The sequence below is a fragment of the Myxine glutinosa genome, chromosome 2, assembly GCF_964187855.1.
Source record: "Myxine glutinosa chromosome 2, kmMyxGlut1.1, whole genome shotgun sequence".
Classification (NCBI taxonomy): Eukaryota; Metazoa; Chordata; class Myxini; order Myxiniformes; family Myxinidae; genus Myxine; species Myxine glutinosa.
This window is the reverse complement of record NC_136262.1, coordinates 115,778,410-115,839,357: the sequence shown is the minus strand read 5'-3', so window position 1 is coordinate 115,839,357 and position 60,948 is coordinate 115,778,410. Positions and strand designations below refer to the sequence as shown.

The 60,948-nt window shown below is 46.2% G+C and overlaps 2 protein-coding genes across 6 annotated transcripts in view; one reads left to right on the top strand and one right to left on the bottom strand.

The window, feature by feature from the left end:
- The first annotated feature begins 20,067 nt into the window (after window positions 1-20,067).
- LOC137421373 (myeloid leukemia factor 2) lies at window positions 20,068-31,652 on the top strand. 2 transcript variants are annotated; one of them, XM_068107372.2, is made up of 7 exons: window positions 20,068-20,175; window positions 23,422-23,581; window positions 23,763-23,810; window positions 27,659-27,745; window positions 29,127-29,264; window positions 29,409-29,568; window positions 29,828-31,652. In XM_068107372.2, the coding sequence occupies exons 1-7, from the start codon at window positions 20,132-20,134 to the stop codon at window positions 29,968-29,970; spliced, it is 780 nt and encodes a 259-aa protein (XP_067963473.1). In that variant the 5' UTR covers window positions 20,068-20,131; the 3' UTR covers window positions 29,971-31,652. The 2 variants fall into 2 exon arrangements, with proteins under 2 accessions (XP_067963473.1, XP_067963474.1); XM_068107373.1 differs by having other exon boundaries at window positions 20,163-20,285.
- Window positions 31,653-39,145: 7,493 nt separating this feature from the next.
- Window positions 39,146-60,948, bottom strand: part of LPCAT3 (lysophosphatidylcholine acyltransferase 3) — a 45,838-nt gene continuing 24,035 nt past the window's right edge. For 2 of the 4 annotated variants that reach the window (XM_068107375.2, XM_078771466.1), the window contains 6 exons: window positions 46,544-46,630; window positions 46,178-46,377; window positions 42,269-42,416; window positions 41,759-41,917; window positions 39,962-40,084; window positions 39,146-39,772 (listed from right to left, as the gene is read on the bottom strand). In XM_068107375.2, the coding sequence (XP_067963476.1) occupies window positions 39,968-40,084; window positions 41,759-41,917; window positions 42,269-42,416; window positions 46,178-46,377; window positions 46,544-46,630 (711 nt within the window). In that variant the 3' untranslated portion in view covers window positions 39,146-39,772; window positions 39,962-39,967. Of the gene's footprint in view, window positions 40,085-41,758; window positions 41,918-42,268; window positions 42,417-46,177; window positions 46,378-46,543; window positions 46,631-60,948 lie in introns of all 4 variants that reach the window. The other 2 variants (XM_068107374.1, XM_068107376.1) reach the window with 1 other exon arrangement.

Below are 60,948 nucleotides of genomic sequence, written 5' to 3'. Positions count from 1 at the left end.
ACTCTCTTCAATCCCACTCCACCCTCCAGGTCTTTAAAACAGCTGTTGACCACCATCTCTTATCTTCCCCCATCCAAAACCTTGATATTTTCTACCCCCACTAATTTCACCCAAAATCCTACATTTTTTTTTTTTTTGTTGAAATACCAACTTCTGTCCTGGAAGTCCTTGGTCCCCTTGTGTTTTATACCTCTCCCCCCCACCCCCCTTCCCACGCCGCCTCCCCCCCACCCCCCTTCCCACACCTCCTCCCCCCAAGCCCTCTCCCTCCCACACTTCTCCCTGCTCTGAAATGTTGTGTTTGTGTGCTTCCCCTTCTCTCCCCATCTTGTCTTCCGCTCCCTCTTTTTGTACATTTTGTTTGTCTGGTTGATTTGTTTGTGAAATAAATGTTAGCTCTTTCACGAGCCTCGATTCGGTATACAAAAAAAAACAAAAACAAACCGTGAGCAGTTAAACTTTTCGCATTCCATTGAAGGAGCCTCAGTCCTCAAGAGAGAGGGGATCTTTCTGAGGCCTGGACTTCGACCCGCTCCTCTTGTGCCCCAACAGAGCGTGGATCTGACCAATGGAAAATTCCTCCCAACCCAGATGCTTAGCCGCGGCGACCGACACAGCACGGATTTTGTCCGTTCGACTGGTCGCTACTGCAGAGCAGTTGATAGATTCGGAAATAAACGCAATAAACGCGTCTTTAGAAATATTTAAATCTGACTCAGATTTGGCTCTCTCTGATCAACACTCGACTCGCTCGGTTTCAGTCTGGACTCCTACTGTTTTAGTAGCGACCTTCACCGAGCCAATGGGATTAGAGTTGCACAGACCTGCATGCGAGGCAGATTTAGTCCCAGAAACTTTGGAAGCGGCTTCAGCGGAAGTTAATTTTTCCTTTACCTTTACCTGCTGAATAAGCGCTGCTTTTTGAAAATCCGGGCAGCCTCGGAAAGCAGAGCTGTGCGCCCCACCACAATTCCCACAATGCATTTGCTCACTCGGGCAAACACTACGCTCATGATCGCCATTGCATCTGCTGCGGTGAACCTTGCCCCGACAAGCTGGGGCCGTATGCCCAAACTTCTGACACTTGTAGCATCTAAGAGGAGCCGGTATGTAATCTCTTACCGTGAAGGCCAAATAGCCGAGCACTACCTTTGATGGAAGGCAAGAACCACTGAAGGACAGCAAGACTGATAAGGTGTTCACCTTCTCTCCATCCCTGAATGTGGTAAGCCGGCAAGCCTCAGTCACTCCACTGGAGGCCAAATAACTCTTAATCTCTTCAATTTCTATGGATGAATCCACCCCATAGATGACACCACGACATTCTCTCATGTACTTCGGGATTTGACACGAAACACAGACCTCACCAAAATGGGTTGCTTTCAACACCTTGTCCCTTTGCCCGGCTGACTTGCACTCAATGAGCAAGTCACCCGACCGAAGCACCTTCGCAGACACTACTTCCCCGAACTCTTTCTTTATCAGCGCTGCTAACTTTATAGGGTTGGACGGGCCCACACGATTAGGCCTCTCAACGGCCGCCACAATGACCACAAACTTATCGAGCGAATCAACGGGGTGACCAGAGGCCTGGGAGAGGGGAGCCCTACGCTTGGGCTTCCCAACTGGAGACACCTCATCAGAGGACACCTGGCCTCGCCTCTCTCTCTCTTCCGAGGTGTACCAACAGCTTTAAAGACCCCCTCCCCATCCTCTCCCGAGAGACTATCCATTTATTCCTACTAGCGGGAATTTAGTCTGGCCCGGGAATCAATCCCGGAAGAGCGTCAGCTCCGCGAAGAGTACGGCGTCTTCCAGTTCCGGGGTCCCCCCCCCCCCCCCCCCAAAAAGGCCTCGCCTAAAAAACGGCTCCACCCATCCCCTCTCAATAGCGACTACCGAGCCCCGCAATGAGACTTCCCTTCATACGCCGCCTCCCCGTCGTCACGTCCCGGCCGTCTCCCGATACCTTCTTCTTCTTCTTTTTAAAGGTTTAATGGCGCTTTCAGAGCCGCGAGGCTCTATATACGCCACGCACCCTAACATCCAAACAAAACCAAACCAAGTCGTCTCCCGATATGCCTGCACAGGTAGCTTAAAAGCCAAAAGGGGCGGAACCAATATAATTATCTCTGACGGCGACTCATGATTGGTCCCCACAGGCTACAATAATAATAGGAATTTATATAGCGTAAATTGCAGGAGCCTCTCAGCGCTTAGAAAAGAGAAGAAAGCCAACCAGATGAATATACAAATACAAATTATACAAGAAGAAAACCTAAGATGTAATCAGATGTTGGCATTTTCAAATAAATGAGTCTTTAACAGAGATTTGAAAATGTTCACATTGTCGGCTTTGTGTGCATGCATGCCGGTCAAGAAAGTAAGCCGCAAGAGAGCAAGGTAGTCCAGAAAATGATAGGCACTTCCTGTCCCCTCTTTCCCTTTTATTCCTTCTCCCCCTCTCCTCCCTCTCCTCCCCACATAAAACTACATTTCTGAACAAAGATTATTGCAATAAACAAAATCCGATTCTATATCTTGGACTAAGAGAAAATCGTATCAAAAGCGAGGGGCACGGTGCAAATCACAAATTACACAATGGAGGCACTCAAATGTTGTACTAGGTTACGCACAATGTGTACACACGAGCGGGCAGTGCACGAGTGCGTGGCGCAAACAATGGAAACAAAATGGCTTCTAATTCCGGGTTGTCGTAACTCTCTCTATACAGGGACTCTAATTTGAATGTACTTGTACTTGTTTTAATTACTTTTCTTTTCCATAACGTTATCCTTTGCAACTTCGTCGATGTCGCTAGTTGCGTAAAGACAATCCACCAGTAATGTAGGCGTACATACTAGTAGTACCTCTACGTTATATTCCAGCGAGTATGGTAGAGAGGAGGTCCTGCTCGCCCCCTCCCTCCCCCCTTGACCCCGGTCGGTCAACTTGACACGTTTTTATCTTTTCCCTGCTTCATCTTGAGCAATCCCTTCTTCTTTTCATCATCTTTCAGTCCAGAAGTGTACAAACCACAGCCATGTGCGACACCGAATGGGGCACCGCGTCGTATACCACACATCAGTTTACCTGAAAACCTATATTGTATGTAGCAGTTTAGTTTTTAATCACTTTTTGCCATTTATTTCGACTATCTTTGACAAATGTGCTGTTATGAGTGGATGAACAGACGACGTCCATCATGACAATGAGACGCGTGCTTTGTACACATAATGGCGGCCATGGCGGTGTAATCATTTGCAGTACCACTTTGTACATTTCATCGTAAATTGTCATTCCGCTTGTTTCCCTGCCAGAACAATCACCTATTTAAGAAACACTGTTTTATTTAACACAACTATCGCTTGCGAAGCCGTGAGCTGTCAAAACTGGCCAAAATTACGTCATACAATAACTGAAGGAATAAAAGGCGCAATTCAAGGCTGCAGAATGGCTTCAACGGGGCGAGTCGGAGATTTCTGTGCGAAAAAGGAAGACTGGGCCACGTATCAGAGTCGGCTGGAGGCGTTCTTCGTCGCGAATGGAATTTCAGACCCTGACGAGAAGCGAGAGGTGCTCTTGCGCACCATGGGCAACTACACCTTGAAAATGCTCAAAGGACTCGTGGCTCCGAAGACCGTGGAAGAGGAGTCGTTCGAAGACCTGGTCGTGATCATGAAGAACTATCTGCACATCAAACCCACGGAGATGGCGCAGAGGTTCAAATTCTACACCAGGGTCCGGCAGCCGCACGAGTCAGTGGCCGTTTTTAACGAGGAGCTGCGGAAGCTCGCGGATCGCTGCACCTTCGGCCATGTTGGCGACGACATGCTCCGGGACCGCCTGGTTTGCGGCATCAATAACCACACCATGCAGCTCAGGCTCCTCTCCGAGGAGGGCTTGACGTACGAGAAGGTGCTGCGGATCACCGGCGCCATGGAGGTGCAGCTCGAGACCCCCGAGGCGGGGTCCGTTACCTCTGACGACGGCGCAAACCCAAAGATGCAGCGACCGAGTTACGTTCGGAAACGTAAGGTTTGCTGGAGATGCGGCAAGACAAACCACCATCCGAAGAGGTGTCACTTTAAGGACACCAAGTGCCATGCGTGTGGACAAAATGGACACCTCAACAGAGTGTGTACCAATCCCAAGAAGGCGACCAACGTGCCGTGCATGGAGGATGAGGTCCCTGTCGTGCTGGACCGTGGAGACGCCGAGCTGTCCGTTTTGTGACGACCTGCGGATGGTGGACACCTGTACCTGTGTGCTCTTCGTACCGGGTGCATTTGAGCGGTTTCTTATGGGAATGTGTAGTGAGTGCGTCTAGGTTTCCTCTGCTTCAAGTGTGTGTAACGAATTAACGGTGGGACACGAGTAACAGAACGAATGAATGAATGAAATGGAAAAGACATGACGAAGCGTGAAAATGTTTTTTAAAAATTAAAAAAAAAAAACACGTTTTCTTGCTGCGTGTAAAATAAATCTCCAGAATCCAAGTTTTTAATAAATGTTCGATTTTCATTAATCGTCCCAAACTTTCAAATCGCCCCTCCCCTTCTAAACCACCCCCCTCTCCCCTCCCCTTCTAAACTCCCCCCATCACACCTATCATTCAATTGCCCCCTCTATCCCCTCCCCTTCTAAACTCCCCCCATCACCCCTATCATTCAATTGCCCCCTCTATCCCCTCCTCCACAAAGCTTCCTCCTCGCCGCTTCCTCTCTTCCAACTCACACCTCCACCTCCTACAACCTTCTACTTCGCTCTTCCGCCCCCCCCCCCCCCTCAAACGGCACCTCACTGTGCCTCATCCCATCACCATCAAACCTTTTGTCCTCCTCATCCTTCCCTTTCTCCTAAGTCTTCTGCAATCTCCCACACGATCAACAGCTCTCCCTACCTCCCCCTCTCACCCCTCATCTTACCCTACCCTTCCCCTCCCCTGTCCTATACCCAATGCCCCCCCTCCCTCTTCATTAACGGTACGGACCTCAAACATCCGGGGCCTTCGTTCAAACCTGATTGATCTCTCCATTCAGGTTGCTTCTGACAAACCAGACTTAATCTGCTTAACAGAAACTTTCCTCCTTCAAGATGTCTCTGCTTCCTTAATATCTCTTCCTGGTTACTCCCTCCTCCGAGCCTCGTGAAAACCATCCAGGTAGTATGATAGACCTGAGCCTCGTCCTGGAGGTGGGGTTGCTATCTTTATTCCCCAAAAAAAAAAACTCTTCCTCGCTCTCCTTGCACTGCCCTCTCTCCACCCTACCCCCAGGAGTACCTCTGGCTATGGCTTCCTCTCCGCTCCCACCTTTTGTTCATATGTGTTCTGTACCGTCCAAACAGTGATGACTCCATTTACATCTCGCTGTCTAACAACATGCACCAACTTCTATCCACTCATCCCAACTCTCTCTTCCTCATATGTGGCGACTTCAACTGTCATCATGCCAGCTGGCTGGGTGTGGGTTCCTCTCTCACCAGCCATGGCACCTCAGCAAAGGACTTCTGCGACTCATTGGGACTGACACAATCTGTCAATTTCCCGACCCAGATCTCAGTCAACGGAGCATCTTCTCTTCTGGACTTGGTTATGACTAACTTCCCTGCAAATGTCTGCTGCTCTTCTTTTGCTCCAATCGGTTCGTCTGATCATGTGCTTGTTAAAGTGGACATCTCTCTGGCCATTCTCAGAGAGCCTCCTCAGCGCCGACGAGTCTGCTATTTCACTCAGGCTGACTAGCACGGTCTGCAAGCAGCCATCAATCATCTGGACTGGTCTCCCATCTCTACCGCCTCTGACGTCAACTCATCCTGGAATTCTTCCAAAGCAAACTGCTCTCTCTCATGCACAGATTTATCCCATCTCGTCTTCAGTGGTCATACCCTTCCTCCCGTCCATGGTACACGGAATCTTGTGGTGAGGCAGTTGCCCTGAAACAACTTGCCTTTGCCTCCTGGAAGGCTAATCCAACTGAAGGAAATCTCATTTCCTTTCACAAAGTTCAGAACAAGTGTGTCTACCCTCAGGAGAGCTAGGAAACAATATCGCTCTGCTCTCAAGCAATATCAATTCCAATGATTCTGAAAGCTTTGGTTCCTACAGCGTGAAGCCGAGCAAGGTGTGAGGCAGGTGCACCAGCCGAGAGGGGAGAGCAGTATTCCATCATGCTGCGGATGAAAGCTTTGTATGTGATGACTGATGAGGAGCTCAGGTGTGCCAAGGAAGGACTTCGCACGACGAAGGAAGCCCAGTCGGCGACTGGCTTTGGTGGCCAGCTTGGAATTGTGGTTTTCCCAGGAAAGATCATGGCAGATTGTGAGACCCAAAAGCTTGAGTGACAGAACTTCTTGGAGAGGATTGTTCAGAAAGTAGATGGGAGGGTTGTCCAGATGGTCTTTTTGGAGAGATGTAGTGAGAGTGTGAGATGTGTCAGGATTGAAAGACATGTTCCACTTGTTTGACCAGTTTGTGATTTTATCCAGGTGTGCAGAGAAAGTTGTTTGCTGAAAGTTGTGTCCTTGTTTATCCAGTGTACCTCACCCCAGCCCTCCCTTCCACAGATCTCCTGCTGTCCCTGTTCTTCACTGTTGTGCTTCCCTCTCTCTCTCTCCCACTCCCTTTATTATATGTTCCATGTGTTAGCTCTTATATGAGCCTAGACCTAGGGTCAAAACAAATAAATAAAACAGAGGGAAGATCAGGAATTTGCAGCTCAGCAGGTGAGATGGACAGGTATAATTGTTTCACGAAAGTTAACCTTAATCAATGGATGGCACGGAAACACAGGTGGTGGTGGATGGCACCTGCTCAACCACATCCACAACTGATGGACAATTTTTGACCCCTGGGTTAAATTTCGCAAATCTCAACATCGTCAGGGTGTCCGGCAACATAAGTCTCATCGCGGACACGACGACGACGATCTCTCCTCCAGTCTTGCCCCCTCAACCCTCCGTAGTTCCTCGAGGATGCACGCCTTCTTCTGACAACTCCCTCCTGGACAAATTTCCAAGATCCAGGCATTGCAGGCACCTTCATGGCTCCCAGCGAACAGTGTATCGCCGTCTCATCCTGAGATGACCGGACTCTCATTATTATTATTATTATTATTATTATTATTTTGTATACAAGGTCGAGGCTCCTGAAAGCTGACACGTTACACGAAAACACATAAAACATTGAATAAAGGGAGCGGGAGACAAGAGAGGGAGAGAGGGAGGCTCACAAGCACAACAACAGTAGAGAACAGGGACAGCGGTAGATCTGTGGAAGGGAGAGGGTTGGGGTGGGGGAGAGGGAAGGGCATGAAACAAGTGAACACTACGAGGAATTTCAGGAAAGAAGTCGGTGGTTGAAAGAGGTGGATTTGGGTTGGATTAATGGGGGTAGAAAAGATAACGGTTTTAGATGGGGAAGATAAGAGATGGTGGTGAACAGCTGTTTTAAAGACCTGGAGGGAGGAGTGGGATTGAAGAGGGTGAGGAAGTTTGTTCCAGAGGCAGGAGAAAAGAGGAATGAAAGAGTGAAGGTGAGCAGAGAGTCTTGATTTTGGCAGTTTCACCAGAAGAGGGTTGCTGGCAGATCTTGTGTGTCCTGCAGGAATATTTGGGGGACAGAGTACAGACAGAGCAGGGGGTGCAAGGCCGGAGAGGAGTAGAAGACAGAAAGACCACCAAACTGCCTGTGGTGAGCGAGTGAAAGGCCCTCAGAATCGGCTTCATCACGGGAGATTCCAACGATTCTGAAAACCTTGGTTTCTCCAACGTAAAGCTGAGTTTGGTGTAGGGCAGGTGCACCAGCCCAGAGAGGAGAGCAGTATTCCATTGATCTGCGAATGAAAGCTTTATATGTGGTGAGGAGCTCAGAGGTGCCAAGAAAGGACTTGACACGACGGATGGAGGATGCCCAGTCGGCGACTGGTTTTGGAGGCCGGCTTGGAAATGTGGTTTTCTTCGGAAAGATCATGGCAGATAGTGAGACCAAAAAGCTTGAGCGAGATTGATAGTATAGTTTATTCTCATTAATGTCGTGCATTCCCATGTTTACTCATTTTCATTATGTGATGGTGGACAACATTATGGTCGGTCCTTCCACTTATTGCACTCATCTGTAGAATTCCATCCCTCTTGTCTCATGGATGAGCTTTTTATTTTCTTTGTTATCCTTCACATTGGTAACCTACAAACCTTGACCTCCACATGAAAGAACAAGCTCCAATCTCTTTAGAGTCTCTTTATCTGAAAGTGCTGTTCATTATTCACAAGATGTGTGATGATGACCTTGAGCAGACCAGACCCAGTGATGATATCGAATTTAATTTTATGTATGTACAAACATGCACTCCTTGAGCAATAACATGGAAGTTACTGCTCGTTATTGTTTTTTACTTCTCCAGAAAACCATCGAAGTAGAGGATCTAGGAAATGATAGATGTAGAGGCAGGTAAAATATCCAGCACCATCCAGGTAAAGGATCCAGAAAACCATGCAGGTAGAAGATCGAGTAAACCATCCAGGTAGAAGATCGAGTAAACCATCGAGGTGGAGGATGGAGAAAACCATCGAGGTGGAGGATGGAGAAAGCCATCGAGGTGGAGGATGGAGAAAGCCATCGAGGTGGAGGATGGAGAAAGCCATCGAGGTGGAGGATGGAGAAAGCCATCGAGGTGGAGGATGGAGAAAGCCATCGAGGTGGAGGATGGAGAAAGCCATCGAGGTGGAGGATGGAGAAAGCCATCGAGGTGGAGGATGGAGAAAGCCATCGAGGTGGAGGATGGAGAAAGCCATCGAGGTGGAGGATGGAGAAAACCATCGAGGTGGAGGATGGAGAAAACCATCGAGGTGGAGGATGGAGAAAACCATCGAGGTGGAGGATGGAGAAAACCATCGAGGTGGAGGATGGAGAAAACCATCGAGGTGGAGGATGGAGAAAACCATCGAGGTGGAGGATGGAGAAAACCATCGAGGTGGAGGATGGAGAAAACCATCGAGGTGGAGGATGGAGAAAACCATCGAGGTGGAGGATGGAGAAAACCATCGAGGTGGAGGATGGAGAAAACCATCGAGGTGGAGGATGGAGAAAACCATCGAGGTGGAGGATGGAGAAAACCATCGAGGTGGAGGATGGAGAAAACCATCGAGGTGGAGGATGGAGAAAACCATCGAGGCAGAGGATCGAGAAAACCATCGAGGTAGAGGATCGAGAAAACCAACCAGAGGATCGAGAAAACCATCGAGGTGGAGGATCGAGAAAACTATCGAGGTAGAGGATGGAGAAAACCATCCAGGTGGAGGATCGAGAAAACTATCCAGGTAGAGGATCGAGGTAGAGGATTGAGAAAACCATCGAGGTAGAGGATTGAGAAAACCATCGAGGTAGAGGATCGAGAAAACCATCGAGGTAGAGGATCGAGAAAACCATCGAGGTGGAGGATCGAGAAAACCATCCAGGTAGAGGATCGAGAAAACCATCCAGGTGGAGGATCGAGGTAGAGGATTGAGAAAACCATCGAGGTCGAGGATTGAGAAAACCATCCAAGTAGAGGATTGAGAAAACCATCCAGGTAGAGGATTGAGAAAACCATCCAGGTAGAGGATCGAGAAAACCATCCAGGTAGAGGATCGAGAAAACCATCGAGGTAGAGGATTGAGAAAACCATCGAGGTAGAGGATGGAGAAAACCATCCGAGTAGACTGTAGAGGATCGAGAAAACCATCCGAGTAGACTGTAGAGGATCGAGAAAACCATCCACGTAAAGGATCCAGAAAACCATGCAGGTAAAATATCTAGAAAACCATCCAGGTAAAGGATGTAGGTGTATTGATTGACACAGCTCTCAAGTTTTATGAGCATGTCTCAACTGCAGTTGGAAAAGCTTACCTGCTCCTCGGAATGATGAAGCGAACCGTTTATCAGCCTGGATATAAGATCATCACCTGTCGTATAAAACCCACTTTCAGGAGGGGGATGGGAGGGAATGTCATCACAGTGTACCTGAATGGACTCACAAATGGACGACCCAGATCACCTCGTTATGGTTGTGGAGCACAGGTCAACAACAAGGGGCCATTCCTTGAAATTATTATTCAAGGACAGATGTCACCTTGACTTAGGGAAGAAGTTCTTCAATAACCAGGTAGTATCAGGTACTAGAATAGCCTAACGCAGGGAGGTCATACAACATCGCAGCAACAACTACAGGTAATCTATACATATGAAAGTTGCGACAGTTTTCTGTCCGTTTCTCTCTTTCCTCCCATTGGTTGGTTAGCGAACCTGACCACCCACCAGCATTTTGATTTCCATGCACTTCAGGCTGAACACATCGTCGAGCTTGTCATATTTACAATCGCCATGTCCTACCTTTACATTGATAAACCATCAACTTCCGGGAACATGCGAGGCAGCGCTTCGTTACCTGTACATCGCCCAAAGTGGGGAAGTTTCCACAGATCCTTGTTATCTCCACCACCAAAGGTGGAGGGAGGTTATGTTTTGGCCCCTTCTGTCTGTCTGTTTGTTACTTGCAAAATCGAAGATTTTTCAAGTATATTGGTCGGTTGTGTTTGTGACTGTCTGTTTGTTTGTTACTTGCAAAATCGAAGATTTTTCAAGTATATTGGTCGGTTGTGTTTGTGACTCTGTTTGTTTGTTTGTTTGTTACTTGCAAAATCGAAGATTTTTCAAGTATATTGGTCGGTTGTGTTTGTGACTCTGTCTGTCTGTCTGTCTGTTTGTTTGTTTGCTTGTTACTTGCAAAATCGAAGATTTTTCAAGTATATTGGTCGGTTGTGTTTGTGACTGTCTGTCTTGTTTGTTTGCTTGTTTGTTTGTTTGTCACCGGCCTACAGGTCACAATTTTCAACCGATCTTCACCAAACTTCACCAAGTGGTAGAGTTGGTCAAATGCCAGAAGCCTATTGTTTTGGGGTCAATAGGTCAAAAGTTCAACATAGGCCAAAGGTCACCAACTTTGCTAAATTTCTAAAATCCTCAATTTTCATCCGATTGACTTGAAATTTGAAGACCACTTGCATATCTGGTCATTGAATTCAACCACCAAGAATTTTTGAGGTCAACATAGGCCAAATGGTCAACATAGGCCAAATTTCTAAAATCCTCAATTTTCATCCGATTGACTTGAAATTTGAAGACCACCTGCATATCTGGTCACTGAATTCAACCACCAAGCATTTTTGAGGTCAACATAGGCCAAATGGTCAACATAGGCCAAATTTCTAAAATCCTCAATTTTCATCCAATTGACTTGAAATTTGAAAAGGACTTGCATATCTCATCACTGAATTCAACCACCAAGTATTCTTGAGGTCAACATAGGCCAAAAGGTCAACATAGGCCAAATTTCAAAAATCCTCTATTTTCATCGAATTGACTTGAAAATTGAACAGCATTTGCACATTGAGTCACTAAATAGGGAAACTAACTATTTTTGAGGTCAAAAGGTCAAAGGTCAACTGAAGGTCAACCTTCCAAAATCATCATTTTTCATCTGAAAAATCGTCACTTTTCATCCTGTTGACCCGAGCTTTGATCAAGATTGTAAATTTTAAACTTCATGAAATGGACAATTTGCTGTATCAATGGTAAACTTTTGGGGGAGGGCGTATTTTGCAAGTATCGTGCTACGCATGATGTTTGTTTGTTTGCTTGTTTGTTTGTTTGTCACCGGCCTACAGGTCACAATTTTCAGCCGATCTTCACCAAACTTCACCAAGTGGTAGAGTTGGTCAAATGCCAGAAGCCTATTGTTTTTGGGGTCAATAGGTCAAAAGGTCAACATAGGCCAAAGGTCACCAACTTTACTAAATTTCTAAAATCCTCAATTTTCATCCGATTGACTTGAAATTTGAAGACCACTTGCATATCTGGTCATTGAATTCAACCACCAAGAATTTTTAGGTCAACATAGGCCAAATGGTCAACATAGGCCAAATTTCTAAAATCCTCAATTTTCATCCAATTGACTTGAAATTTGGAGAGGACTTGCACATCTGGTCACTGAATTCAATCACCAAGTATTCTTGAGGTCAACATAGGCCAAATGGTCAACATAGGCCAAATTTCTAAAATCCTCAAATTTCATCCAATTGACTTGAAATTTGAAAAGGACTTGCATATCTCATCACTGAATTCAACCACTAATTATATTTTAGGTGAACATAGGCCAAAAGGTCAACATAGGCCAAATTTCTAAAATCCTCAATTTTCATCCAATTGACTTGAAATTTGAAGAGGACTTGCATATCTGGTCACTGAGTTCAACCACCAAGTATTCTTGGTCAACTTAGGCCAAAAGGTCGACATAGGCCAAATTTCTAAAATCCTCAATTTTCATCCAATTGACTTGAAATTTGAAGACCACTTGCATATCTGGTCACTGAATTCAACCACCAAGTATTTTTGAGCTCAACATAGGCCAAATGGTCAACATAGGCCAAATTTCTAAAATCCTCAATTTTCATCCAATTGACTTGAAATTTGGAGAGGACTTGCATTGAATTCAACCACCAAGTATTCTTGAGGTCAACATAGGCCAAATGGTCAACATAGGCCAAATTTCTAAAATCCTCAATTTTCATCCAATTGACTTGAAATTTGAAAAGGACTTGCATATCTCGTCACTGAATTCAACCACAAATTATATTTTAGGTGAACATAGGTCAAAAGGTCAACATAGGCCAAATTTCTAAAATCCTCAATTTTCATCCAATTGACTTGAAATTTGAAGAGGACTTGCATATCTGGTCAGTGAATTCAACCACCAAGTATCTTTGAGGTCAACATAGGCCAAAAGGTCAACATAGGCCAAATTTCTAAAATCCTCAATTTTCATCCAATTGACATGAAATTTGAAGAGGACATGCATATCTGGTCACTGAATTCAACCACCAAGTATTTTTGAGGTCACCATAGGCCATCATGTCACATTGAAAACTTTTGGGGGAGGGCGTATTTTGCAAGTATCGTGCTACGCATGACGTTTTCTTGTTTGTTTGTTTGCTTGTTTGTTTGTCACCGGCCTACAGGTCACAATTTTCAACCGATCTTCACCAAACTTCACCAAGTGGTAGAGTTAGTCAAGTGCCAGAAGCCTATTGTTTTTGGGGTCAATAGGTCAAAAGGTCAACATAGGCCAAAGGTCACCAACTTTGCTAAATTTCTAAAATCCTCAATTTTCATCCGATTGACTTGAAATTTGAAGACCACTTGCATATCTGGTCATTGAATTCAACCACCAATAATTTTTGAAGTCAACATAGGCCAAATGGTCAACATAGGCCAAATTTCTAAAATCCTCAATTTTCATCCAATTGACTTGAAATTTGGAGAGGACTTGCACATCTGGTCACTGAATTCAACCAACAAGTATTCTTGAGGTCAACATAGGCCAAATGGTCAACATAGGCCAAATTTCTAAAATTCTCAAATTTCATCCAATTGACTTGTAATTTGAAAAGGACTTGCATATCTCGTCATTGAATTCAACCACAAATTATATTTTAGGTGAACATAGGCCAAAAGGTCAACATAGGCCAAAAGGTCAACATAGGCCAAATTTCTAAAATCCTCAATTTTCATCCAATTGACTTGTAATTTGAAGAGGACTTGCATATCTGGTTACTGAATTCAACCACCAAGTATTTTTGAGGTCACCATAGGCCAAAAGGTCAACATAGGCCATCATGTATCATTGGAAAACTTTTGGGGGAGGGTGGATTTTGCAAGTATCGTGCTACGCATGACGTTTTCTTGTTTGTTTGTTTGTCACCGGCCTACAGGTCACAATTTTCAACCGATCTTCACCAAACTTCCCCAAATGGTAGAGTTGGTCAAAAGCCAGAAGCCTATTGTTTTTGGGGCCAATAGGTCAAAAGGTCAACATAGGCCAAAGGTCACCAAATTTGCTAAATTTCTAAAATCCCCAATTTTCATCCGATTGACTTGAAATTTGAAGACCACTTGCATATCTGGTCACTGAATTCAACCACCAAGTATTTTTGAGGTCAACATAGGCCAAATGGTCAACATAGGCCAAATTTCTAAAATCCTCAATTTTCATCCAGACTTGAAATTTGAAGAGGACTTGCACATCTGGTCACTGAATTCAACCACCAAGTATTCTTGAAGTCAACTTAGGCCAAAAGGTCAACATAGGCCAAATTTCTAAAATCCTCAATTTTCATCCAATTGACTTTAAATTTGAAGAGGACTTGCATATCTGGTCACTGAATTAAACCACAAATTATATTTTTGGTGAACATAGGCCAAAAGCTCAACATAGGCCAAAAGGTCAACATAGGCCAAATTTCTAAAATCCTCATTTTTCATCCAATTGACTTGAAATTTGAAGAGGACTTGCATATCTGGTGACTGATTCAACCACCAAGTATATTTGAGGTCAACATAGGCCAAAAGGTCAACATAGGCCTCATCACATGCATTAACTTGTCAGGTGCATATTGTATGTTCACATGTCAAGTGATAGGTCCCCACGGTCATCTGTGATTTGCATACAGGTCGGTGATTAAACCACGTGGATGTTCCCATGGATGTTGTTTAAAACCACGTGGATGTTTAAAACCGCCACGAGGAGTATATGTTATCGGTCCTTTCATCCATCTGTGAGAGGGAGGAGTGGGTCAAGGGGACTAAACAGAAGGGCATTAAAACGAATTCAAACTTACAGGTGTAAACCCAAAAGAGCTTCATGAGTTCGGAAGGCAGGTATGGTTCAAGGTAGGTATGCTACAAGGCCGTAAAGACCAATGAAAATTTGGTACAACGGACCAACGGGCCCCCTAGTATATTTAAATAAAGAAGTTTTTTTATTTAGTACCTCAGGTAAGGGCTGATAGGATGGCCTGGAGATGTGCACACGCGCCTCGAACCTGTTCAATCCTGGGTTCGAATCCCGACAGAGCTATAGACTGTAATCAAGGTATTTCCCAGGTAGGGAGATGCATCAGTGTGTGCACCGTCCCTCGGATGGACGTTAAACTGGACATCATGTCAACCTATACGAGTTATTCCGTTGTTTTTTCACATTACCTGGTGTGTTTCCTGGAGTTGACGAAAGAAGATAAAGCTTTGGGGCCGGATAAACATCCGGGAGTGTTGAAGGAGATGGCAGGGCAGGTAACGATTATGTCTAACATATATAACGACGTCATGCCTGTCTGTGCTGCTAACATGAGCCCGTGTCATTAATGTATTATAGAGCTACCTTTGCTCGTACCACGTGATGATCGCCATTTAGATTGTTCACAGGAACATCAGCCACGTCACTGATCCACCCAATCGGACTTCACCTGGTTGGAAGCATCCAGAAATTTTCAAACCTTCACGTCTTCCAGTGTGTGAATACTTTTTGTAAACATGAGATAATTCACTAAATCTGGATATTAAACGGTTCAAAGTCCGTCTCGCATCTGGACCTTGTTGTATTCGGCATTCCACGCGGGACTTTGTGTCATGTCCATCACCTGTATTGTTATAATATCATTCCCGAGACAAAATGTCCAACGCATTGACATATCGAGGTTTCGGGACAAGCTTCATCACCTCAATTATTTGGCCATGAAACGATTGAAAGCACAATAAGTCAACCGTTCGTGAAGTTTATTTTAACTGTTAACGAGTCAAGCTGCGCTTCGGATGGGTGGAGGGGCCGAAGCGCAGAGTCCTGAGGAGATGTGAAATATCGGGTGATCGAGACGGGCGGGAAAATCTCCTCAACGCGATCTCTGAGGTACTGCAGTCTTCAGGCAACCAGCGCGCCATTATCCTCGAGGATGCCTCGTCTCACAGCTGAGTCAAGCTGCGCTTCGGATGGGTGGAGGGGCCCGAAGCGCAGAGTCCTGAGGAGATGTGAAATATCGGGTGATCGAGGCGGGCGGGAAAATCTCCTCAACGCGATCTCTGAGGTACTGCAGTCTTCACACAACCAGCGCGCCATTCTCCTCACGGCTGCCTATCCTATCCTATCAATTCAATTGCCTATCCTTTCAATTGACTTGAAATTTGAAGAGGACTTGCATAATTGGTCACTGAATTCAACCACCAAGTATATTTGAGGTCAACATAGGCCAAAAGATCAACATAGGCCAAATTTCTAAAGTCCTCAATTTTCATCCAATTGACTTGAAATTTGAAGAGGACTTGCATATCTGGTCACTGATTTCAACCACCAAGTGTTCTTGAGGTCAACATAGGCCAAAAGGTCAACATGGGCCAAATTTCTAAAATCGTCACTTTTCATCCTGTTGACCCGAGCTTTGATCACGATTGTAAATTTAAATCTTCATGAAATGGACAATTTGCTGTATCAATGGTAAACTTTTGGGGGAGGGTGGATTTTGCAAGTATCGTGCACGCATGACGTTTTCTTGTTACTTGAAAAATCGAAGATTTTTCAAGTATATTGGTCGGTTGTGTTTGTGGTTCTGTCTGGCTGTCTGTTTGTTTGTCACCGGCCTACAGGTCACAATTTTCAACCGATATTCACCAAACTTCCCCAAATGGTGGAGTTGGTCAAAAGCCAGAAGCCTATTGTTTTGGGGTCAATAGGTCAAAAGGTCAACATAGGCCAAAGGTCACCAAATTTGCTAAATTTCTAAAATCCCCAATTTTCATCCGATTGACTTGAAATTTGAAGACCACTTGCATATCTGGTCACTGAATTCAACCACCAAGTATTTTTGAGGTCAACATAGGCCAAATGGTCAACATAGGCCAAATTTCTAAAATCCTCAATTTTCATCCAATTGACTTGAAATTTGAGGAGGACTTACATATCTGGTCACTGAATTGAACCACCAATTATATTTGAGGTCATCATAGGCCAAAAGGTCCACATAGGCCAAATTTCTAAAATCCTCAATTTTCATCCAATTGACTTGAAATTTGAGGAGGACTTACATATCTGGTCACTGAATTAAACCACAAATATATATTTTAGGTGAACATAGGCCAAAAGGTCAACATATGCCGAATTTCTAAAATCCTAAATTTTCATCCGATTGACTTGAAATTTTAAGAGGACTTGCATATCTGGTCACTGAATTCAACCACCAAGTATTCTTGAGGTCAACATAGGCCAAATGGTCAACATAGGCCAAATTTCTAAAATCCTCAATTTTCATCCAATTGACTTTCAATTTGAAGAGGACTTGCATATCTGGTCACTGAATTCAACCACCAAGTATTCTTGAGGTCAACATAGGCCAAATGGTCAACATAGGCCAAATTTCTAAAATCCTCAATTTTCATCCGATTGACTTGAAATTTGAAGAGGACTTGCATATCTGGTCACTGAATTCTACCACCAAGTATTCTTGAGGTCAACATAGGCCAAAAGCTCAACATAGGCCAAATTTCTAAAATCCTCAATATTCATCCAATTGACTTGAAATTTGAAGAGGACTTGCATATCTGGTCACTGAATTCACCCACGTATTATATTTTAGGTAAACACAGGCCAAAAGGTCAACATAGGCCAAATTTTTAATATCCTCAATTTTCATCCGATTGACTTGAAAATTGAACAGCATTTGCACATTGAGTCACTAAATAGGGAAACTAACTGGTTTTGAGGTAAAAAGGTCAAAGGTCAACTCAAGGTCAACCTTCCAAAATCATCATTTTTCATCTGAAAAAACGTCAATTTTCATCCTGTTGACCCGAGCTTTGATCAAGATTGTAAATTGTAATCTTCATGAAATGGACAATTTGCTGTATCAATGGAAAACTTTTGGGGGGGGAGGGCGTATTTTGCAAGTATCGTGCTACGCATGACGTTTTCTTGTTTGTTACTTGCAAAATCGAAGATTCTTCAAGTATATTGGTCGGTTGTTTGTGGTTCGGTCTGTCTGTTTGTTTGTCACCGGCCTACAGGTCACAATTTTCAACCGATCTTCACGAAACTTCACCAAATGGTAGAGTTGGTCAAAAGCAAGAAGCCTATTGTCTTCGGGGTCAATAGGTCAAAAGGTCAACATAGGCCAAAGGTCACCAACTTTGCTAAATTTCTAAAATCCTAAATTTTCATCCGATTGACTTGAAATTTTAAGAGGACTTGCATATCTGGTCACTGAATTCAACCACCAAGTATTCTTGAGGTCAACATAGGCCAAATGGTCAACATAGGCCAAATTTCTAAAATCCTCAATTTTCATCCAATTGACTTTCAATTTGAAGAGGACTTGCATATCTGGTCACTGAATTCAACCACCAAGTATTCTTGAGGTCAACATAGGCCAAATGGTCAACATAGGCCAAATTTCTAAAATCCTCAATTTTCATCCGATTGACTTGAAATTTGAAGAGGACTTGCATATCTGGTCACTGAATTCTACCACCAAGTATTCTTGAGGTCAACATAGGCCAAAAGCTCAACATAGGCCAAATTTCTAAAATCCTCAATATTCATCCAATTGACTTGAAATTTGAAGAGGACTTGCATATCTGGTCACTGAATTCACCCACGTATTATATTTTAGGTAAACACAGGCCAAAAGGTCAACATAGGCCAAATTTCTAAAATCACCAATTTTCATTTGACTGACGAACTTCTAAGAGGATTTATATATATATGGTCACTGAATTTAACCACCTTCTATTTTTGAGGTCAACATAGGCCAAATTTCTAAAATCCTCAATTTTCATCCAATTGACTTGAAAATTGAACAGCATTTGCACATCGTCACTAAATAGGAAAACTAACTTTTTGAGGTCAAAGGTCAACTCAAGGTCAACCTTCCAAAATCATCATTTTTCATCTGAAAAATCATCACTGTTCTTCCTATTGACCCGAGCTTTGATCAAGATTGTCAATTTTAATCTTGATGAAATGGACCATTTGCTGTATCGATGGAATTTTTTTTTTTTGGGGAGGGGTTGGGAGGCGGATTTTGCAAGTATCGTGCTATGCATGACGTCTTCTTGTTTGTTTGTTTGTGGAGAAGATATCTCAAAAAGTTGTGGACGGATTTGGACATAACTTGATGGACGGTTGGGTGTCTGACAAGGATGATTCGATTGGATTTTGGTGAAGATCTGAATATGGATTCGGATATGAGAATTATTTAATCTTTAATTGATTCTTCACCATTGGGAGATTGGGCCAAAAATGATACATAGCAGGATATCTGAAAAAGTTGTGGATGGATTTGGACGAAACTTGGTGGACCGGTTGGGTGTCAGACAAGGATGATTCGATTGGATTTTGGTGAAGATCTGAATATGGATTCGGATATGAAAATTATTTAATTTTTATAAGTGATTCTTCACCATTGGGAGATCGGGCCAAACATTATACATAGCAGGATATCTGAAAAAGTTGTGGACGGATGATTTTGATTAAATGTGATTCTGTATTGTGATTTTCTGGTCTACTCCGGGATACAAAACGTAAACTGTTCACCTGGCGGAGGTATGCTCTCTCCTGAGTGCCGTTCTCGTTCGTTCCTTAACAACCAAACTACATACACAAGTATTAGTAGGGGGAACGTTTTAAACTGGGATGATCCCTCTCGCATGCCCATGTCATTGTGAAGATCCTGCACACCGAGGATTTATACTTTATGGGATTAACGTGTTCCTCTCCACACATCGACCCACACCCTGCCAAAGGTCAATGGCGGAACATTGAGCTCACAGTGCTGAACATGTTCGCAAATATGAACCAAATAGACACAAACTTGAGGCATTAGATTAATTACGTTCGGTGTTTGTGTGAAAGTAGATTCGCTGTGCTTCAGTACACGAGGCCACGTCCTGGAATGAAAGGTATCCACGAGTCGTGGTCACCTGTGGGTGGTGGATCATTGTCATCCGGTCCGATGGACCATATTCCATCCAATCCGAAACAAGTCAAGGCGAGACAAGAGAAGTCACGAAGTCCAAACCATGAAGCGTGATTCCAATGTGGAGCTCAACGCACCATCACAAGTCCTTTTAACACGAACGAGCGTTGGGCAGCAAAGCAATGCGGAAGCGCTCCTCAGCCCCTCGCACGGACCGAACGAGCTTACGTCATGCGTACGCGCGATTACGTCACGCGCTCAAACCGTCGCGACGCGTCGTTCTGCGAAGCCATCCGTCGCCATGTTCGGCCTGCACAGGGAGCTGGAAGACGACCCTTTCTTTCCGTGAGTTTGGCTCGTATTTCCTCCGAGCGGCCCCGTCGCGCCCCGACCCACAGTGTTTACTGAGCGCGACCGGAAGCCCGGAGGGTGCGGCTCCGAGGTGTTTTGCTTTGGTGAGTCGAGGCCCCAGGCCTGACATTGTTAACGCGAACCGAGCGCTTCATATCGACCCCCTCAGTTGGTTCACGGTGCTCCTTCTATTATCGTTCGTTAACCGAAGCCGTTTAACACATCCAGATCCTCGGCAAGGAGGTTACCTGATAACGGTGTCGCTCATTGGAAACTACCTTCTTTATGCGCTCATCATACAATAACAAGGTGTTAACTTTCTCTTCATTACTAAAAGCTGTCAGAAAGCAATGCATTCTCCTAATTACCGAATGTAGGCGGGGCTTACCCTCATTAGTTAGTTAATTAACGAGGGAACGCCCGAGTTAGTCTCTGCGGCTGTTGTGTTTCGCCCCGCCTCTCGCTCCGCCCCCAGTCCCGCCCCGCCTCTCGCCCCGCCCCCGACCCGGACGGCGTGTTTACGGACTGCTGGGACGGCCAAACCGCTCATTACCCGCGTTACCTCCCTGTTCATAACGTGTTTCCAAATGACGACCTTTGATGGCGGCTTTGGCTGCTTCGCTCACTCCAACAGATGCAGACTGGACTCCTTGTGTCGCTGAGAATTCGGAATGTTTACAACGAATCAAAGTTACTTCCTTCCTTGGGAAACCCCGCCCAGGTGTAGAGAGTGACGTCATTGCTCTCGCATCGCCTGGTCCCAGTGCACGTCAAAAGGTCGACGGATCCATGGCCACCTTAACGTGGCTCGGGGAGACCTTCCCACGCGGCACGAAATGCTTTACAAACTCTAAACGCTTTTAGGGCCGGGAGGTACGCACACTCTCCTTTAAGCTGTCCGGCCTGGGTTCGAATCCCGACCCGGCTCTAAACTGGTGTTTCACACGCAGGTGATTCATCAATGTGTGCCGTCCCTCGGATTGACCCATATCCTTCATTGACCCACATTGATTGATTGACCTGACCCCCTACACCCTCAATCCCCACCTCACCCTCCCTCCGCAGTTACCATATTTACTTCCACCATCTGCAATTAACGGAGGTGAAGTTTTCAACCCTGTCAGTTTGTTTGTGTGCAGGATATCTCAAAAAGTTATCGATGGATTTGGATTTAATTTGGTGGAGGGGTTGTGTGTGCGCCAAGGAAGAATTTATTCGATTTTGGTGAAGATCCGAATCCAGATCTGGATATGAGAATTTTTAAAGCGATTCTTCATTATGGATTGCGATCTGGTAAAAACGATGCATAGCAAGATATTGCAAGGAATTAGAGACCGATTCAGTCGAAACTTGGTGGAGAGGTGTGTGTGTGACAAGGACAAAGTGATTCAGATCTTCACAAACAGGTGAACATCCGAATCCAGATCCAGATATGAGGATTTTTTTTAATTTCTAAGTGATTCTTCAAAATTGAGAGATGGGGCCAAAAACGATATACAACAACACAACAACAGGCATTTTAAGGCCATTTTCCCTGCTAGAGCGGGGGTTAGCCCCAAAAACGATATACAACAACACAACAACAGGCATTTTAAGGCCATTTTCCCTGCTAGAGCGGGGGTTAGCCCCAAAAACGATATACAACAACACAACAACAGGCATTTCAAGGCCATTTTCCCTGCTAGAGTGGGGGGTTAGCCCCAAAAACGATATACAACACAACAACAGGCATTTCAAGGCCATTTTCCCTGCTAGAGCGGGGGTTAGCCCCAAAAACGATATACAACAACACAACAACAGGCATTTTAAGGCCATTTTCCCTGCTAGAGCGGGGGTTAGCCCCAAAAACGATATACAACACAACAACAGGCATTTCAAGGCCATTTTCCCTGCTAGAGCGGGGGTTAGCCCCAAAAACGATATACAACACAACAACAGGCATTTCAAGGCCATTTTCCCTGCTAGAGCGGGGGTTAGCCCCAAAAACGATATACAACAACACAACAACAGGCATTTCAAGGCCATTTTCCCTGCTAGAGCGGGGGTTAGCCCCAAAAACGATATACAACAACACAACAACAGGCATTTCAAGGCCATTTTCCCTGCTAGAGCGGGGGTTAGCCCCAAAAACGATATACAACAACAACAGGCATTTCAAGGCCATTTTCCCTGCTAGAGCGGGGGTTAGCCCCAAAAACGATATACAACACAACAACAGGCATTTCAAGGCCATTTTCCCTGCTAGAGCGGGGGTTAGCCCCAAAAACGATATACAACAACACAACAACAGGCATTTAAGACCATTTTCCCTGCTAGAGCGGGGGTTAGCCCCAAAAACGATATACAACACAACAACAGGCATTTCAAGGCCATTTTCCCTGCTAGAGCGGGGGTTAGCCCCAAAAACGATATACAACACAACAACAGGCATTTCAGGCCATTTTCCCTGCTAGAGCGGGGGTTAGCCCCAAAAACGATATACAACAACACAACAACAGGCATTTAAGACCATTTTCCCTGCTAGAGTGGGGGTTAGCCCCAAAAACGATATACAACACAACAACAGGCATTTAAGACCATTTTCCCTGCTAGAGTGGGGGTTAGCCCCAAAAACGATATACAACACAACAACAGGCATTTAAGACCATTTTCCCTGCTAGAGTGGGGGTTAGCCCCAAAAACGATATACAACACAACAACAGGCATTTAAGACCATTTTCCCTGCTAGAGTGGGGGTTAGCCCCAAAAACGATATACAACACAACAACAGGCATTTAAGACCATTTTCCCTGCTAGAGTGGGGGTTAGCCCCAAAAACGATATACAACAAAACAACAGGCATTTAAGACCATTTTCCCTGCTAGAGTGGGGGTTAGCCCCAAAAACGATATACAACAAAACAACAGGCATTTAAGACCATTTTCCCTGCTAGAGTGGGGGTTAGCCCCAAAAACGATATATAACATGATATTTGAAAAAGTTGTGGGTGACTTATGACAAACGTGTGTTTGTGTTTCCAACGTGTCGTGCTTTTAAGGGTTAAGTGCTTGTGTTCATGGCTTTGGTTCCCTGGTCCAGTCCTTGGTGGTGTCATCCCGATACCCCTCCTGGTTGTGTTAACATGCTGTTTGCCCTGGCTGTATCGAGGAGTATTTATACCTAACGGTTTCCAATGTCCAATTTTCTCACTCCAGTTTGGAATCCAGTTTTCTCACTGCTCGTTCCCTCTTAAACCCCCAGAGACCCCTACAGAGCGCACCAGGAGAACATGCGAAGGATGTTGGGGTCATATTCCGACCCTTTCTCTCACGACCCAATGCTGCAGTTGGGAGTGGCCGGGAGGGACATGAGGCACCCCGGAGTCGCGGACACGCAGCTGGCTCTCCGGGACAACGCGCGGGTAAGGCAAGCACCGAGCACCATGTACCATGTACCGTGCGGCACGGCATCGTTTATCCATCACGTGGAAGCTCGTGCTTGTGTGGCCCCAGAGTGCTAATTGTTCTGCAATTATGTCCTTTAGGTTGTGCGTAATTTGTTTTTAAAAACACTGTGCACGTTTCTCTTTCTCCTCACTCCAGGGTCAGGCACCAGGCCTATCATTATCCCCATACGGAGCGTTTGGAATGGTACGTGTTCTCTTTCCTGTAAATGTACATGTTTTACATTGGTTTGCCAAGCTTTTTCATGTGAAACTGGTTCGTAGTTTGGTTCAGGTATTGAGGTTTGTGGAAGAGCATAATAATGGGGAACAAAGGGTCTACAGGTACCAAAATGGTGCAAAAGGAAAGCTGGATCACAAGAACGCATGGATGTATCACTCCAAGAGGAGGAATTGTGGGTGAAGGGTGGTGCTGGTGAAAGGTCGTCTCTAAGGGTGCAATAAATGAGACCACGGGGTGACGGTGGGCGGCGGACTTGAAATGATGACCTCTAGAAGATAAACGCAGGAAAACAGTTCTATGGGTGAGGTGGACGAATGAATGGAGGTGAGCGTTATTTGGATGACTATTCCATGATTTATGATGAAGCTTGTTCTGCCCAAGACCGATTATACCTGATAAGCCCGGAGCCCCAGAGACCCATAACCTCTCGCACAGCCTGACCACAGAAATAAATGGAAGGATTTACCTGCCTTTTCTTATGCAGGTACTAAGTGTGTGCATAATACATCTTTGTTGCACGAAAAGACACGTTACATGTGCAGTCCTGGCCAAAAAGATTGGCACCCTTGCACTCTTTTCAAATAACTCACAATTTTCTCTGAAAAGAAGTTGAAATTGACAAAAGTATTTGGTCTCGACAATTCTATATTTCACTGTTAATATTACAGAATCTTTGTTTTTGATTCAGAACTTCATAAATCCTTTTAAATCAGAAGATAAAAATAAATGGATTTGACAAAATTATTGACACTCGAGACTTCATATTTGGTAGCACAGACTTTGGACAAAATACCTGCAGTCAAGCGCTTCCTATAGCCATGAATGAGCTTCCTACACCTCTCTACTGGCAGTTTGTCCCACTCTTCTTGTGCAAACTGCTCCAGTTCTCCCAGATTTGAAGGGTACCTTCTACCAACTGCTGTTTTCAGATCTCCACACAAGTGTCCAATGGGACTTAGATCTGGATTCATTGCTGGCCACTTCAGAACAGTCCAGCGTTTTGTCTTGAACCATTCCTGGAGGGAGGGGGGGGGGGGGGGGGGTTGAAGTGTGTTTGGGGTCATTGTCCTGCTGCAAGACCCATGACCTTCGACGGAGACCCAGCTTTCTGACACTGGGTTGAACATTGTGTTCCAAAATTCCTTGGTAATCTCCTGATTTCATGATGTCATGCACACATTCAAGGTACCCAGTCCCAGAGGCAGCACAGTAACCCAAAACGTCACTGAACCTCCTCCATGATTGACTGTAGGGAAGGTGTTCTTTTCTTTGAAGGCTTCATTTTGTTTTCTGTAAACATAGAGATGATGTGCTTCACCACAAAGCTCTAATTTGGTCTCGTCTGTCCACAGGACATTCTCCCAGAAAGATTTTGGCTTGTTCAGGTGTGTTTTGGAAAACTCCAGTCAGGCTTTCTTGTCTCTTTCTCAGAAGTGGGGTCCTCCTGGGTCTCCAACCACAGAACCTCCTTTCATTGAGTTGGCGCCGGATGGTGTGAGTTGAAACTGTCGTACCTTGTATCTGAAGGTCAGCTTGAATCTATTTGGCAGTTGATCGAGGTGCTTTCTCTACCATTCGTACAATCCTTCACTGCAATCTTCTATCAAGTTTTATCTTGCGGCCAATGTCCAGGGAGGATGGCTACAGTGCCATGGGCCTTAGACTTCCTGATAACATTGCGTACCATGGACACAGGAACATCAAGGTCTCTGGAGATGGACTTGTAGCCTTGAGATTGTCCATGCTTGGCTACAATGTTGTGTCTGACCTCCTCAGACAATTCTCTTGTTTTCTTTCTTTTCTCCATGCTCATTGCGGTACACAGTGACACAAAACAGCAGAATGACTCCTTTTCTCCATTCAAACTGGTTGAATGAGTGATTTTTACATTGCAGGTACCTGCAACTCACCACAGGTAAGTTCAATTCCAAAGAAAAGGAGAATCGGCTGTTTGAAATCTGATTATTTCGAACAACTTCTAAAAGGTGCCAATGATATTGTCTGGGCCATTTTAGGATTTCCGTGTATAATAAGCTAAGATTTTGTAATTTTTCAGCTTTTTTTTGTTTTGTTCCACTGACAACCAAGAAATACAAATGTGGATACCAAAAGATTTTTAAATTTCAACAATTTTCTGGAAGAAATGGTGCATTATTTGAAAAAAGTGCAAAGGTGCGAATATTTTTGGCTACTACTGTAGGACGCTGCCCCAACCTGTCTAGTGGAAAGATGCGGAAGTTTCCTGCACAGAAGGGAGTTGTGTACAAAGTGATACAATGGATGATGAAGAGATGTCATGATAGATGTTAAGAACAGTCTTAGCCCAGAACACTATATTGGGGGACACCGGCATCTGGAGGTAGTATTAGCCCCAGAACACTATCTTGGGGGACACTGGCATCTGGAGGTAGTATTAGCCCCAGAACACTATCTTGGGGGACACCGGCATCTGGAGGTAGTATTAGCCCCAGAACACTATCTTGGGGGACACCGGCATCTGGAGGTAGTATTAGCCCCAGAACACTATCTTGGGGGACACCGGCATCTGGGGGTAGTATTAGCCCCAGAACACTATCTTGGGGGACACCGGCATCTGGGGGTTGTGTTAGCCCCAGAACACTATCTTGGGGGACAGCGGCATCTGGGGGTTGTATTAGCCCCAGAACACTATCTTGGGGGACAGCGGCATCTGGGGGTTGTATTAGCCCCAGAACACTATCTTGGGGGACACCGGCATCTGGGGGTTGTATTAGCCCCAGAACACTATCTTGGGGGACACCGGCATCTGGGGGTTGTATTAGCCCCAGAACACTATCTTGGGGGACACCGGCATCTGGGGGTTGTATTAGCCCCAGGACACTATCTTGGGGGACACTGGCATCTGGAGGTAGTATTAGCCCCAGAACACTATCTTGGGGGACACCGGCATCTGGGGGTTGTATTAGCCCCAGAAAACTATCTTGGGGGACAGCGGCATCTGGGGGTAGTATTAGCCCCAGAACACTATCTTGGGGGACACCAGCATCTGGGGGTTGTATTAGCCCCAGAACACTATCTTGGGGGACAGCGGCATCTGGGGGTTGTATTAGCCCCAGAACACTATCTTGGGGGACACCGTCTGGGGGTTGTATTAGCCCCAGAACACTATCTTGGGGGGCAGCGGCATCTGGGGGTTGTATTAGCCCCAGAACACTATCTTGGGGGACACCGGCATCTGGGGGTTGTATTAGCCCCAGAACACTATCTTGGGGGGACAGCGGCACCTGGGGGTTGTATTAGCCCCAGAACACTATCTTGGGGGACACTGGCATCTGGGGGTTGTATTAGCCCCAGGACATTATCTTGGGGGACACCGGCACCTGGAGGTAGTATTATTAGAACTCCTTCCACAGCAGGGACTTGGAGGGCATCCAACAGATACCATCAGAGTGGGAGTTCCAGACAGAGTGCAGACATGGGAGATGTCCAGTGAGATAACCCAGACCTTGCGTGACATTGAGGGCATCCATCCATTGATGACCTGGCAGAAGCAGCATATCCAAGGTCGAACGGGATTCAAACTCAGGCTAGACAGCATAAAGGTGAGTGTGCGTACCTCTAGGCCATCCTGCCAGGCCAGAGAAGAGATGAGTCTTGAGGTTCTGCTGCAATGATCGATTCCATGAGTTTGCCTATAGTGGGGAGGCTGATTAGACCTGTGGTCGAGGTCTTGTCTGACACCTTTCTTGTGATTTAAAGGTTGTCTTTGCACTGCTTTTGATGTTCCAAGTACAGGATTTTCATGCTGACTGTGCGTAAACGTGCTTGCACAGGGTGGGGGAATGCTGGCTCCATTCGGAATGATGGGAAGCATGTTTGCCAGTATGCAGGGAATGATGCAAAACCTCCATGGTAACTATGTAAGTTTGCTTCCTCCTTTCTTCCTGCCATCTCGTGTTGTATAGCCTTGCACTATGGAGTTATTAACGCTCTCTGAAATAAGCACCCAAGTGGATAGTTAGAGGGTTGGGTGAGGTGGATATTAATGGAGGTAAAAAGTATCGTGGGTAGGGAGGGATGGAACATAACGTTCGATGGTGGTGCACCGCCTGCTTGAAGCCATGTAGCTAACAGCAACGGAGACTACGGAGTCCCAAAGAAATGAAAGTTTTAAAATCTCAGTCTCACCATGTAAAAAGTTTCTCTTTACTAAAGTATCCTTGCATTTCTAAAACCAGGCCGTTTGGGAAAGATTGATAGGTACCCCAAGGCTTTTGAAGGTGTGCACCATTTGCACCGAAGATATGGTTGTTGCAGTAAACTTGTTTTTTTATTTAAATAAAACCACGTATATTGACACTCAGACATGTGACACTCGGTCTTTGTAATTGTTAGTAGGCCCTAAAACTACATGTTCTACCTTTACTCGGTTAACTGACTTAAGAATCATAGATTACCTTGTATACCTATTTTGTAGTTCTTTCCTTCTTGACTAATGTTTGGCTTTCATCATCTGCATTTTTGTTTGGTTAATATTTCTATTTATTTTCAGGATGACGATGGTAATAGCCAAACCACAGGTGACCCGAGGTACTGACCACATATTTTTTAATTGGTCATCCAAGTGGCACTATATCAGGTGCTCGATTGCCATCAGGTCGAGATGCGTTGAGGAAATACGGGATTCATCTCCAACCACAAAAACTCACAATTTCTCAGTGCAAATCGTGTTCATGATCACGTTGCGCCATTTTGGATCAAATCGAGACCGCCAATTCGAGTCGAGAAGATTAAAGATCTCTGTGACCAACATGTCTATCTGATAAAACGTTATAAAGGTAACCAGAAAGACAAGGTAAACCAAGCAAAATATCCTGAAATGCTCCATACGCTGTTTGATATCAGTCATGCATGAGACGTTTGCCATGACAACAGTATCTAATGTGCACATCTTCAAACACCTTGTGAGGCCTCTAATTATTTTCCAAATGAACTGAAAATTTTCATACAAGGATATTTTAGTGTAGAGAATCTTTTGAGATGGTGAGACTTTGATTTTGAAACTTTTTTTGTGACATCAAGTGGGGACTTCCAGACGTGACTTCCAGTATTGAAAGAAACCTGCTCCCAGTTTTCCCTGCTACTAGGCCCATGGCTGGAACCTCCACTAAATATACCTACAATAACGCTGCTTTGGCTACATCATTGATGAAGTGTGGTTTTTTTTCCTTAACCTTGTGCCTCTTGTTTGTTCCATTTGTCTTTATCTGACTCTCCACTTCCTCCCCTGCTTTACCTCAGGACACATTGCCTCAAATGTCTCATAACCCAAATGTGCACACGTTTTCCTCGTCTCACGTGTTCAGCTATTCGAACACCGGGGGTGCGAACCCACACGTGTACGAGGCATCGTCCCAGACTCGCTCTGCTCCCGGTGGGGTAGGTCGCCATTTTGCGGGCCGCGTCCGAGCCGTCGTACGCTCTGCGGCCAAAATACGTTGTAAAAATCCCGCCCGAATCTCCCCGCATGTCCGTGTTCTCTTCTTCTTCAACGCACCCTGACTTATCCCCTTCCGCTTCCAGGTGCGTGAGACTCGGCAACAAGTTCGTGACAGCGAGACGGGGATCGAGAAGATGGCGATTGGCCACCACATCCACGAGCGTGCACACGTGCTGGAGCGATCCCGGAACCGGCGCACGGGCTCGGCAGAGCAGCACAGCGAGCTTGTAAACCTTGAAGAAGGTGCGACGTGACCGGAAATTGGGGGACTTTGTTTTGCTTTAAAACGGAAAACCATAACGGATTTGCTTTATATCCGCGGATGAGATTCACTTGATCCAGAGAAATCACTTATGGATTTGGCATTTAGTGGAATGGTCACTATGGAAACAACGCAAGAGATAACCATGTTGCTCCGCCCCTCCAGGAAGCTAAAGCTGTATTGAGCATCATCTTGCATGTATCGCTCTTCAATTTGAACAAACGTTTGTGTGATCACCAGATGAAGCGGTGGCGTTCGATGACGAGTGGCGTAAATGCACCGGACAAAGAGCTTCCCCCGGGAATCGCATCAGGCATCGTGGGAACCGGGACCCTCAACTCGCGATCACCGATGGCACCGCCATCAATCGCTATGATTGGTAGATGGGCCTGTCCGTCAAGGCCTGGCCCCACCCTCGTTCTTCCTTGGCAGCAATTGGTTGGACTGTTGCAGCATCGCCTCTGCCGGTCCCTTTCTCCTTTGATTGAACTGGTAGTTAGATTTTGTTTTTTGTCCCTGTCCTTTTTCACTGTTACTATGTACGTTGAAAAAGTCATTATAAATGGACAGTTGGTTGTTTGGCGTCATTGAAGATAACATAACCTGAAATGGTTCAGCAAAAAAATATTTTCCAATTACACGGTTTTTTTTTTTTTGGTTTTTTTTTCTTTTTTGGTGGTTCTTTATGTTTTGGACATCGTGAGTGGTCTTTGAGCCAGTGCAGCCATTTACAGATTTAAGTTCACCTTCCAAATGACATCTGTTGGTCAATCTCATGGGTACAGTTTGGAAACTATAATTTATTAATATTATTATTATTGCTGGTGTACATCAGTTGATGTGTAGACAAGCTAACAGCTGTGTTTGTACATTGGAGGAGCTGTGGTTGAATTTTTTGGAATGATCTGGGAAGAGAATGGGCGGGCCAGGGGGCAGAGAAGGATGGGTTGTGGAACATGAAGGAGTGTGGGACAAGAAAACGGAATCGTGATGGGTCGTGATATGCCGGTTGGAATACAAGGACTGGTTGACGTGCAGTTTGAAGTACGAGGATGACTTGATATGTCGGGTGGAGTACGAGGATGGGTTGACATGTGGGGTGGAGTACGAGGATGGGTTGAAGTACAGTTTGAAGTACGAGGATGAGTTGATATGTCGGGTGGAGTATGAGGATGGGTTGACATGCCGGATGGAGTACGAGGATGGGTTGACAGGCCGGATGGAGTACGAGGATGGGTTGACATGCCGGATGGAGTACGAGGATGGGTTGATATGTCGGGTGGAGTATGAGGATGGGTTGACAGGCCGGATGGAGTACGAGGATGGGTTGACATGCCGGATGGAGTACGAGGATGGGTTGACATGTCGGGTGGAGTAAGAGGATGGGCTGAAGTGCAGTTTAAAGTACGAGGATGAGTTGATATTTCGGATGGAGTACGAGGATGGGTTGACATATCGGGTGGAGTGCGAGAATGGGTTGACATGTGGCGTGGAGTGCGAGGATGGGTTGACTTGTCCGGTGAAGTACGAGGATGGGTTGACGTGTCGGGTGGAGTACGAGGATTGGTTGATGTGCCGGGTGGAGTATGACGATGGGTTGATGTGCCGAGTGGAGTATGAGGATGGGTTGACGTGTCGAGTGGAGTACGAGGATGGGTTGACGTGTCGGGTGGAGTATGAGGATGGGTTGACGTGCAGTTTGGATTATGAGGATTGGTTGATGTGCAGTTTGGAGTATGATGATGGGTTGATGTGTCCGGTGGAGTACGAGGATGGGTTGACATGTGGGGTGGAGTACGAGGATGGGTTGACTTGTCCGGTGGAGTTCGAGGATGGGTTGACGTGTCAGATGGAGTATGAGGATGGGGTTGAGGACCCCTAGGGAAGGGTATAGGAAGATATTGTACGATGTGTAGCAGGTGTATATCGAAACCTGAAATGTTTTTGCGTCGTAAGCGTTTTTGCGTGGCCTATTGCTGGCAGCGCAGGGAGCCCGTACAGTCCTGTAATGTTCCCATTGCTTAGTTCTGTCTCGAGACGATTACCAATAAATGTTTTGGTTCTATGTTTTGCTCATTGCTTCTGCCCCATTCTCGTAATTCTCACATTTAGTTTTTACAATTCTGGACTAATTTTGTCCACAAACGATGAACATTGATAAACCTTGCTCAATTTGGAACGGTATATGATGTACGTTGCTGTTGCAAAGTCTTGAACACTTTCGGGATGTTTTGAGCATTAACAATTTACTCAACTCCTCCATAAGTGTTCTCTGATGATAACGATGTTAACCGTTTTTAAAATCCAGATTCGTTTGGGTGAGAAGATGCCAAGCTCGTTATTGAGCAATCTTTAATTTACATTGATCAGAATCTTCTTCAACAACTTGTGATCACAACTCAAAGTAAGCTACGCACCAGCAGCTAATGTGAAGTGTTGTAATAGCCAATCACATTTACCGATCAAATCTCATTAACCAACACATGAAACGCAATTGCTTCACTTTGTCTATCTGTCTACAAACGGCAGTTTATGATCGAGGAACAACTTGATTAAAATTTAACGTTTCCTGTTTAGTCGTATTTTGGTTCTGGATTTGGCAAGGTCATTCCAAATGGGAAACTTTCTGTTCTCGGGATGTCATAAAGGAAACAAACAGGCATGAATAACTCATGTAACGTGTTAAATAAGGTGGTGTAGAAGATGCTGCATCAACGGCGGTAAACGTACAAAAACTTTCCTACAACCTTGAAGTGTTTTCATGGTAATTGAATTATATACTTAAACGCTGTATAACAAATTGCCTTATTATTGGCACCTTCGAAAACCTTTCATTTGGCTGGATTTGGACCAAATATTGTCACTTCGACCAATCAAATTTTCTGTTTGCATAACCCTCCCCCCACCTCCTCAAGACCATGCTGGGTAAAGTGTTCTATGAACTCATTCTTCTACTGCAATTTTAGCCATTTTATGTCAACTGTTAATCCTGATCGATCCATATTCTGTAGTATGAACAGTGTTATTTTACCTTTATGGTGTACACAGGAACACCTGCTCAGATCTCAATGTCATTGAAGCAGTCTCGGATGATTTGGAGAAAGAAAAGGTGAAAAGGAATCCCAGCAACTTAAATGATCTTTGGAAGAAGTGTGGAAAAACTTTCCATAACAAAACTAGAACGGCACTCGGTTGAGCACATACCTCTACCAGGTTGAACATTTTATATTTTGTATCCACCTGGATCTTCTGGATCAACATTTGGATCCGGACGGAGACCAAAATCGAAATGGCTTGTTCTCGTCACCTAACCAACTCGTCCACCAATTTTTCTTGGAACTCGTCTACAACTTTTTGTCTGCGAGCATGATTTTTTCAAACGGGTGAAAACATGTCCATCTACCTTTGGTGGCAGAGATAATTATTTGTGTTCCTGAAACAATTTTAATGGTTTTGAAGGAGAAGGGTGGATATACCATACCTGTTAGTTTATGAGCTAAAGTACCTGGCGTTGCCCGGGCAACTTCAGTAAAATACGTTAATAATTAAATTTGTGTTGAGAACAAATCACGACACCCTCAACATACGATCATCACAAAACATATTACTCGATCACTCCCAGGAGAAAAAACCCAGACAGTGTATAAGCACAAGACCCGATTGAGGTCTGAAGACCAATTATCTGGTTTTATCTGGGATCAATTTTTATTTATTTATCCAAACATCCCTCAACCTTCCTCTGGATGAAAGAGGAGGCCATCCAAGTTTGGTCGCACTAGTTGCTGCAAGTCCGAATGCATAAACAAACGAACAAACTTCGTTTCGTGTGCGTTTTGGAAGAAGACTACAATATAGAGGTTTGTGTGGTGTGTGTTTAAAAGGTCATATATGGTCTAAAGTGTACGTTCCAATAGTAGTTTGTGTCTAAGGAGTCGAATCTCTCCACCATATAAAATGGTCTAAAGATCCACTTGGTCTAAATGGTCATGGGTCCAAGCTGTCTAATCTTCCTGGAGGATGTAAGGGGTCTAAAAATGGTGTTAAGATCTAAGGGGTCAAAAGTGACAAGGGTATAAAAGGTCTAAAGGGTGAAAGGATCCAAAGTGTTGTAAGGGTCTTTGGGGTCTAAAGGGTTTTCAGGATTTTCTTTCTCAAGCATGTAAAAAGTCTTCTCTCTAACATGTGAGTATGGGTCTTAGGGGTCTTCATTAACTGAGGTGGTGGATGAAAATATCCTTAGGACAACCCCTGGGTCAAACTGGGTCTGGGTCCCAAATTTGGTGGTTTTTGGTCCAGTGATCTTTGCAAAAAAACGCCACCAGCCAGACAGACAAACATCCAACGAATTTTATTTGTTAGATATGGAGGTATATCTTGTTTGTTTATTCTTTCATGGCTGAACAGTAGCACCTGGAGGTCCCAAATTTTGGGTGCAGGTACTTCAGAATCTGAACAAGGTTTTAATCTTCCACACGTTGGCCGAGAAGTGGGACGACTTAAGGATGCTATAAAATGTATATTGGGATGTGGAGTTAGGTAGTACTGTTGTTGGTTTGCAGGTAAAAGGTAACCATTATGAGGTCAATAACCTCATAGCTTTCCAATGTGTAACTCATCCCAAAACCTCCTCGTTATAAATATGTGATAAATAATTTCAAGTAGCTGGGAACATTTTTGCAAGGGGCCCCCCAGCTCGTTGTGTATGAATGTTTATTTGAATAAGATTTTCTTTTTCATAAAGGTGTATTTGCATCGAAAAGTTTTTCCTTTTGCATCAGAATAGAAGATGCAAAATATCTAAGACTTATGAAGATCCCACATGGGGTAAAGGTGATCTCCCTGGCTTTCATTTCGATACCTTTAACCTATCCAAGCCACACCTTTAATTACACAATGTTTCTGTACCTACTGTCAAACCTAGGACTGCTACCAGCCACTCACCTGTGCTTTCTTGAGATGTCATCTCCAGTTCGTACCTGTGGTTTCACATACAGGTGTCACTTCAGCAATAAACACTGGTGTGATCACAATGGCCTTTACGCTTGGAAATCATCTCTGAGGAAAAACCTTGATGTCTCATGATTCACTTGTAACCATGAGCCATTCTAACACGAGATTTACCTGCATGGATGTCCAGTGTTTGATTACAAAGGTGATGCTATTTGATCTTTAAACCTGAGCTAGTGGAGGATCTTATGGCCTCATGCTGTTTTGGGTTTGAATAGAATGTACATGTGCTGAGGTGTTGCCACAGCATGCATTTGATAAAATTTATTAATATCAAGGACTTAATAAATAGCCCCCTGTGGGTTTTTTGTCCCCCATCGCACCGCGGAGCGAAAGGGGGACTATGGTTTTCCCCTCCGTCCATGTGTCCGTCCGTGCGTGTGTAAGCGAAGGACCGCATTCGAATTTGGTGTGTGCGTGCAACCCACGTCAAAATCCAAGATGGCCGCCACCATGTATGTCTGACGCCATGTATGTCTGAACCTTGTGAGCAGAATATCTTGAAAAATAAGCGAAGTACCAACTTCTAATCTGGTGTGTGGGTGTATCGAGGCACAAGGAAGAACGCTATTGAAAATTGGGTCGCCACGTCAAAATCCAAGATGGCCACCGCCATGTATGTCTGAGCCTTGAGCAGAATATCTTGAAAAATAAGCGAAGTACCAACTTCTAATCTGGCATGTGTGTGTATATCTACGCATAAGGAAGAATGCTATTGAAAATTAGGTCGCCACGTCAAAATCCAAGATGGCCACCGCCATGTACAGTCACGTGAAAAAGTAAGTACACCCCATGTAAAGTTTTGACTTTTTCAACATATTTCAACATACAGCTATTTGATCTTCATTTCAACAATATTGATAGATAAAGGTGATGTAATATAACAAATATCATGAAACATTTACATTTTGTAGTCGATTGTATAATTTAAATAAACATAAATGCAAATTTCGCATGTGGGAAAAGTAAGTACACCCTTGGCTCTAATAGGTGGTATTGCCCCCTTTCGCAGAAACAACCTCAAGTATGCGTTTCTTATAACTGTCTACCAGTCTCTCACATCGACTGGGAGAAATTTTTGCCCACTCCTCCGTGCAGAATTCTTTCAGCTGTGAGATGTTTGAGGGGTTTCTTGCATGCACAGCTCGTTTCAAATCCCCCCACAACATCTCGATGGGATTTCGATCCGGGCTTTGACTTGGCCATTCCAGAACCCTCCATTTCTTTCTTTTCAGCCATTCCTTGGTGGATTTACTGGTATGTTTAGGGTCATTGTCATGTTGCAAGGTCCACCTTCGGTTGAGCTTCAACTTTCCGACAGATGGCCTCACATGATCCTCAAGCACCCTCGGGTACAATGAAGAATTCATAGTGGATTCTATGATGGTGAGCTGCCAAGGCCCTGATGTAGCAAAGCTGCCCCAATCCATAATATTTCCACCACCATGCTTTACAGTTGGTATCAGGTTCTTGTGGTCAAATGCTGTCTTTGGTTTTCGCCAAACATGTCTTCTGGTACTGTGGCCAAATAGCTCCGCCTTTGACTCAACTATCCAGAGCACATTGTTCCAGGAGTGCTGGTCTTTGCCAAGGTGTTCATTGGCAAACTTTAGTCTTGCCCTGATGTTCTTTCTGGACAGCAAAGGTTTCCTCCTGGCACACCTCCCATGTAGATCTGATTTGTGCAGCCTCTTTCTAATGGTAGACTCGTGCACTTTGACATCAACAGTGGCAAGAGCTACCTGTAGGTCCTGTGATGACATTCTGGGGTTCTTAGAGACTTCTTTCAGCATCTTGCGGTCTGCTCTCGGGCTGAAATTGCTGGGGCGGCCTGGCCCGAACAAGTTGGCAGTTGTTTGGAATCTTCTCCACTTGTAGATGATCTTCCGGAAAGTCGAATGATTGATTTCAAATTGTTTGGAGATCTTTTTAAATCCTTTCCCAGACTCGTAGGCATCTATAACCTTCTTCCTGAAGGCCTCAGAGAGCTCTTTTGATCTAGGCATGGTGACGCCACACACTTCAACAACAAAGAGCAAACCAAACTAAATGTCTGAGGTTTAAATAAGACAGGTTCCTCCAAGATCCTCTCTAACGATGCTATCATCATTTGCACCTGAGCTGGTGCACCTGATTCTAATTTTAGGTATTTGAAGTAGTGATAAATGTAGGGGTGTACTTACTTTTTCCACATGCGAAATTTGCATTTATGTTTATTTAAATTATAAAATGGACTACAAAATGTAAATGTTTCATGATATTTGTTATATTATATCACCTTTATCTGTCAATATTGTTGAAATGAAGATCAAATAGCTGTATGTTGAAATATGTTGAAAAAGTCAAAACTTTACATGGGGTGTACTTACTTTTTCACATGACTATGTCTGAACCTTGAGCGGAATATCTTGAAAAATAAGCGAAGTACCAACTTCTAATCTGGTGTGTGGGTGTATCTAGGCACAAGGAAGAACACTATTGAAAATTGGGTCGCCACATCAAAATCCAAGAGCGGAATATCTTGAAAAATAAGCGAAGTACCAACTTCTAATCTGGTGTGTGGGTGTATCTACGCATAAGGGAGAACGCCATTGAAAATTGGGTTGCTACGTCAAAATCCAAGATGGCCGCCTTGCGTCTTCCACTTTGTCAACTCGCATCACTTCACCGACGGGGGACCTTGGCGTAATGCTTGTTAATTTTGTTGTATACAAGATCGAGGCTCATGTAGGAGCTAACATTAATCACAAAAAAAAAACCGACACACAAAACATGCAATAAAGCGAGCGGGAGACAAGATGGGAAGAGCGGGAAGCACACAAGCACAACAACATTAGAGAAAAGGGTCATCGGGAGATCTGTAGGAGGGAGAGGGCTTGGGGAGAGGAGACATGGGAAGGGGGGGGGGGGGGGGGTGAGGGTTGGGAGAGGTATAAAACACATGGACACTGCTCGGACTTCCAGGAAAGAAGTCAGTATTTCAAAAAAGTGGATCTGGGGTGAATTAGCAGGGGTAGAAAAGATCAAGGTTTTGGCTGGGGGTGAGATAAGAGATGGTGGTGAGATAAGAGATGGTGGTGAACAGCTGTTTTAAAGTCCTCGAGGGAGGTGTGGGATTGAAGAGAGTGAGGGAGTTTGTTCCAGAGGCGGGAAAAAAGAGGAATTAAAGAGTGAAGGTTGAGCAGAGTCTATATTTTGGCAATTTCACCAGAGCAGGGTTGCTGGCAGATCTTATGCGACCTGTAGGAATATTTGGGGGGACAGCACAGAGAGAGCTTTGGGAGCAAGGCCGGAGAGGAGTCAGTAGAAGACAGAAAGACCACCAACCTGCCTGCGGTGAGTGAGTGAAAGGCCCTCAGAGTTAGCTTCATCGCTCATTCATCGGAGATTCCAATGATCCTGAAAGCTTCGATTTCAACAGCGTGAAGCCGAGCTAGGTGTGAGGCTGACGGTCATCTCGAGGTTGAGATTTGGGGGAACCCAACCTTGGAGCACCTATGATCCGAAATCGAAATAGTTAATACCTAGCGATCCTGCGGACCATCGAGTAGAAGGGCTGTATCGGTTTTTAGAGCAATCACTTGGTAAACAAGCCTTCTGAGTATTGCGCTGCAATACATGTCCCCTACCGGCAGTCTCTCGTCCGGAAAACTGTTGGGGAAATTGCCAAAGTTCAAAGTGCCATAACTTTGTCAAAAATGATCGAAACGTCGTGAAGTTCGAACTTGATCTGTAACTTATCATGAGGAAACCATGTACCAAGTTTGAAATCATTAGCGTTAAGAGTTTAGAAAAAAAGTCCGGAAAACTGTTCTTTGTGTGACGGACGGACAGACAGACTGACGGACGGAGGGACAGAGTGCAAACCTATAGTCCCCTCCGGTGTACAACGGTAGGGGACTAATAAGGGACAGGTAGGGGTCCGAAGCTTCAGGGTATAACCCCCACTGGGAGCCCCCATGACCCAAAATCGAAAAATCGAGGCCTGAGTGATTGTGGGGGCTACTGCCTTGTATCTACCCGTCAAGTTTCAGATAAGGGAACAGCCCGCTGATAAGGGAAGAGGAGGAAAAGTAGCAAAAAGTTAACAGACGACAGGGCGGATAAACGTACGGACATCACAACCCATTTTATAAGCTAATCTCTTCGAGTTTCGAGACAGAGATGACCTAAAAACCAGCCCCTGGCTTCAGTGCACCATCTTGTGAAGTAGCACCACCATAGATATTTGACAATCTGCTTCCTGTCATTCTCCCAAGCACGATGTGGTTGATGTCTCCCTCCCAAAAAGCTCCTTGCTGGATTCCAACCTGCAACGTGCCAAAGTGGCTCAAATCTCCCATCGTGAAGATGAACCACGCTACGAGGTGAAGGTCCGACGGTGGGCCAGGGACAGCATAGCAGGATATAGCTACCCCTTCACATCGAGCCCTGCAAACGACGAGGCCAATATATGTCAAAACACCTTAGATGGCGTCAAATTGAACGAGAACGAGAAATAAAACTCACTTTACACATTACCTTTCCACCAAGCACGCACGCACACTCGACTCGGGCAGCAAACAACCACTTTAATTCAACTCTGGGTGGAAAAACCCCAAAACTCGATTTTCAATCAACCATGTAAATAATTTAACAATAAATTGCAAACAGGGAGGATTCCAGAAAAAAGGGGGTTTCTTTTCCTTCTATCAAAGTAAGCAGATTAAAAACAATATTTAGAAAGTCAAATATACATTGCTAGAAAAACCTTCAGGCTGTCACTGCAAAAAGGTCAATAAATCAATTTCTTTAACACAACAGTATGGGTGGCTCAGATCGGAGTCGTTCTCTCGTTGGACAGGCCGACAGGGCCGCTGCTCGAGTAGACCTAGGTGCCGAGTCAAGTTGACAGATAGTTCCGATGTGGACAATATGACGGTTCTCCCGAGTTGTGTGGCACGTGCTGCCCGTGCGTCAATCCATAGCGCACACCCGGCGACGTGACAGTCTCATATCCACGGAACTGGTTTGTAGCTCACTCGATCCAAAACACGGTCGTACCTGCTCACGTCATCACTGCTAGATCGAAGTCTGAGGCTGACCCGAGCCAAAATGTCACGGATCGGGGCTAGGAAGGCAAGCGTAAGAAAGCCTTCGTTCCATATCATTCCCTCGATCTCTGGCACATGGCACCGGCTGGAAAAAGCAAAGAGGGAGGAAACCAGGTCCAGGAATCGGGGTGGTCTCGTCAGAATGCACACCCAAATTCATGGAGGGCAACACCCAGCGTGTACCGAGCACGCTGTGGTCTTAGGGGAGCAATAATGAATTAAAACCTGTCACCGGAACATCTTCACCAATCGACTAGCAAACTGTAGCTCGAACCTCGTCTCAGTCATCCTTCGTGCGCTGATGTTTGGACGACGGAAGCGCCACACGGAGTAACGGCAGCACCAGGAGCACCACAATGAATGTCAAGTGACCAACAAAGTAGACAGAACTGTACACCTGTAGGGAGATGTAGCATACGGACGAAAGGAACAAGTCTACAAAAGCAATGAAAAAAGTTTGCAAAAGGAATGAAACACGTCTACAAAAGGAATGAACCTAGTCTACAAAAGGAATGAAACAAGTCTACAAAAGGAATGAAACAAGTCTACAAAAGGAATAAAACAAGTCTACAAAAGGAATGAACCTAGTCTACAAAAGGAATGAAACACGTCTACAAAAGGAATGAAACAAGTCTACAAAAGGAATGAAACAAGTCTACAAAAGGAATAAAACAAGTCTACAAAAGGAATGAACCTAGTCTACAAAAGGAATGAAACTAGTCTACAAAAGGAATGAAACAAGTCTACAAAAGGAATGAAACTAGTCTACAAAAGGAATGAACCTAGTCTACAAAAGGAATGAACCTAGTCTACAAAAGGAATGAACCTAGTCTACAAAAGGAATGAACCTAGTCTACAAAAGGAATGAAACATCTACAAAAGGAATGAACCTAGTCTACAAAAGGAATGAAACACATCTACAAAAGGAATGAAACTAGTCTACAAAAGGAATGAAACAAGTCTACAAAAGGAATGAAACTAGTCTACAAAAGGAATGAAACTAGTCTACAAAAGGAATGAAACAAGTCTACAAAAGGAATGAAACACGTCTACAAAAGGAATGAAACAAGTCTACAAAAGGAATGAAACAAGTCTACAAAAGGAATGAAACAAGTCTACAAAAGGAATGAAACAAGTCTACAAAAGGAATGAAACATCTACAAAAGGAATGAAACAAGTCTACAAAAGGAATGAAACACATCTACAAAAGGAATGAAACTAGTCTACAAAAGGAATGAAACAAGTCTACAAAAGGAATGAAACACGTCTACAAAAGGAATGAAACAAGTCTACAAAAGGAATGAAACAAGTCTACAAAAGGAATGAAACAAGTCTACAAAAGGAATGAAACTAGTCTACAAAAGGAATGAAACTAGTCTACAAAAGGAATGAACCTAGTCTACAAAAGGAATGAACCTAGTCTACAAAAGGAATGAAACACGTCTACAAAAGGAATGAAACACGTCTACAAAAGGAATGAAACACGTCTACAAAAGGAATGAAACACGTCTACAAAAGGAATGAAACAAGTCCACAAAAGGAATGAAACAAGTCTGCAAAAGGAATGAAACAAGTCTACAAAAGGAATGAAACAAGTCTACAAAAGGAATAAAACAAGTCTGAAAAAGGAATGAAACACGTCTACAAAAGGAATGAAACACGTCTACAAAAGGAATGAAACAAGTCTACAAAAGGAATGAAACAAGTCTACAAAAGGAATGAAACAAGTCTACAAAAGGAATGAAACAAGTCTACAAAAGGAATAAAACAAGTCTGCAAAAGGAATACAACAAATCTACAAAAGGAATAAAACAAGTCTGCAAAAGGAATGATACACATCTCCAAAAGGAATGATACACATCTACAAAAGGAATGAAACAAGTCTGCAAAAGGAATGAAACACGTCTACAAAAGGAATGAAAAAAGTGACAAAAGGAATAAAACAAGTCTGCAAAAGGAATGATACACATCTACAAAAGGAATGAAACACGTCTACAAAAGGAATGAAAGTGGTTTCAGGGTTTAAGAATGTTGCAGCAAAATTAGGAAAGCCGAGGTGGAAACGACTCACCCTGAGCCACTTCTCCCAAGAAAACAGGCAGAAAGGCACGAGGGGATAGCTGAGAAACATCATTTGGAAGAGGTACAATGGAGGGTAGAGGAGGAAGCGTACAGGCCGCAAAGAGGTGACGTGCTTCAACTTGGGAATGCTGTCCACAAACTCCAGCGTCTGGGAGAAACCACCACACATCAAACAGGTATGCAGTCCTGAGTCTCATCACATAATTTATATCTATATGTACCTCGTGTCTACCTGCCATTAAACTGGGTGTCCCCTCTGCTGTCATTAGGTGGTGGATGTTAAGATCCCAAGGTGTCTCGCTCGGAGAGATACGAGTTAAAACCAGCATCCTGAACATATTAGATTCCTGGTCTGATGAGCTGAGAAGGTAAATGCAAACCACCCAGTGCAATCCCCGCTGGGGCTACTTTGGCAGCACAGAATAAAGGAAGGGAGGATGAGAGAGATGCACAACGGTCAGGTAATGGAGAATGAAGGGCCGTGACCGGTTTCATTTACCTTCCTTTCTGTGAACACAATGAGCAGCTCCAAAGAAAAGCACACAAAGTACCCAGAATGCAATCCGTGCCAGACTGCAAGGAACATCAGGGTAACCGCCTGTGATACAAGCTTGCTACCAAGGAAACGCAGTCGTTTGAACACGTACCTGGGGAAAGAAAGGTTGGCAGGTGGGGGAGGCAGACAGATTAAGTTTACTGGTAGGTGGGTGAGGGATATAGGGGGGCAGATACGTGGACTGTTTCCTGGCAGGAAGGTGTGTACGACACAGACATGTGGACTGTCGCAGGTGGGTGTGTATGAGACAGACATGTGGACTGTCGCAGGTGGGTGTGTATGAGACAGACATGTGGACTGTCGCAGGTGGGTGTGTAGGAGACAGACATGTGGACTGTCGCAGGTGGGTGTGTAGGAGACAGACATGTGGACTGTCGCAGGTGGGTGTGTAGGAGACAGACATGTGGACTGTCGCAGGTGGGTGTGTAGGAAACAGACATGTGGACTGTCGCAGGTGGGTGTGTAGTGGACAGACATGTGGACTGTCGCAGGTGGGTGTGTATGAGACAGACATGTGGACTGTCGCAGGTGGGTGTGTAGTGGACAGACATGTGGACTGTCGCAGGTGGGTGTGTAGGAGACAGACATGTGGACTGTCGCAGGTGGGTGTGTAGTGGACAGACATGTGGATTGTCGCAGGTAGGTGTGTAGGAGACAGACATGTGGACTGTCGCAGGTGGGTGTGTAGGAGACAGACATGTGGACTGTCGCAGGTGGGTGTGTAGTGGACAGACATGTGGACTGTCGCAGGTGGGTGTGTAGGAGACAGACATGTGGACTGTCGCAGGTGGGTGTGTAGTGGACAGACATGTGGACTGTCGCAGGTGGGTGTGTAGGAGACAGACATGTGGACTGTCGCAGGTGGGTGTGTATGAGACAGACATGTGGACTGTCGCAGGTGGGTGTGTATGAGACAGACATGTGGACTGTCGCAGGTGGGTGTGTAGTGGACAGACATGTGGACTGTCGCAGGTGGGTGTGTAGTGGACAGACATGTGGACTGTCGCAGGTGGGTGTGCAGTGGACAGACATGTGGACTGTTGCAGGTGGGTGTGTAGTGGACAGACATGTGGACTGTCGCAGGTGGGTGTGCAGTGGACAGACGCAGGTGGGTGTGTCGGAGACAGACATGTGGACTGTCGCAGGTGGGTGTGTAGTGGACAGACATGTGGACTGTCGCAGGTGGGTGTGTAGGAGACAGACATGTGGACTGTCGCATGTGGGTGTGTAGTGGACAGACATGTGGACTGTCGCAGGTGGGTGTGTAGTGGACAAACATGTGGACTGTCGCAGGTGGGCGTGTAGTGGACAGACATGTGGACTGTCGCAGGTGGGTGTGTAGTGGACAGACATGTGGACTGTCGCAGGTGGGTGTGTAGGTGACAGACATGTGGACTGTCGCAGGTGGGTGTGTAGGAGACAGACATGTGGACTGTTGCAGGTGGGTGTGTAGTGGACAGACATGTGGACTGTCGCAGGTGGGTGTGTAGGAGACAGACATGTGGACTGTCGCAGGTGGGTGTGTAGGAGACAGACATGTGGACTGTTGCAGGTGGGTGGGTAGTGGACAGACATGTGGACTGTCGCAGGTGGGTGTGCAGTGGACAGACATGTGGACTGTCGCAGGTGGGTGTGTAGTGGACAGACAGGTGGACTGTCGCAGGTGGGTGTGTAGGAGACAGACATGTGGACTGTCGCATGTGGGTGTGTAGTGGACAGACATGTGGACTGTCGCAGGTGGGTGTGTAGTGGACAAACATGTGGACTGTCGCAGGTGGGTGTGTAGTGGACAGACATGTGGACTGTCGCAGGTGGGTGTGTAGTGGACAGACATGTGGACTGTCGCAGGTGGGTGTGTAGTGGACAGACATGTGGACTGTCGCAGGTGGGTGTGCAGTGGACAGACATGTGGACTGTCGCAGGTGGGTGTGCAGTGGACAGACATGTGGACTGTCGCAGGTGGGTGTGTAGGCGACAGACATGTGGACTGTCGCAGGTGGGTGTGTAGGAGACAGACATGTGGACTGTCGCAGGTGGGTGTGTAGGAGACAGACATGTGGACTGTCGCAGGTGGGTGTGTAGGAGACAGACATGTGGACTGTCACAGGTAGGTGTGTAGGAGACAGACATGTGGACTGTCGCAGGTGGGTGTGTAGTGGACAGACATGTGGACTGTCGCAGGTGGGTGTGTAGTGTTACGTGCTCCTCCCCGACCCCCTGGTCACGGTGTACCTCCGAGCCCCGAGAGGAGTCACAGCAGAAAAATGTGTTATTCTGTGTGTCAAAGATCAATGGAGAAGCCACCCCAATTGTTACTCACAAACAAATATTGTATTAAGATCACACAAGAATAACAGTACACAATAATAGGAATCAAAAGTACAATCAATATGTCCTATGATGGTACCATCAGTTTCGTAATATATATAACTCACTGTGCTCCAAGTGAGTGAACCAAGAACATTCCCCAATGTCTCTTATTCCCGGCTTCAAGCAAACGTTGATTCGCTCCAGCGATCGCCAGAATGATGTCCAATCGAGACCAGAATCCCGTGCGGATGGCAAGTACAGTCACAGCAGACGCTGCACAAAGGCGCCCTCAAGGCGACTGGCAAATCCAAAGGCGCCCTGCAGGCGACTGAGAGATCACACCCTCGGGTATGGACAAATTAACCTTCAAAAAGCCACGTCACACACACGCCCCAGATCGACGTCTGAATGCGGTGAAAATGGTTGAAAAGAGACGAAACCGCGAACGAAGCACAAGTCCTGCGCGAGTCAAAATGGCCGACGACCCGCTTGAGACGTAACGGCCCGGCGATAATTCTCCTCGGAATCCACCGCCAAAAACCTGACACGCAGGTTGATCGGTCACAGCGATGACAACTCTGTTGCAGGAATCCCTTTCTCGGAAACCCGAAAGTTCACGAGTGACTCTTGCTCGCCAACGTTCGATTCCGAACTCGGAGCAACTCGGCTTCTTCTTGTCCGACTCACTCGCTCCGCCCTTTTTCTCCCTCTTCTTCCTCTTCGTCGTCCGGTTCCCGATCCGGTTTCCTGTTTCTTTTAACATTAACTTTTTTACCTTTTGAAAACAGTTCATGAACAATAAACCTTTTGAACACAATAATAGTACATGGAATCAGAAATATTTACAGTGGATGCAAACCACCACAACGGAAGTGACGAATCCGTAACAGTAGGAGACAGACATGTGGACTGTCGCAGGTGGGTGTGTAGTGGACAGACATGTGGACTGTCGCAGGTGGGTGTGTAGTGGACAGACATGTGGACTGTCGCAGGCAGGTGTGTAGTGGACAGACATGTGGACTGTCGCAGGTAGGTGGGTTGGGAGGAGAAAGTACATATGCAAATGGACTGCTGGTAGATGGGTGGGTTGATGCGTGGACCGTTTACTGGTTGGTAGGAGGGGAATGGGGGGGGGGGGGGGGTGGAGGGAGGAGAGGGAAGGTAGACACATGGATGGGCTGCTGGTTGGGGTAGGGTGGGGTTAGGTAGACATGTGGATTATTTTCTGGCAGTTGGGTGGGGGGAGGGAAGAGAGCAGACACAGACTGTTGATATGTCGGTCACGTGGTCTGGAAGCCATATTGAATCAAAGAAAAAACCTTGAATAACAGAGGAATTCGCTCGCACAAAGTCGAATGCACGGGGTAGGTATTCCATGAATACCATTTAGTTTGTAAAGAGATTCTTCACCATTGAAAGAGAGTCAAAGACGACATTTAAAAATGTTGTGGACAGGTTTTAACAAAACTTGAGTGAATGAGGTGTTCTAGTTTCTTATGTAATGAGACTATGGTACAAGGTGCACACAGGTAGTCCTCCAACCTGGCTGCCCAGCTGTTGGTGTTGGTGTTGAAGGAGACGATTTTGCCTGTGAAGTGGACTGTGGTCTCGAAGAGCAGGATGCGGACGTTGCTACAAGCATCCCAGCCGTCGGAGGCCCATCCCAGCTTGGGGTTCACCTGCTTTCCAGGACTTGCGTCGGTGCCAGTCCAGCCGAGGCCCGTGAGAATGCACACCCCTTCCTGAGGGCATGACAAAAAGCACAGGAGAAAGAGATCAACGTCCATAAAGATACCTCCACAAATAAAATCAACTACCAACGAGGGATACATGTGGGTCTCAAAGGAAACGTGTGCACTGTGCATGTGGACAAGGCATGTACAGGGTAATGCTCATGATTACACGTACCGCAATAAGCCAGCAGCTCACATACTTGCACAAGGCAAACTTCCCCCACAGTGCAATGTACATGCAGCGGAACCAAAATGGCTGCTCCTGAAACGAAGACGACAAATAGAATTGTCACAAAGCAACCAATTTCACTCCGACCGACGTGGATGCAGTGAAACACAAAGTGTGCCGGAGGAGCAGGCAGGTGAGGGAAACGTGGGTTTGAAGGCAAAGGGAGAAAGGGAAACCGGGTAGTAAGGGCTGTTGTGACAATTATGTGAAAGCAACTACGAGGGCCATTGAAAAAGTCCTTCGAACATACTAGATTGTCCAAGACAGACCACGTTTTAGCTTTTAATATAAATCTACTATAAAGTGTGTGTGTGTGTGTGTGTATGTGTTTGGGTGTTTCTAGTGCATATATATTGTTGCGGTTTTGAGTTTTGTACAGTCAGTATAATAAAGGTTAAAATTTCCCCCTCATAGTTAGTCACACAAGCAACATGTAGCCTCGCGATAGTATAGTTATCTCTTAGTATTTGTGAGCTTAGTCCTTTTCCTATGTTAGTTCTGCGTTGAGTAGAGTCAGGAGAATAGGTCCTACTTCTACTGACTCTCCCGCCTCCCTAGCCTCATGCCCCTTTGCGCTGACTTTGGTTCATTATGGGCGAATTAACATGAGGCAGGCTAAGGAGGGTCGGGGCGGAGCCGAATGAGGGCGGCAGAGGAGCTGATGGTAAGCATGAGCCGCCAATCAGGGCTCAGAGGTTGTGGCGGCAGCACTGCGTCACAGGGCGTGGTTGGAAGGTTCGAGCGGGTTCAAGAAGGTTCGGGGCGTATCTATATAACCCATCGCGCAAAGCCCCCAGGAGGACTAGCGCGGGAGAACTGGCTGATGAACTGAAGGACTGATGAGAGGACTCGTTGACGAGCAGAAATTGAGAGATACGCGGGTGAAGAAAGACGCGCATGAACCGGAATACGCGCTATTATAAAGTGACGCTCAGTTGAGCTGGAGGCCGAGCCGCGTACAGTGCATTAAGTCACGCGAGTGATAACGGCTGTGTAACCACCGGCCGCGCTGACGTGTATTTGCCGTTCTACCTCGTCGGCTGCCCTTGTTTGGGAGACGCACTACGAGGACCCTTCCACCACCTGCTTGCCATCTTCGCGGGACGTGCTGGGACCATGGAGAGCTGGACGGGGCCGTTCCTGGACGACCACGTCGACGCGTCTGGCTGGAACATCAACCTACCTGCAATTCCCTGTGTGAGTGTGACGGGCCCGAGTCTGGGTGTAAGATAAGACTAAGTGCTGCTCTGTGTCTCTGCGTCCACCGATCACCGTACATACGTGTGGGAATAATAATTAAACCCGTGTTCTTCCTTTTCCATTCGATCGTTCTCGTGATTTCCTCATTGGCTAAGCATGGTACGAACAGAACCGCTCGAATCGGGTTCCACTACCTACAACTGCACGGACCACGTGGTACTCAATCCACTCGGTGTACCCAAATCACACGTGGCTCGTGCGAGGCTTGCTTCCCCGCTTCCGGGTGGCGCAGGGATTTAGGTACGAGCGAGACTTGGTCCCGAAACCCTACCTTGCGTTTTGCCCGGAAGAGGCGTTTCAAGTCTCTCGGTTCCGCCAAGTCCAGAAAGAACAAGGGGATTAATCCCCCCTTGGTAAGGGTAAGAAGGGCGGCGGAGAACCGTAACATTTGGTAGTCAGGAGTGGGGATTTGGAACCTGGGGCAAAATTTGGGACACCAAATTTACATATTGGCCGTAACATTTGGTGTCCGGGAGTGGGATTTGGAACCCTAACCAAATTTTTTTGGACGAATTGGCTCCAAATTACGAGCGACCAAAATTTAGTTTTTAAAATCCAAAATTGTATACTCGTACCATGGCTAGTCAAGGCGGTCGAATGCCGGTGGGGGTAGAAGATGAGGTAGACGATAAGGAAGAGTTAATGACCCAGGACCCACAGGAAGAGCTGGTAGACGAAGGGAGAATTGAAGAGGGGCCGGCAGCAAGGGTAGAAAATGGCCGCGGCTCGCACGTGGCGGCGGGGGCCAAACCCGTTGTACAAATGAGTGTTAAAGACATGCAGTTATTCATGACTCTATTTAAGGAAGAAATGAAAAAACAATGAAAAAATAGACATCCGAGGGGAGATGTTGAAAGAAATGGGGGGCAGAACCACTAGGGAATTGGAAAAGATGAGGGTGGCGTCGAAGAAGGACATGAAAAAAGCGGGGAAGGACATTGGGCGCAGGTTGGGCGAGGAGGTCGCATTGGTACGCGATGAGGTGAAGCAGTGCGAGGAGCGCGTGGAGAGCGAGCTTGGGCAGAGCGCAGCTAAATTGACCGAGGGTATAGAAATCGCGACACTGGGTGTAAAAGAGCCGACGGCCGCCGAATTGGACAGGGAAAATTCATGCGCGCCGGCGGTCGTCGAGGAAATAACTGAAATAAAAGAAATAATTGAAACCAAAGAGACAGCAGAGAAAGTAAATAAATCGCGGGAGGAAGAGATGGGATTTGCACAAAGTTTGTATTTGCATCGTGATGTCGCGCTTGCTGACAAAATGAAAAGTTTGCAGGTGCTGCTGCCGGAGAAGAAGGTCCCCAAGGTGAGTAGGGGTGTGTTTGGCGCGAATAGGGTTTTGGCGCGCTTGGGACATGGACGAAACCCGGGCGGTCGTGGAAGGTCCATTGTGCGGTGTGCGAGGGCGACTGGGGCGCGTGTGCGAGAAAAGTGTGCACCGGAGCGCGAGAGTGTGCGAGGAAAGTGTGTTACAGAGTGTGAGGGAGAATGCACACTGGAATGTGTGCGGGAAGAGCGTGTCGGAGAAGAGTGCGTTACGGAGTGTGTAACAGAGGAGTGCACACCCGAGAGCGTGGAGAAAAAGTGTGCGATGATGATTGGGTGTGTACCAGGAGAGTGCACACCCGTGGGCGTTACGGAGTACGTAATGAGAGAGTGTGTAACGGATTGTGTGGAAGGTGTGAGTGCGCCTAGGTGTGCAGGTGCGAGTACGGTGTGCGAGGGGGAATGCACACCAGAGGGCGTGAGAGGAGAGCGTGCTGTAACAGGATGTATGGAGTGTATGGGGGTGCCTCGGTGTGCGAGTGCGGAGTGGGTCGCAAGGTGTGGTGAGAACCCGGCTCAAGCATCGACACCGACCGGGGTAGCATTTAGCGCGATGGATAGCCGACGTGAGCCCTCGGTGAGTTGTGTGCGGCAGGGACCGGCGGGGATCGATGCCACGGCCGTGTCACAAGGACCGACGTGCACGATTCGTGCCGGCCCCCGCCCTGTATGGTTGGTGCCGTGCCGTGGCGGTAAAGGCGAACGGCAAGGTTCAAGGGGAGGTAGGAGATTTCGGAGCCGTGCCCCCTGGCGGGTGCGGTGCTCCGACCGTGGGCGGCTGGGCCATCGTGCGTGGGACCGCGAGGCCCTGCGCAGAGATGGAGCTCTGAACCTCGGCCCATCCATGCCTCCTCCCCTGGATCGAAAATGCCGGACGGACCCAACCTACAGTAGACCAACCACCCGCACGGATCGCTCGGCCTCTCGAGGTCGAGCCGTAATGGCGATGTATTTCTGCACGAAGAGGCTTGAGTGTAGTGGACGAATGGAAATAGTGTACCCTGCGTGTAGGAATGGTAGTTTTACCATTCCTCACATCGGGCCCATGAGCATTATATTAGGGGGATGGCAGTGATAGGCACATGGTGGTGCCGAAGATGGTTACCTCCATGGGGCATCGAAGCTAGCCGAGGGAGGGCTAGGATAATTGTTAGGAAATTAGATGACAGTAGAAGACAAAATATTTAAGTAGGGACATTGTACTGCAGAAGGGACATAGAGAGCTTATATGGATGTCGATGACGAAGGGAGTGCTTAGTTTAATGGGATGACGGGGAAGCACGAGTTTTAGGGGAAAAGCAGCTAGCTAGATGATGCTGTGTGTATGAGGAATTGTGTATGGAGTAAAAGGAATTGTGTTTGAAGTGTATGGAAAGAGGTGTGTGAGCACAAAAGGTGTGCGAGGAAAAAGGTGTGCGAGATAAAAGGTGTGCGAGATAAAAGGTGTGCGAGAAAAGTGCTGTGGAATGCTTGGTGTGGAATGCTTGGTGTGGAATAAAAGGTGTGGAATGCATGGTGCGAAGGAGTGAATGGGGGGAGATGGACCCATTCACGAAAGCCCGGGGGGGGGGGGGGGTAGTGTAAATTCAGGTAGAGGGCTCAGGTAAATTGTTTGGATATTGACACCTGTGGTGCAGGTAGTGGCAATGTAGTGCTTTGGTTGGGTGCATGAGTCAGTGACATGGCTGGGCATGTGGCTTAATTGGTGAGTATGGTTATTGGGGCACTCCGCCACTGGTAGTTTGTCGGCCAGGTGAGGCCGCAGGTAGGCTCTGGGAGCCAGTTAGGGTAGTCGTGAATTGTTGAGTGGGGCCTGAGGATCCAAAGAAAGGACCCGGGTTGCCCAATGCCAAGGTGGGCATCAGAGGGGTAAAGAGCCAGGAGGGGCCTTCCCCAGCTTAGGTAGTCGCAGGAGCAGGTAAGGTCGGGTGGCGACTTCAGTGGCGGAGGTGCGCAGGTAGTTGTACCTGCTAGTAGAGCCACACGACCCAGCCCCGAAATTGTGCAAGGGCAACACAACAACAACATGCATTTTAAGGCCATTTTCCCTGCTAGAGCGGGGGTGCAAGGGCACAGTAAGAAAAATTGGGGAGTGAGACCCAAATTCGTAGGGCACTGCAGAGTGGTCAATGGGGATTCGGTTTTTCGAACCACATAGTTTAAAGATGGCCGATTGGCAGGGTACGACCCCGGGTAGTTTAAAAGTAAATATCAGTAGTGTCGTTAGGAAGAGAAATCCCCTTCGCGCCATCCACATCCATTCACCAAGGAGGATAAAGCTCCGCACCAAGATCAAGTGAACTGTTGAGTGAGTAAGACGCATCATGACATGATGGGACATTGTGTTTGTTCCATTCCTTCCTTCCTGGGAGGGATTGGGAGACGAATTTGGCGTGGAGGGGGATATGGGAGACATCTATCTATAATTCCAGTAATCTCTGTGTGTGTGTCTGTGTGTGTGTCTGTGTGTATGTCTGTGTGTATGCGACCGCTGTTTCTCGACAACTACCGGTCCGATATACTTGAAACTTGCCAGGTATATTGCTGGGGACCCGAGGATGTGCCTTTTCAAGGTTTTAAATTAATCGGACAAGTAGTTACCGAGCTATGGCGATTTCTTTACCAAACTCCGCAAGCCGTTCGCTTTGGACCAAACCATTTCATGTAAATAGAGGGGGGGGGATTGTCACCGTACTCGCAAGCCGTTCGCTTTGGACCAAACCATTTCATGTAAATAGAGGGGGGGGATTGTCACCGTACTCGCAAGCCGTTCGCTTTGGACCAAACCATTTCATGTAAATAGAGGGGGGGGATTGTCACCGTACTCGCAAGCCGTTCGCTTTGGCTTTGCGAATGAACCAAACCATTTCATGTAAATAGAGGGGGGGGGATATAATTTTGTACGGGCATGCCCTAGTACAGTATATTAAAACAGCTGTTCACCATCCAAAACTCTTATCTTCCCCCATCCAAAACCTTGATCTTTTCTACCCCCGCTAATTTCACCCCAAATCCACTTTTTTGAAATACCAACTTCTGTCCTGGAAGACCTTGGTGTGCTTGTGTTTTTTTACATCTCCCCCCCCCCCCCCCCCCCCTTCCCATGCCTCCTCCCCCCAAGCCCTCTCCCTCCCACACATCTCCCGATGTCCCTGCTCTCAAATGTTGTGTTTGTGTGCTTCCCCTTCTCTCCCCATCTTGTCTTCCGCTCCCTCTTTTGATATATTTTGTTTGTCTGTTTGATTTGTTTGTGAAATAAATGTTAGCTCTTTCACGAGCCTCGATTCTGTATACAAAAAAAAAAAAAAAAAAAAAATTGCTTTCAATTTGTCAAAAGCCTTTTGACAGGATTCAGACCACACAAAGTTTTCATTTTTCCTCAACAAGTTGGTTAGGGGTACCACGAGCGAGCTGTAATTTACACAAAATTTTCTGTAGAACCCGGACATACCGAGATACCGAAGCAATTCTCGCTTATTGGTGGGGACAGGAAAATTGGCAATCGCTTGGGTCTTGGCCTGTCGAGGGGATACTTGACCCTGACCAACAACGTGACCGAGATATGTAACCCTAGCTTTGGCAAATTCACTTTTCTTGAGGTTTACAACAAGGTTGGCATTGGTAAGTCTAACAAACAGTTCTTTGAGATGTTTCAAGTGGTCTTGCCATGTATCACTGTACAGTATGACATCATCCAGGTAAGCTACACAATTTGGAAGACCCCTTGTAACCTGGTTCATTAACCTTTGGAGGGTAGCAGGTGCATTTTTCATCCCAAACGGCATTACCTTACACTGATATAAGCCATCTGGAGTCACAAAGGCCGAGACTTCCTTTGCCCGGTCAGTCAAAGGTACTTGCCAATAACCTTTAAGCAAGTCTATTTTGCTAACATAAGGTTCCCTGGTGTTGGGCTAGCGGCTAGGGTGCCGGCTTAGGATCCTAGGATCCTGGGTTCGAATCCCGGTCGATCGCTGAATTAACGCCAGGGGGGTTGACTCAGCCTGTCATCCTTCCGAGGTCGGCTAATTGAGTACCAGCTCACTGGTAATTCCCTGCTTGTCGTTAAAGGCGGCAAAAAGGGTTGGCGTCAGGAAGGGCATCCGGCCGTAAAACATTGCTTCAAAAAGGGGACCAAAAAAAAAAAAACAACAACAACCACGGTGCCCGAAAAGGCCAACCCCCGCTTTGCGGGGAAAAATGGCCTCTAAAGGTGGTTTATATATAAGCAGCCTTACCTACCCTGTCTATGCAGTCTTCAATTCTTGGGATGGGATACGAATCGGTGCGGGTTACCACATTCACCTTTCGATAGTCTATACAGAATCTTGCGGAACCATCGGGCTTTGGTATGAGTACAATGGGCGAACTCCAGCTGCTCTGACTGGGTTCGATGATGTCATGCTCTAGCATATATTGTACCTCTTCACGAACCCTAGCTAGCTTGTCAGGATTTAACCGATAGGGGTGTTGTTTGATGGGTCGAGCATTCCCCACCTCAACATCATGGGAAGCCAATGAGGTGCACCCAGGCTCATCGGAACAAAGATGGGCATACTCCCCAATTAGAGCAATTACATCAGATCGTTTATCCTCAGGAACATGAGCTAATTCAGAGTCCAAATGTGTCAACACCTCCGAGTTTGATAGCTTAGCCCCCAAGGGTTCTCTCTCCGGTTGTTGCATAGCGACGCTGTCGGATTCGCTAGAGTCAATATCTGGATGGTTTATATGACCTACCAACTTAGCTAGCCCAACTGGCCGACCGAGGTCGGCCTCACGCTCATAGTACCTTTTAATCATATTAACATGGCACACCCGGCGGGGTTTCCGTCTGTCATGGGTCCGCACCACGTAGTTCACCTCACTCAGCTTCCTTTCGACCACGTAGGGACCGCTAAACTTCGTCGATAGTGGCTCCCCAGGCAGAGGTAGTAAACTAGCACCTTGTCTCCAGGCCTAAAATTACGAGCTATCGCCCTCTGGTCAAAACGGGCCTTCATCACTCGCTGAGATACTTTCAAATGCTCCTGGGCGACCTTGCAGGCGGTGGTAAGTCTTTCCCGGAAAGCACATACGTAGTCCAGAAGGTTAGGGTTCTCAGTCTCTTCGATGAATCTCTCTTTTACTACTTTGAGGGCCCCTAACCTCATGGCCGTACACCAACTCAAATGGGCTGAAACCCGTAGATTCATTCGGGGTATCCCTGGTGGCAAACAACACAAAACATATTACGTTATCCCATTCTTCAGGATACTCCATACAATATGCCTTCAACATAGATTTCATGGTCTGGTGGTATCTCTCAAGGGCTGGGACTGGAGGTGGTAGGCCGACGACTTTAACTGCCTGATCCCTAGCTGGTGTATGACTTCTTGAAATAGACCAGACATAAAATTCGAACCTTGGTCAGACTGCACCTCCTTTGGCAAACCATATCTGGTGAAAAACTGAACCAAGGCATCCACCACCACCTTAGCAGTAATCCTTTTTAAGGGGACAGCCTCAGGGAATCTAGTTGACATGTCCATTATGGTTAACAAATGCCCCGATTTAGTTCTTGGTAATGGACCAACACAATCAATCAGTACTCTACTGAAAGGCTCCTCAAAAACGGGTAGGGGTACAAGGGGAGCTGGTTTCATTGAGGGCTGGGGTTTCCCTATCATTTGACAGGTATGGCAGGTCTTACTGCCACTATGTCCTGGTGCAACTTAGGCCAATAAAAATGTGCCAGGATCCTAGCCTGAGTTTTCCTGATTCCCGCATGTCCGGCCATGGGAATTTCATGGGCCAGCCGTAGAATTTCAAGACGATAACGGGGTGGTACCACTACCTGGTGTACCACAGACCAATCGCCACTGGCTGGAGCACGAGGGGGTCTCCACTTTCTCATTAACACATCAGATTTCACATAGTAACAGTCTGAGACTTCCTTAGCTTCCAACTCCATCATCTGAGGTCTCTTAGTACAGGATCTGCCAGCTGGTCCTTAACTAGTGAAGAATGATTCAACACAGGCACACAAGAAGCCCCATTCCCTATCCCTTCATCGCTGGTTAAATCATTGAAAAACGTCTCCGCCAACCACACCTCAGAATCTGGTACAGTTGTCAACTCTATGTCAGTCTGCTTCTCTTTCTGCGTTTGGGATCTCGTCACTACACAAGCAGGGAAAATACCGGGGAACTCCTCTTGCAAATCCTCAGTCTCTTGCTGAACTATAGGATGTATGGAAACTACTGGGGAACCACCAACCCTATCCCCAGCCAAATCATTTCCCAATAGGAAACTAATACCTTCTATGGGGAGAGTGGGGACTATTCATACTGTCATGGGTCCTGTGATCAGACTTCAAGTTCACCCTTTGGGACTGGGACAGTAAGGGGACTGGGACATAACGACCTGCAATGCCCTGGATTAAGGCACTCGCTTCCACCGAACTACTCAAAGTCAATGGTAAAATATTGGACAACATCAACGACTGAGCTGCCCCAGTATCCCTCAAAATAACGACGGACTTGACTTCCCCATCCCAAGACACTTGGTCCTTGGACACAAAAGGTTTATAACGGTCCTGTCCGGGGCTCGTAAAGTCAGCAGTATCCTCAGCTTTAACTGAAAGGGCACAATCACGGTGACTGTCCACTTTGGTTCGAACCAATGCAATAGGTCTAGCGGAGCCTCCCTGCTTCTCCTCCCTTTGCAATTTCCAACAATTGGACTTTAGATGTCCCCTCTGTTTACAGTAATAACACGTTGGGGCCGTTCCCCGGCGAGATGCCTGACTCGACCACTCCAACTGTCTACTCAGAGACGGCTGCACCAATGGACCCCTATGGTCGGTCCAATTCCCCTCTGACTGGTCCTCACTAACCCCCTTCTTGTTATCCCAGGTAGTACCATAATGAGGAAAACCAAAGCCTCTCTTATGGGTAAGTTCATAATCATCTGCACCAACAGCAGCTTTTTTCAACTCACCAACCTTATGATCTGTAAGGTGTGACCTAATGTCCAAGGGGATACTGTTCCTAAACTCTTCCATCAAGATAACCTCCCTTAGATTACCATAGGTCCTATCCACTTGTAGAGAATGATACCACCGATCAAAACACATTTCCTTCCCCCTCGCAAATTCAACAAATGTCTGCCCAGCCTGTCTTTTCAGGGTTCGGAACTTCTGCCGGTACGCTTCCGGAACTTGCTCATAGGCTGACAACACAGCCTTTTTAACAGCCTCATAATTCTCTGACTGATCCTCCGACAGAGCTGAATACACTTCCTGGGCTCTCCCTATGAACCCACTTTGTAGTAGCAGGGTCCAGTATTGTACGGGCCACTGAAGACGTTTTGCTATCTTTTAAAAAGACAGAAAAAACGTTTCCACCTCCTCCTCGTTAAACTTGGGAACAAGCCTAATGTTTCGAGCCACATCAAAGGAACGGGGGAGATCATTTTGACCCCCACCTGAATCGATGGAAACGGGTTGGGCCGGTCCCACCTGCATTTCTAATTTTCTTAACTCAAACTCTCGTTCTCATTCTTCTTTTTCTCTTTCAAACTCTCTTTGCCGTTCCTTGTCTTCTAACTTTAGTCTGAGCTGTCTTTCTTCTGATTCCATCCGGGCCAATTCCAAGGCTTCACTCCTCAATCTTACCCACGGTTCTAAACCCGTGTGACTGACAATAGCCGAAACAATCTCCGCCTTTTTCATGCTAGATGTCCCACTAACTAGTCTAGTAGGAAGACTAGGTCCCCCTGCACCCCCCGGAGATATACTTCTAATCAGTGTTTCTAGATTGGAAAAAATGTGTAGAAAATGACTAGCTATGGCCCCAAGCTGAAAAAATGTCCCACATACCATTTTTATGCAAATTACTGCTGCAAATTTTATGCAAAATTATGCAAATTTTATGCAAATTTTTGATGAGGAGTAGAGTTGAGGGGTCTTTGAGGGCTTCATCGAGGTGCTCTCGGTTGCAAGACTGGGTCATTCTGAGAAGCACAGCAGGGTCAGAGATCATGATGTTCTCCTCCTCAGTGAATCTCTCCATCAACAGCCTCTCCATTGCCTCACACACTGTTTTGAGGCAAAAGAGGGACTTTGCGTAGGCCTTTCCACTGAGAACACCTTTGAGAGATCCACTTGTTACTAGTTGTGCCTCAAAGAGAATCTCTGCATATCCAGAACCACGCATCTTGTGTCCAGTGAGCATCCCGATGTAGTTCATGGATGTGTGGAAGGGTCCAATCGTTACTACATGACTAGCAAATTCATTTGGCCAGCGCCAGATGATGGGAAGGGCTTTCATGCAGACACCCAGATCAAATGTATTCAGGACCCATCTCTGACCCACCTCAGCAGTTGCTGCCTCGGAACGCTTCAGTAGCTCACGAACAACTGCGTTGTCTGTGATCGGTCTGTGCCTGGTGCCTGCATGGCATGGCAATGGCCTGCAGCCTGTGCCTGGGCTAGGGGGTTTCACCTCTGCAACTGGTTCTCCCCCACCCAGCAAATCAACAGTCGACTACTGCACGCCTATCCACCAACCGATCACAGACAACGCAGTTGTTCGTGAGCTACTGAAGCGTTCCGAGGCAGCAACTGCTGAGGTGGGTCAGAGATGGGTCCTGAATACATTTGATCTGGGTGTCTGCATGAAAGCCCTTCCCATCATCTGGCGCTGGCCAAATGAATTTGCTAGTCATGTAGTAACGATTGGACCCTTCCACACATCCATGAACTACATCGGGATGCTCACTGGACACAAGATGCGTGGTTCTGGATATGCAGAGATTCTCTTTGAGGCACAACTAGTAACAAGTGGATCTCTCAAAGGTGTTCTCAGTGGAAAGGCCTACGCAAAGTCCCTCTTTTGCCTCAAAACAGTGTGTGAGGCAATGGAGAGGCTGTTGATGGAGAGATTCACTGAGGAGGAGAACATCATGATCTCTGACCCTGCTGTGCTTCTCAGAATGACCCAGTCTTGCAACCGAGAGCACCTCGATGAAGCCCTCAAAGACCCCTCAACTCTACTCCTCATCAAAAATTTGCATAAAATTTGCATAATTTTGCATAAAATTTGCAGCAGTAATTTGCATAAAAATGGTATGTGGGACATTTTTTCAGCTTGGGGCCATAGCTAGTCATTTTCTACACATTTTTTCCAATCTAGAAACACTGATTAGAAGTATATCTCCGGGGGGTGCAGGGGGACCTAGTCTTCCTACTAGACTAAACCCCAAGATGATCAGCTACAGCTCGTAACTCTACCTTACGTAACAGTTCTAAATCTTGCACTGATAGCCCCTTCTTCTCCAAAAATTCCTTCACTTCAAAATCCATCTCCTCAGCCATGGTGTACGACTGCAGTAGAAGTACCAGCACCGTAAACAAAAGTCAAATTATCTGCCAATGAGAAAACTTACAAATGCAGGAAAAAAAATAAAAATCCAAGACAGGTATCATATAAATCAGATCCCAGACGAGCCCCCAATTTGTTATGGCCTGAAGCACACCAAGCCAAGCCTTCAATCACACTGTCTTTATTTATGGATTATCACACGAAAATCTCTTTCTACACATAAAACAAAGAAGGGAGAAGAGAGGGAAAAACCAGAGCAGGCCGGTCCAAGAGTAGGCCGGTCCAAGAGTAGGCCGGTCCAAGAGTAGGCCGGTCCAAGAGTAGGCCGGTCCAAGAGTAGGCCGGTCCAAGAGTAGGCCGGTCCAAGAGTAGGCAGGTCCAAGAGTAGGCCCCAAGGCAGGCCCACCAGTAGTAGGCCCCACAGCAGGCCCCACAGCAGGCCCAACAGTAGGCCCCAAGGCAAGCCCAGCACGAGAGGGTAGGAGTAGGCAAGTCCACGTGTAGGCCCCAAGGCAGGCCCAACAGTAGGCCCCAAGGCAGGCCCAGCACGAGAGGGTAGGAGTCGGCAAGTCCACGAGTAGGCCCCAAGGCAGGCCCAAAAGAGAGGGTAGGAGTAGGCAAGTCCACGAGTAGGCCCCAAGGCAGGCCCCAGTGGTAGGCAGCCAGAGTTCGATCAACGTCACCCTTCAGGTGGAGAGATTGCAGCTTGACACTCTACAACCCCCGAAAAAGCACTCTGCCATAAGCCCTCCTCCAAAATGGCCACTCACTCCTCTGAATCACCTTCCTGGCCACGCCCCCACCCCACAGCCAATCATAGGCTTTATACACATGGACCAAACCACTTGGTCTAATTCACAGGGGGGTGTGGGGGAAGGAAGAAGAAAAAGATCACAAACCGTAACAATGCACATAAATTATACCAACACATCACCTCCAAACTTGGAGGCATCCGCATGGTACTCAAGTCTTTGCAGACTGAGATTAAAGTTCTATGGTCACAAATAGACAAAGGCAGAGATGTCGATCTCGATTTCGCCCTTATTATGGGCCTTATGGGGCCTTTTTTTTTTTTAAATATAATAAAACAAGAGAAAAATGACCACAGTGTGGTCACCATCTGTGATGTGTAGAATCATGAGAATATCCGTTGCAATATGCACTACCAAATTCGACCAGTCATTAAATTACCTCATACCAACACACGCCCGAGTGTATGCGCATGCGCTATTCAAAAAGGCACCCCAACAACAAGAACAACAACGTGGTCCTCTCATAGAGTTGCTCGTCGCAGCTAAAAAGGTAAAAAATCAAACATTTAAACAGCCTTGGACGTGCACCTTGACCCCACAGGCAAGGCACACCGTCTATAAAGACTGTCCCATTGGCATACACATGCACCTCAACCCAAAGGCTGAAGCACATGGTCAATCAAAACACGTGCATCCTGACCCCAAAGGGCCAGAATGCATGGTCATACAATTGGACCCCTCCTCCAGCTCCATAGGAGTGAGTCCCCACGAACTCGACATCATGCCGTCCCGAAGAGGGCTTATTTTCCCCTCATCAGGACAACATACTGCGAATTGTTTATTTGTGACCAATCTAAACCATTAATATACACAGGTTGAACCCCCTAATTTGACTGGGAAGCAAGGCACAGATTGAGTCTCACCCCAGGAATTTACATTCAACCTGTTAGCAACAAGTGCAGCCTTGTACTTGTGCAAGGCTGCACTTGTTGCTAACAGGTTGTGCGGCAACTGTACAAATTCAAAATCGTAATTGTATTCACTCAATTCCAAATGTCATTCCAATCATAAATTGATACTTCAACAAAATACTGTTTTAAATGACAATATTGTATTGAGATATTGTCAAACCAGCTCATTGCAGTCATCTGTCTACTTCCGGATTTGCGGCAGGTTCGTATCGAGTTAATTTCAAAATCATAATTTTATTGAGGAATTTTTGAAACCTTCTACCTACCTTACAAAATCCACTGGAACCCTAAAACGTTCCACAGGAGGTTTGGTGGGGCTAGCCCCAAAACTGAGGGAGTAGTTTGGGGACGGACAGACACTCCTGTTTTATAAAATAGATATAATCTGTTGTGCCTTGAAACGCTCCTCAGGGAGGAAAAAAAATTAAGTAAAAGTTCCTTCATATTAATCCAAACTTATGGGAAAACGATATTTTTTCAATTGGACAATAGATTGAACCAGGTGGTCTATATGCAACAGACCGCTGCCTCAATTTCTCCTGATGTTTTTTTTCCCTTGCTGTTAAGAAATATATAACCCCCCATTTTAAAGCTCTTTCAACCAACACAAGAATAAAAGCTTCCTTTTTCTTTTCTTTTTTACATCATGGTATTTTTACCACATGGTTCTGCTCGTG

Coding starts and splice junctions, on each gene's coding strand:
- LOC137421373 (XM_068107372.2), top strand. CDS start 20,132: ATGTTCGGCCTGCACAGGGAGCTGGAAGACGACCCTTTCTTTCC. Junction 29,265..29,408: donor CTCGCTCTGCTCCCGGTGGG/GTAGGTCGCCAT, acceptor TTCCGCTTCCAG/GTGCGTGAGACTCGGCAACA. Junction 29,569..29,827: donor GCTTGTAAACCTTGAAGAAG/GTGCGACGTGAC, acceptor TGTGATCACCAG/ATGAAGCGGTGGCGTTCGAT.